Genomic DNA, 66,369 nt, shown 5'->3' on the forward strand with positions numbered 1-66,369 from the left:
AAATTATGAAGGCCCAAGTCGCCCTGGCCCGCCCAATCTGGCAATCCATTTGAAGAGTGTTACTGTTAACCGAATTAACCGACCGTTTACCGACCGCTTTAACCGAACCGCCTTTCGACCGCCTACCGACCGCCTTAACCGCCTATGCCGACTTAACCGAAGTTTTCGAAATTTTTTTTAGTCGGTTAGATGTCGGTGAATTAACCGACTTAACCGACCCGGTCGGTTAATCGAACCGACTTAACCGATTTAACCGCCTACCGAACCGCTGCCCACCCCTAGATATTTTGCCATTCAATTTGACAGCATTCCTTTTCCGACGGTCCTTTTTCAGTGTCGCTTATCCTCTGTCCCTCTTTTTCTTTTTCTTTTTCTTTTTGTCCTTTTTCCCCTTTTCAACGAGGTGTCCCAGATGCGTGGAAACCCCATCCATCCCACGCACGCATTGGGATAATCAAAAGATGAACAAAGTAGGCTGCATGTATGTTAGAGGGAGAGTCTCAATCTCGAAGTTGTGAAGCTTAATTATCTTCCACTTGGAGCATCACAAATTGGCAACTGATCTTCACATATATACTCTGTAACTGAACACGTTTGCCTCAAAGGCTTGACATTAATGGAGAATCAACGGTACTGTGCGCTCTTGGCGATGGGATTGACATTAATGCTTGTGAATTCTGTTGCAGTCGGTCAGTGCATGGGGAATCACTGTAGAATAAGCATTCATAAGTGCTGTAGCGGGGCCATTTCTGACTACTTCCAGACCAACCAGTTTGAGAACCTCTTCTCAAAGCGCAACTCGCCAGTGGCCCACGCACTGGGTTTCTGGGACTACCATTCTTTTATCACTGCTTCTGACGAGTACCAGCCCTATGGTTTCGGTACCACCGACGGCAACTTCTTGGGGTTGAAGGAAGTTGCAGCTTTTCTTGCCCATGTTGGCAGCAAAACCTCCTGTGAGTTTAGACTCTTTCCGCATGGCTGTACTGGCCTGTAGTACTTGTTTGTTTTTACGTAAAGCGATTCTGAGAAAATATTGTTCTTTTATCTTCTCAGGTGGATATGAAGCGGCTGCCGGAGACCCATTGGCATGGGGTTTATGCTATAACAAGGAAATCAATTCTGCCTCGTCGTCTTACTGTGATGAAAACTACAAGCACACTTATCCATGCACCCCTGGGGTCGCATACTATGGCCGCGGTGCTCTGCCTATCTATTGGTATTCATCTCACCAATAATCAATACGACTTTAAATTATTTAATTTCTCATCTTGTACTGTTCAAATATATATATATATACCCCAAGTTGTAACTTGCACAAAAGATTTATATGTTTAAACATTTTTAAAGTTAATATATATATATATATATATATATTTTGTGTTTTGAGAATGTTTTAAATTGAAGGTATTAAAAAAAAAAAATAGAATCTCACATAAGAAAAAGAGAAAGTTTAATTAGTATTTATAAGGTCCAACACACTTTAAGCATTTAAGCTAATGTTTGAATGTATGCATTTGTGTGTGTGTCTAATAGGAGCTTATTACTGTTTGATGAGCAGTTTACTGTTAGTGAACAGACATAAATAATGGGTGTATGCACTTGAGTATGTATAGCAGTATATTATTGTTGGACGAGCAGTTTACTCTTAGTGAATAGACATATATAACTACTTCTGTACGTACTTTAAATTTCAAGTTTCTGTCTTTTGATAGAATAGAAAATCTGAATGTTTTTAGGTTTAGTTTCGTTTTTTTAAAACACAACTAAACAACAGAAAATTTATAGACTTCATTTTATCTTAGAAAAATATTTACCGTAATTATTTGTATACCTTTTCTGCTTGGGGAAAATAATTTCTTAATTAAGAAATATTAAAAGCGACGTTATAAAGCATTTCGTATTTATGCTATATATCTATTACTTTTCTAACAAAAGAAACATGAAAACCAGTTATTTTTATTGTAAACAAATTCGATCACTACTTGCTAAAATCTAAACGATTCTCTTTAATTTGTTGGTGCATTTATCAGGAACTACAACTATGGAGAAGCCGGGAAAGCCTTGAAGGTGGATTTGTTGAACCAGCCAGAATACATAGAACAGAATGCCACCCTGGCCTTCCAGGTTGCAATTTGGAGGTGGATGACGCCAGTGAAGGAGCATCAGCCTTCAGCACACGATGTCTTTGTGGGCAACTGGAAACCCACCGAGAGTGATACTTTGGCAAAACGGGTTCCCGGTTTTGGCACTACCATGAATGTCCTCTATGGGGATCTTGTTTGCGGCCAGGGTCATGAGAATGAGGCCATGAACAACATGATCTCCCACTACCTCTATTACCTTCGTCGTTTGGGTGTTGCCCGTGAAGAGGCGGGGCCTCATGAAGTGCTCAGCTGTGCCGAGCAGGTTGCATTCAATCCATCCTCTTCCTCGTCTCCTTGACCTTTGTTTGGTGCTGATAGCTAGCTAGATAGCCCCCTCCTTTGTTAAGCTCTCTCGCTTTTGGACGAAAATCGTTAATAGCGAATGAAAGGTTGGTGTGAAGCTTTCTGTTAGAGTTTGGACAATCTGTACGTTGAACTTGTGTATGTGTAAAGCTAGTAACTTGTTTGGGTGACTGCCTTTTGCTATTTGTTGTATGACTTTTGAGACATCTTGTTGCTTTTCAATCAATTGCATGTAACTATTCACTATATATATATTCAGTGTGGATTGTATTTTGTATTTTTAGACAAGCTCTTTGTGAAAAGTTTAGGCAACAGTTGAGAGATTCTTATTTTCTCAATGAATTGTTTACAGTGCTCAGGGCATTATATATATATGTACAGATCAATGAGTGCCCAATGAATAAGGAAATTACAATAAGCAAATTACAGAGAATACAAAAATGTCAATCACGCAGATTATGCAACAATCAAACAACCATTACATAATCAACACAAAGATTTGTTGATGAAACGGAAACCCTTTGAATGCCTCAAAGGTAAAACCACTCTAAAGCAGCCAAATTCAGAAGATCTTTGTAGTGTGGAAGATTATAATATAGGCAAAGTAAACTTATAACCCATGTTAAATACTCAGCATTCGTATGAACAATAAGCTCCCCACTTGCCTTCATTCTAACTCCCCGTTGGCCAATCTTCTATGAGCGTCTCTCCTTATGGACCTACCGGTAAACTTCTTGATGGTTGAAAGATGTGTATAGTGTTGTTTGAAAGAACAAGCTCCAAGAGAGAGAAAGCTAAAAGCTTTTTACAAACCCTTTCTTAGCTCTACAATGGAAAAGCAAGGCAACCTCCATGGGGGTTTAGGAAAGTGTTCTTAATGTTCTTTCTTTGCCTTAAGGAATGAGAGTCCTTTTAAATATGTATAATGTGGTGAGAAGGACCACAAAAATGCCTTCAGCATTGTGCAGATCGCGTCGGGGTGTCAGGACACCTTAAGTGGCGTCAGCACGACAGCTAATTAGGATTTCATCGCTAACTTTTTTGAAAGAACCAGCAACATACGTTAACACATCAATGTGACGGACCAGGTGACGAAACATTAATTCTGTGAAGAATTTCGTCAGCACATCCAAGTGACGTATGCTCTCGGGTAAGGAAAGCGTCAGCACCTTTCAATGACATCCAAGTGACGAAACTTTCTCCGTTCAATTTCGTTAGCACATTGAAGGGGCGTCCATGTGACGTTCAATATTGGGAGTCCCTGGAGCACCAATGTCAACGCAGCTCGGTGATGTCCAGGTGACAACACCTACTGGTTATTCTTTAAAGTCTTCTCATAAGGATCGTTAGCACGCCTAGCTAGGTGACAATCAAGTGATGTGACACCACAAAATATGAAATGATTCAACTTTTCATAACAAAACACTTAGGTGATCTCATGTACGTAAGAAAACCAACCATTACAAGGTATACACACTCTCACTACTCTCACTACACTCTAGATATATAGATTGGACAATTGTTTTTCATCGATCCTTTTCTCTAGAAAAATCGTACTGACTTCAGCATCGAAAATATCCCTGTCGGAACTACTGGCAAGTCTTCGGGCTTATCCCGTCCCTTTCTTTGCAGGCATTCGGGGTTTGGAGCTTGGGTGTGATCAACTGTATCAACAGAACTATCTGAGAAATGCAATGAAGTCCAGGCCAGCACTGATTTTCAATTCAACTTCTTGCACATATTGCAAGAGCTGTTTAATGCTTGAAGCTAGCTTCCTCTTTTACAACGATGATGCAGAGAAGGCACGTTTAATTGCTGGTAACGTGAAACTAATTAAGTTCATGTCTGGTGTTTCTTGGTAGATTTTGTATAATTTTCCTTGACTCTGCAAGTTCTGGGCATTCTGTGCAAGGAATTTTCCTAGCCATCTAGCATGCTTTTGAGCTCAGAACTGAGGATTGCTCCTTTTTCATGGCTTGATGTCCATTTTATATATTGCTTTCTTTGGGATGGTGGAGAAAGCATTGCAGACTCGGCGGGAGTGGAAGAACACAGATTAAGCGATTGGAATTCATTTTCTTCTTTTGTTTCTACACTTTATATTTCTCTTTCTTTTTTCCTTTTTCTTTTTTGTTCTTAGAAGCCCTTGATTAAACTTGTAATCAGAGGTTCATTACCCTTGAATAGCTATTAGAGACGATTAGCTCCTTGCAATTGTCCATTGGGGTATACAACAGCAGTTCTTTTTTCTTTCTTTTTTTCTTTTTTTTCTTTTTTCTTTTTTTTTACAGAGCTCCTATCGTAAATCAAGTGCTATCTGTACAAGAAGAACAATACACTAACCTTCAAAAACATTTTACACCCTAATTATCAGATGATCTAGGTCCAAAAACATCATCCCCGCTACTTTAAGAGATATCTAAGTCAGCTAATTGAAGTAGCCCCATATTAACAGTCAAACCCCCGGCGAGCTCTGCTACTTGATCATTCAACTTCTTATATCATCTATTACCAGGATTATCTTCCCCCATCACTGCAAGTTCCTCCAATCAAATTTGCATAACCTAAGAATTGAAAAGGCACAAACCCATCACAAATCTACACAAAACCCCAAATGATTCACTGCCAAACACCAATCTTTGAAAATCATATGTTGCTATTGAGAGTGAACCAACTAATTAGGTTGGCAGAGAGCTCGTTGTAACCCCTCCACCATCCCTTAATTCTTTAAGGCACATATTCAGTGCTCTTTGCACACTATCTGCGACCATTCTCAATCTTCCTTGACTAACATCTGCTGCTGTACATCCATTAACCTCCACAGTTCGGGCCACCCTCTGTTTACATTTCTCCCAGTCATCAACACGCAACCAGCAAGCTCGGCCTCCATGGCTTCCTTCCATATCAAGAAAAGACACATTAGGGGTTTCCCCAAATGAATATCTCAACCTCACAGAAACACAGTAGGGCAACCAAGCAGCACCCCCAGCAGCATTTATGTGTGGTATGTGTGCAGGATCCAGTACAACAGTTAGTGCAAAATCAACAGAGTTATGGGGCCGATCATAATGGATATTACTTCTGGCTACGGATGAATTCTCAGAGTTTTCGTCCATATTCAACCCGGTATGATTTTCAAGACATAATTCAATACGTGGTTTCTGCGAAGGAGCTATGTCTCCACCCTGTGCTTGGGCTAATCCTTTTTTCCATGCTATTAATTTCAAGAATTCTCTAAGAATTGAGATTGGTAAGGTGAGAAGAGTAATGAAAGAAGCAACACGAGAAGCATCGTAGGGCTCTGATGCAACACGGCGGCTGAAGTAGTCACATATCTCACTTATTTCAGATTGAGTTAGTTCCTCTTGCGCAGCAGTTGAGTTTTGCTGCTGCTGTTGCTGCTGCTGCTGATGGAAACGCTTCACACTGAGAACTTGAAGAAGAAGTTGAACTCTGTGGACACTTACAGCAAATACATAGCCACTGCAAGAAAAACACGCAATCAGATCAAGAAACTGTGCAACTTGAGAACTAAGTGTAACACAAGTAAGATCAAAGGCAAGGAATTAGTGAAAATTTCTTCAAGGTATATATATTGCAACAGCACTAGAGTGCCTCTATACCATTATCTAATATAACAACAAAGTGCCAAAAGCTTGCATTTAAGAAATTTCTGTAATTCATAGAATCAATACCTCAAATTTCCAACAATAGAAGTGAAATGTGGATGGCAAGAAAGGTCCGGGCAATGAATTTAAAAACAGCAAGAAAGGGCAACATGAACAACGTGTATGAATAAGAGGGTGGTCATGACAATTATGCATGCAAGAAGTTGAACAATATAAGAGACCACTTAGTGGATCAAGTATCTCAATCTAGATGGGTAAGTGGCCTCATTCCAAACAGATAAAGAAAATCTGACATCCAAACTTTGGAAATTTGACAGAGAAAAAACAGGCATTTTGTGAGGAGCAAACAAGAACCAAAAATGCAGGCCTCAAAAATGTGAACGTAGGGTATCAAGTTTCGGAAGCTTCAAGTTTCAAAAGATATGCACATGGTACAGCTTACAGCCTCACAAACAGACACCTAAGAGCACACATGATCCAAGTCCACCAAATGTCCCAGACCCCAGCCACATGCAGATCAACAAACACAGTCTCCGCATCTCAACACTCTAGAATACTCATACCCAAATATTAACATTAATCCATCCGGGAAAATTATCCTAAACTCTAATGACATCAGAACTACTTATCCTTATACTAAAATTATATATCTTTTCGTATTCCCATTTTTGGTTCAGCGATTATTGTTGCATCATAAGAGCCCAATATGAGCTTTCCACAAGTTTCTAGATCACATGCAAATCTGTGCTTTAATTACACCAATAGTCGATCATAATCTGAAGAAATAAATATTAAATAATTTGCAGTGCACGCCACCTAAGATTATGTGCACACCATTATATGAATAACATGAAGACAGACAAAAAGCAGAAACTGGAAGTTTCTAAGATGTAAATAACAGAAACATCCCACACATAGAACTGGAAATTCTAACTCACCCCACGAAGAAGCGCAAGGCAGGCTGCTCCTGGTCCAAATTCAAAAGTGCACCTTCATTGTCTTTCAAAATTGATCCTAGGATCTCTTTCAAAAGATTAGGCAGCTGGGCAAATAGCCATAGCACTCCAAGGTACTTAAGAATACCCCTTAGCACCTTCTTAAGTGCAACAAGAGGAACCCAGCCACCTCCATACCCTCCATCGTCCCCAAGACCAATAATAGCAGTATTGAGTTCTCCCCTTACATGTGCGGGGACACTTGTGCCTGGGGATCTACGTAAAGCAGCTCCGGGGCCTACAACAGCTAAATTTGAAGATCCAGAAAGAGCATTTCCCATACGGTTCAATCCAGCGACTTGGCTTCCTGCCCTAGACATTGCAGCAGAACTAGGGAGGTTAGCTCTATTTCCATTGGCAGCAGACAATTGAGAACCTGAACTTGGGTTTGGACCATTCGAATTTGCTAGTCCACCCATCTGTTGGCCACTGGTGAAAGTAGGATCTAAACCATTCAGTTCTTGAGCAACATGCTCCATAATAAAAGGGCGAAACTGTGGACATGGTAATGACCCTCCAACTGAAGAACCCCCCTTTGGTGGTGTTGCTGGCTGCAACCATACCTGATCTCCAGCAAAGCAGCGCATGTCAACTGCAAAGTTTTTGCGATATATGATTCGTATCCAGTAGGGGCTACGCAGCACAACAGAGACATCAATGGGCAATAGTGAGCTTGGAACAATGCCAGGGCCACCACGACCAGCAGCAGCTAACATTGCAGCTCCATGAAGGCCGTGATTGGCAAGAGGGCTAGCAGAAGATGCAGTTGGGTACCCTACAGGGACAGAAGTAATCTGACTAACATTTGTGGCCAAACTGCTGGGCAGGAGGCCCTGAGATGTTATGTACGCCGCCTGTTTTGGGATAGAAGAGAGAGCTGCTGCGACCCCAGGGACCCCTGGGACAGAACCAGCACGTGCAGGTCGAGTTGCAGCTGCAAGAGCGTGCAAGGGTCCTGCAGTAAGGCGAATACAGTCCAAAAGGGATGCAACTTCAGCTCCATTTATGAAATCCTCCAGAAACTGTACAGAACAGAAAAGGCTCAATATAAATCCATAGGAAACTTCTTTTTCGTTTTGGAGGGGAAAGCGCAATTGCTAGATGCTAAAGTAACTTTATTTAGGAAATTAAGTTTTCTGTTCAAGCTTCCATAAAGCATCTTGACACTACTATGAGCTGTCTGAAATAATCTTCCCTTTACTTATTTAAAAGCTTTGGACAGTAAGACACCACAAGCCTAGTCCACAATATATTTACAGTTCTGCACGACACCACCGACAGATAACATAAAACCATTTCTTAGATTTCATGAGAAGATGATTGTATTGTTCTTGATCAAGACACTTTCTGGAACGGGGACTCTTGTCCTAAATTGAGGGACAACTAAAATATTAGCACAGTTGGACCACATTCTGTTTCATATACTTTTTTTTTAATAATTAATTTCACATTCTGTTTTATATACATGAGAGTGAAAGGCAAGTAAGAAAGAAAGAACAATAAAGAAAAGCTGACACATGATAGACTAAAGAACAGACTAGGCCAGATACAGGACATTGAAGATAGTGTAATGCGAAACATATATGAAGCACAAATTCAAGTAAGATCCTAATTAAATTCCCAAGAGATGAGGCAACTGATTCCAACCACTTACTAAACCCACCCCCAAAAAGAAAAGACAAAAAACAAAAGATAAAGAACAAAACAACACAAAATCAAATGAAGTTGAACAAACCTTGGTATGTGGCCAAAGTTGGTCAGGAGAGACATGCATTGTGCAACCCTCTTTACCCGATTCCCATTCGACAACAAAGCGAGCTAGGACACCTGAACCAAAACTAAACCACAAGCTCATTAATCCAACTGCCTCAATTCTAAAAGCCCTTCTCATCTGCTCTGATAACTTATCAGCTGTCTCAGGAGCACCTTTGGCTCCAACTGGTGATTTGACATCAGAGTTTGTACTGCACTCTTCTGGCTTCTCATCTGCTCTTACTCCAAGCAGCTTCCTCATACCAAGGGCAAACATTCTTGCATTGGAGAGCCTTCGGATATCAGCCACCAGCTTCTTTATACTATCAGCCTCAACAGATTTATAACTCAGAACAACACCGTCTGGATCATATCGAATATGAGAATCTATATCAGATGTATTGGCTGTGCGAACGCCAGAACCCCATGGTGTACTAATGCTTCCTTTCTGAAGCTCCCACAAATCCCTGAAGTGCTGGTCATTTATTTTGACATCCCAACACATGCTTCCTGGTCTGCCAAGCCGCAAGCATATGTGTTGCCATGAATCGCCTCTTGCAAATGGGAGCCGGAACCATATGTTTGAGGATGCATTTCTTAACCCCACTTCTTCAACATAAGGGATGTCTAGTGCCTCCATCTGACTAGTTAGTCTGGCGTGCTTGATACAAAGTGAACAGTGTCTGACCACGTGAAGAAGAGCTGAAACATAAATGCTGGAAGGTGCATTACCTTTATTCGCTTCAGCTATAAGATTCCCATAACTGTATCCTTCAGTTTTAGTTACCATCTCAGTCGATATAGGTACATGTGATGAAAGGTGTTGGCCATGAGCAGAATCAGAGATTTTTCTTCTCTTACAAAATCCTGTATTTGCTTCAAGACCTTGAAGTGATGGAATCGAACTCAAAATATCTGAAACTGTACGTTTTCGAGGATTTTTATCATGCTTGGAAACATCTTGACTAGGACTTTGGCAAATCGCAGATTCTGGTGCATGGGCTGAAAAGAGTCCAATTTCTTGTCAAATTTTGAAATCAAGAAAGTAGAATTGAACCGAAATGAAAGAATGTATATATCCACTAATATAGATGAACACGGAGAAGGGATCTTACATACGGGAGTTGAAGTACATGAGCTTGATCCGGAACCTCTGAAAGATCCACCAAGAGGCCTGGAAGGTGAACTTCTAAGTCCGTTAGCTTTTGAGCCTGGCACAGAGATTCGAGGAGCAGTGGCTCGGGGAGGAGATAATAGTCGAGCTGACCTGCTCCCATATAAATCCTTTGAAGTATCATTTAACAATCTGAGCTGATCCTCATCCATTGTGGTACACGAACCAACCTCAACCGAATGTGGAGACCTAAGAGAAGCCAAATCCTGCTCAGATTTTGAGGCTGACAGTTTTTTCAAAGTTGCGCTCCTTCCTGTGCCAGAAGATAGCGAACCAACTGAACTGGACTGTACAGGGCCCTTCAAATTGCCTGAGAAATACATAGAACCATTATAATGGGTGGCCATACTCGAAACTTTTGCAACATTATTGACCTGTGATATCTGCATGCCTCCCTCCCACTTAGGAGAGGGGGTTCCAGCTTTCATACTATGCAGACTAATCGGACCAGAGCCAAAATGAGCTGCAGGAGATGTATTGTATGGAGAGAGATTATGAACAGAGAATGGAGGCACAGATGACCCTTTCTCAAGTTCAAACACTTCATCAACAACAGATGAAAAACTAGAAGGAGGACATCCTGCAATCTGCATAGAACTCCCAAGGCCAATATCAGAAAGAATACCATGTTCAGAAGTCTGATTATGACCCCCAGCACTAGGCAAAAAGGAAAGTAGTTTTCCCCAGTCAAGTAGGCTCAAATTCATTTCATCTTCAAGCATCTGCATCTGGCCCACGTCAATTTTCTTCATGCGCATAACATGGTTTATTTCATTAAAAGAATGGGCCTTTCCAGAGGGATCTGGCTGAGTCTCTAACAATTTGAACTGGGGTTTAAAATCCTTATCAAGCAACATCAGCAGAAAATAAGAGCTCCCACAGTCTGGAAACCCCATTAGCAACATAGATGAACCATTCGAAATGTTCTTAGGTACTTTAACTGCAGCAAAACCATGTTCATATACCTGCAAGAACCAAATTTTACTGCCTTAAGGATACTAACTAAAACCAAAAGTAACAATTTTAGTCACCAATCTAAACTCCAATGCCATTTAACTTTAAAAGGAAAGCAAAGAGAAAATATATTTACCTCAAGGCCTAAAAACCGGCCAATAGATGCAAATAGATGCAGAATACTTTTGCTTCTCAAGCTCATAAAAACCTCAGCCGCAGTCATGCTTCCCTGATTCAAAGCTTCTTCACAATCTAACAATACCGGAGGTTCAAGAATATTCTGGGATGACTGAAGGAGAAAGCAGCCGTTCCTACAAGTCACAAAATCTAAGATATTCTACAAAGAAGTATGAAATTGTGACCTGAAACACCACAAAGTTCAATAGCAAATGGCTCGTTTTGTTCATATTTGTTTCCAATTTTTTCTTTTCCTTTTATGATACAGATAAACTTCTTTTTCTTTTTCTTTTTTTACAAGTAAAACAGAAAAACTTTTTGGAAGGAATAGATATATGCAATGTCATGTTGGAACAATGGATAAGGTAAGAATGTATAGTGGAAGAGATAGATCTATTCAGTCCACTTTGCATTCAATATGATGTTATCATTGGAACATCCCAAAATGCATTTTACTATGTTTCTGAAAACCAAAAGGATCAACGAAAAAATTTGAATAACTCTTCTTTTATAACCCCTAACCAAATTAATTTTAGTGCAAGAACAGTTTTTCTTTTATTAAGTTACTGAAGAAATTAGCGCAACTTATATATAACTGATATCAACTTGAAAATTCAAACATACAGGAAAACATAAGGTCATGAATAAAAGCATGGGGAAAGGAGGATACCTTATATTAATTCCAAGGGTGAAAAATGATGAGCCATAGGCACGAACACGTAATACTTCCTGCCCCTCATATTCCTTGGTGTCAGACTTCTTATCTTTCTGTGCACAGAAATTCAATAAAGCAAAATCAAGTTTGTGAGATATCATGCTTTTTTGTTTCCTACTTTTAGGAGTACTTATGTATACTTCTTGTGTACAAGGGTTGCGCCCCTTTACGCTTTTTTAATGAAATGACATTATTTATCAACAAAAAAAAAAAAGATACATCCCAAAACAAAGAAAGCAAAGATCATGAGCTCCAGAAAGCAAATGCATAAAAAACAATAATAGGCTCCTGAAAACAGTAGAAGAACAGAGAATATTAAAAAAATAAATAAAAAAAAAAAAAGATCCACAATGGAATTTGCCTGGTAAGAAACCATCTTCTGCAATCACACAATTCATTTTTTTTTATATAAGTAATAAAATTCAATAAAAAACGCAGAGGGGCGCAACCCTAATACACAGGAAGTATACAAAAGTGCCCCTAATCAGAGGAAACAAAAGAACAAAAATGTAAAAACTCAAAGAACATAATATGACTCGGCCTATGCGCCGAGACCCAAACATATAACATATTAAGCACATTTCGACATAAGTCCACAATTGGTAATTCCACATCTTCAAATAGCCTTGCATTCTGCTCATGGCAAAGACCCCAATCACACGATATTATGCAAGCCAATTATGTATAGTTCGATCAGGCAACGCGACACATTCATTCACAAGTAGGTCAACAATGTGAAAAGTTATGAAACAATTCAAGGAGCGTGGTATTCATAAAAATAAGAATCTTTAAAAACTTGAACCAGCATAAATCCCATAATAGAAGCGAACTAACCTTTTTATTGTCAAAATCAGGTTCATCTAAGTGCGACTGAAGAACAACGTCACCTGCCGCTCGGCATATCTGCACATTTTTGCCCAGGTCTTTCTGAATTTCAAGCAAACGAGTATATCTATTACAATATATAGCCCTAAGCAGCAACTTCTCAACATCGATGCAACTTTGGTTAAGAGAAAATTCTGCCTCCTTGCCAGTTAGTGGATCTATGACAAATGTGCTATGAAGACACTTTATATGCAGATCTGGTCCTGGTTCAATTTTAATAAATGGGCATGACCCTGAATCAGATGTTCCGGAGTTCTTATCAAAATCTAACCAGTATAAAACTTTTAATCCTGGTGTTCGTAAGCCGGATGAATCAGCTTCTCCATCTGGATTTAATTGTGTAGAACTAGCACTCCCTCCATGACCCGAACTACCATCAGATACGAGCTCAAATCGAATTGCATCTTTCCATCTTCCTTGTCGAAGAGCTTGTACTTGTCTTATGACAGTGTCCATGACAAGTGCAACACAAAGCTCATGGAGAACTGAGTATAATGTCATAAATGGGTTTTCTGCTGCAGCCATTCTACGCTCTAAATCATCTCCAAGGACATGCCGTCGCGATTCTTCCAGCTTCACAAGTCCACTTCTCTCTCCAACAAGCAGCTCCAAATGTAATATCCTCCACATTGATAGATGTCCTCGGTAACCAAGAGTAACTAAAACCTTAAATTCCCCATCCACACGAAGCTGTGCAGTGCCATCGGAAACTTTTGCCTCAGAAATTTCTTTTGGCAGGGAAACTTCAAGTAATTTAGACCGTACAAGCGTGTCCAACTTTTTCAAAGCTGGCTTTTGCTGATCCTCAGTTAATGTACTCTGAATACCCACGTTTTCTATACATTTTGGTAAACGCTCATAAGTTCCTGTAAGCAGTATTTCTACAGCAGATGGTACATCATAGACAGGTGCACGAGCTTGCTGTAGCCCCTCATGCATGAAAAACAATGAATCTGCAGCTTGTGTGAAGCATGTATCGTGGCTTGATAGTGTGGAAGCAAGTTGCTGACAGTACTGTATCAAAGGAACCTGCAGAATGGAAGGTAAACATAAACCAAAAAGAAAATATGGTTAAACAGTTGAAGCACTCCTCTTTTGAATGTCTAATTATATGTAGATAAATCACAGGGGCAAATGAAGTTTTCTCAGCCAAGATAACATAAAAATATAAGTTCCAAATTCCAGATACTTTTTCCCTTTTCCTACATTCTTTCAACAACCAATCGGAGAAGAAAATTCAATCCATTCAAACATCAATGAAACAACCTAATTTTTAAATGAAACTAAACATATTACTAAGACCGCATTTGTTTCAATGTAAAATATTTTCTAAGTGAATATTCTCCATCAAGAATATTTTCAGGACAAATAGAAAGCAATGTTGAGAATATATTTAGGTGTTTGATTGGTATTGAAACATTTTACACTTTTTTTTTACGATGGGGAAACCCTCCAAAGCAGGGCGACTTCGTGCACCTACCCCTGAAGGGAAAACCCTGGACCCATGCAAGGCAGCCCTCCCCCCCCACCCCGGAGATCAGATTAGACTCGGCTTTGCCGCAGGCATGGCCCCAAAGAATTGTTTGCACCCAAGGGGATTCGAACCTTAGACTTGTTGGGGATGCCACTTGAGCCAACCCCTTGGGGTTCATTTTACCCATTGCCTCACCAAAGACAACCAAGAACTGTCAAAACCACAGAAAACCAACAGGAAACCACCCAACCCAACAGCAAACAACTTCATTGAAAAAAAAAAAAAAAAAAAAAACAAAACCCACCATTTCACTCTTACTCTTTCAACCAAAACATCCACAACCAGAGCCACCACAAACACTAAAACCCAACTAACATCGGCCATTATATAACCACACCAACCAAGATGATCAAACCAAACCCCAAATAAAAACTTCAAATTTTCTTCTTTTTTTTCAAAACCGCTACAACCAGACTCCAAAATGCCAGAATGGGACGTCAACACCTTTTTTTTTTATAAGTAAGAAATGTTTTATTAAAAAGCACAAGGCGCCCCTAAATACACAATGAATATACATAAGAACAACCAAAACATCTTACAAAAAGAAACCCAAACAAACCCACATGACCTAAGCCCTTAAACAAACCCACAAGAAGCACTCAAAGCAACAATAAAAATTAAAAAAAAAAAAAAAAAGAAAGAAAGAAAGAAAGAAAAAACCCACAAGAACCTAGCCCTAAAACCTGGCAAAGATGGAAGGAGATGTCCAAATCTTGCCACGCTGGGGACTAGCCTTGGCCAACTTTAATGGAGACATTCAGCCACTAGGGGGGAAGCCAATCATTGGGGCTAATGCCACTAGCTCCAATGGACACGTTAAGGTGTTTAAGAGGGGAGGTTAAGCTGTTTTACGGAGTTTACTTGTATATGTTGAGTCAAAAATCCATTTCAATTGACCAAAATTTTCCTACCACACCGAATACCGGAAAATGCAGAAAACGTTTTACATCGAAAAGAACATTGCCTAACTCAAGAATTGCAAGTCAACTAAGTTCAAAAGAACAATAATTTTCATACTTTTTTTCCATTTTCTCAACACCCAAACAATTGGTAACTTCTGGCAAGTATACTGAGATTAATTTGGAAAATGTTCAATTTTTTTTTTTTGATAAGTAAAATTTGGAAAATGTTCAATTAGGTTGTTAACTTTGACTACTTCACATTTTTTAACATAACTGGCCATTGAGACAAAAACCCACAAATCGTCCCAGTCCAAAATACCAAAATGCAGCCTAAATTCCCATTTTTCAAATAAAGGTCAATCATAATCAACAAAATTCACATGTTTATAATCATGCATTTAATAAAAGAACCTAAATTCTTATCCAGATGGGGCAGTTGGACAGTAGGCATTTTCTCAGTTGGTGGGAAATTCCTTGTTGCATTGGAGGGGATTTTAATGTTACTCGCTTCCCAATCGAAAGATATGGGGTGTCCTGTTAACTTCTGGTATGAAGGAATTCTCATAAATTCTTTCTGATAGGGGCTTATGGGTCTTCCGTCAGCAGGAGGTTCCTTTACTTGGTCCAATAACCAAGATCAACCTTCTATGTCCAGGTTTGACAGATTCCTAGTATCCCATATTGGAAAGAGGGTTTTCCAGATTTGATTCAACACCGTCTTCCTCAACCCTTATCAGATCAATTACCTATTCAGCTCAACAATGGTGGAATGGTTAAAGGCTCTCGTTACTTTAAATTTCAGAATATGTGGTTGAAAGCGGAAGGCTTTGGTGACTTGGTGAAACAGCGGTGGAACTCATACCATTGTCTCGGTACTCCTTGTTTTGTCTTGGCATATAAGCTTAAATGGTTGAAGCTTGATTTAAAATGTTGGAACAAGGAGGTCTTTGAAAATGTAAAGGTGAGAAAAAAAGTTCTTTTTGGAGAAGATCCGGTCCATTGATTTGATAGAAAAGGAAAGTCCTCTTGCAGAAGAGGAGATAGTAAAAAGGGCTTTGTTGAAAGTAGATTTGGAGAAAGTACCTTTGTTATTGTCATGGACAGATGTTGCATGTGTAAGAGAGATGGCGAGTTTGTGCACCATCTTCTTTTTCATTGTGATGTGGCTTCTGCTTTATAGTGTTCTCTTTAGCTGTTTTGGAATGTCTTGGGTTATGCCTCAACAAGTTATCGACTTATTTGTATGTTGGTGGTCCTCTAAAAGGCCGAGGAGTCCTGTGGTGTGAAAAATGGTGCCACTTTCCTATTTTGGACTCTTTGGATGGAGAGAAACAATTGAAGCTTTGAGGATTTGGAGAGGTCCTTGGACAATATTCTATCATCTTTCTTACATACTTTGTACCTTTGGATTGTGGCCTTTGTGTCCCCTCTGTCAATTAGTTATGATGATTTTCTTGTTCATTTTTCTCTTTCTAATTAGTTGTTTCCTTTTGTATACTCCCAGTATACTTAGGGGACCTTACGATTTTAATAAGATTGGTTTATTACTTCTCAAAAAAAAGAATTGGAGAAAGTAGTGCTTATGCAAGAAGTTAGTTGGTGACAGAAATCAAGGGCAACTTGGTTGAAAGAAGAGGATCAAAACACGATTTTTTTTCCACCACCTTGCCAACTCCCACAGCCTCAGAAGGAATAACTTCATCTCCAATCTTAGCATTGATGGTTCGGACACATCCGATCACGAAGTGATCAATAATACTATCATTCAATATTACAAGAATCTCTTTACATAATCAACCCTTTGGCAGCCCAAATTAGTTGGTTTGGAGTTCCCATTGTTAGAGGCTGGAGAAGCGGATTGGTTGAAGAGGCCGTTTCAAGAGGAGGAAGTCCATCAGGCGTTGCATAGTACGGATGGTGATAAAGCATCGGGGCTGAATGGATTCACTTTTGCCTTTTTCCAATCTTGTTGGGAGATAGCGAAGGATAATATTATGCGAGTTTTCCATAATTTTCATGAACATAGTTTGTTCGAGAAGAGCCTAAATGCTACTTTCATCACTCTTATTCCTAAGAAATTAGGCAGTTGGAAGTAAGGGATTTTAGACCAACTAGCCTGGTGGGGAAGTGTTTATAAGATTTTGTTTTGGCTAAAGTTCTTGCTATTAGAATGAAACAGGTGCTGAGTTCACTCATTTCTAATAATCAAAATGTTTTTCTAGGGGGGAGACCATGGCAAGGATCTTCCCTAGAGCCACCGACCAAACGAAGAAGGCCGCCCTCACGGAAGCCTTAGTTCGCCAAACTCTTCCAAGGGAAGCGAGAGCCTTCACAAGGCACTATAGAAGGATTAACCTTAAACAACCCTTTTAGGAAGGGAACCCACTACCACTTATCTTCACTTTCTCATCTCACTCTAGCTGAATACAACACCCTGAAGAATGAGGAAAAGCACCTACAACTACCGGTTATCGTCACATTCCACTTATTGGATCACCATAAACCTCGAAGTGAGTACTTACCAAAAACAAAAAAAAATTACTTATAAAAAAAAATAAACCTCGAAGTGAGCCGCAACAGAGCTATCCTTTGCATATGCAATACCAAATATATCTAGAAAAACTTCCTTAAGGGCCATATCCCCACACCACTAATTATGCCAAAATCTAATCTTTTCTTTTTTTGATAAGTTAAGTTTTATTAAAAGCGTAAGACGCTCCTACGTACACTGGAAGTATACAACAAGAAACACCTAACTAGAACAGGAAAAAGAAGCAAGAAAATCAGCAAAGCTGATGGATAAAGGGTACAAAAAAGCCATCGACCAGAGATACAAAGTATGGAGAAACAACTCTAACACCTTCTCAAGGGAGCTTTCTAGGTTCTCAAAACATCTAAGGTTTCTTTCTCTCCAAATACACCAAAATAAGCATAAAGGCACCATCTTCCACATTGTAGCGCTCCTTGATCTCCCATACTTCCACCAACAAGCAACTAGGTCTAGCACACTCTTAGGCATGACCCAAGAAATACCAAAGCGAGAGAAGATGTTGTTCCACAGAGCGGAGGCCACATCACAATGCAGAAGAATATGGTCCACTGATTCCCCATCTCGCTTGCATAGGCAGCATCTATCTACAATGATTATGTACCTCTTCTTGAGATTGTCCAAAGTAAGGATTTTACCTAGAGCTGCAGACCATGTGAAGAAAGCTGCCCTCGGGGGTGCCTGAGACCGCCACACACTCTTCCAAAAGAACCGAGTACCTCCAGAACACGTCAAGGAACCAAAATAATTCTTAACCCTGAACACACCTTTCTTGGAAGAAACCCAACTAAGGCAGTCTGCCCGAACTCTATTCACCCTGGTAGAGTGCAAAACCTGGACGAAAGAGGCAAAAACATCTACTTCCCAATCATGCGCCTCTCTAACAAAGCTCACGTTCCACTGAATGGACCCGCCCAAAATCTCCATATTGTCAGCCACTGACGCATCCTTCACTCGACCAATACCAAAGAGATCAGGAAACACTTCTTTCAGAACCGTATCTCCACACCACAAGTCATGCCAAAATCTAGTCCTACTCCCATCCCCCACCTCATATCTAAGAAATTTGGAAAAAGTCTCCCATCCTTTCCTTATGTACTTCCACAACCCTACTCCAAAAGCCCCTGCAAACTCACGGGAGTACCACCCACCCCACAAACTACCATACTTGGAGTCCACTACAACTCTCCACCAAGCATCTCTTTCCATGCTAAAGCGCCATAACCATTTTCCTAACAACGCATGGTTGAACAACACCAAATTCCCAACTCACCAAATGCTATTTAAATTCTTCTCCCATTCCACCCCAAACAAAATCTCATTGTAGCTTCTTAGTGCGAGAAGCAACACACACTGGAATAGGGAACAGAGACATGTAATAGGTAGGTAGGTTGGAGAGAGTACTCTTGATAAGGGTCACCCTCCCTCCCTTGGAGAGGTATAACCTTTTCCAATAGCCAACCGATTTTCAACCCTCTCGATAACTCCATCCCAAATACGAGTGGACTTATAAGAATCCCCCAAAGAAAGACCCAGATACTTCACTAGCAAAGAAGTAACTTCACACCGTAAAATGTCGGCTAACCTTCCCACTTGAATGACATTCCCCACCGGAATAACACTGGATTTGGCCAAGTTGACCTTTAAACCCGAAACAGCCTCAAATAAGAGAAAGAGACTCCGCAAATACCGCAACTTGAAGGAGCTAGCATCACAGAAAATCAAAGTGTCGTCAGCAAACAAAAGATGTGAGAAAGAAGCATTACCCACTCTGAAGCCATCCAACAAACCCCCACTGACCGCCGCTGTAATCATACGACTCAAAGCCTCCATAACAAACACAAACAAAAGAGGAGACAAAGAATCCCCTTGCCTCAAGCCTCGAGAGCTACTGAAAAAGCCCTTGGGCGAGCCATTAACTAGCACCGAAAACTTCACAGAAGAAATGCATCGAGCTATCCACGAACACCATTTACCCCCGAAGCCGCACCTCCTCAACACATACAGGAGAAAATCCCAATTAACATGATCATAAGTTTTTTCCAAGTCCATTTTGCAAATGACGCCCGGCTCCCTTGATCTAATTCAACTATCAAGGCATTCATTAACAATAAGGATCGGATCAAGAATCTGCCTCCCTTTGACGAAAGCACTCTGGGATTTGGAAATAACCTTTTTCCAAAACCGTCTTCAATCTGTTAGCCAAAACTTTAGCAATAATCTTGTAGATACCTCCCACAAGGCTTATGGGCCGGAAATCTTTGAGAGAGATAGCACCAAGAATCTTAGGAATAAGTGCAATAAAAGAAACATTCAGACTCTTCTCAAACACTTCTCTAGCATGAAAGTTAGAAAATACCTCCATAATGTCCAAGCACAAAATCTCCCAACAAGCTTGGAAGAAAGCCATAGTAAAACCATCAAGACCCGGAGCTTTGTCACCATTCATAGCAAACACTACCTTCCTAACCTCCTCCTCCTCAAAGGCTCTCTCCAACCAACTTGCTTCTGACTCTAGAATAGCATCAAAGAAAAGATCATCCAACCGAGGCCTCCAATTGTGCTTCTCAGAGAAGAGATCTTGATAGAACTGAACTAAATTCTCACCTATCTCAGCCGGATCAGAAGAAATAGAATCTCCAATCAACAAGGAGTCAATAGAGTTGTACCTTCTATTTGAATTGGTTATGGAATGGAAGAATTTAGCACATTTATCTCCTTCTTTTAACCACTTCACCCTGGACTTTTGCCTCCAACTAACCTCCTCCAAAAGAGAGCATCTCTCTATCTCATTGACAATCTCTAACTTCTTTAGGAGTTCCCCCTCAACCAAAGCCCTACTACCTTCAATAGTATCGAACACCTGAAGCTCTTCGAAAAGCTCTCTCTTGTTTCTCTCTACGTTACCAAAAACCTCTACATTCCAAGTCTTCAAATTTTGTTTGAGAGCCTTTAGCTTACAAGCTAACACAAAACTAGGAGTGCCATGAAAAGAATAAGAATCCCACCACTGTTTTACCAACCCCACAAAGCCATCCACCTTAAGCCACATATTCTCAAACTTGAACGGCCTACTTCTTGCAGAAGAGTGAGCACAATTGAGAAGAATAGGAAAATGGTCAGAGTAAAGGCAGGAAAGCCTCTTCTGAGAAGTCACCGGAAATCTAGCTTCCCAATCAGGAGAAACAAAAAATCGATCAATCCTGGACCAAACGGGAGGATCACAAGAGATCGACCAAGTATAAGATCCTCCAGTGAGAGGAAAATCCATAAGACCCTGATCAGAGATAAAATCACAAAAATCCTCATGGCAGACACACTACCATCTCCAGATCTTTCGCTAGGGAACCTAGTAATATTGAAATCACCCTCTATACACCAAGGCATTCTCCACCAACTAAGGATCCCAGCCAACTCATCCCAAAGCCCCCTCCTATCAATCCTAAAGTTCGGACCATACACTCCTGCAAAACCCCACTCAAAATGATCTACAACATTCCTAAAGGAAACTGCAAGCGTAAAAACCCCCATGCACACATCTACCTTTTCCACCACCCTCTTATCCCACATGATCAGGATACCCCCTAAAAGCCCCACACGAATCCAAACACCAATCCACATGATTGCACCCCCATAAGCTTCACACAAATCTTTTAGACGATCTTTAACTTTTGTTTCTTGGAGGCAAATAATATCCACCTTCCAATCTCTGAGCAAGTTGCATATCCTTAGGCGTTTGCGCCTATTGTTCAGCCCCCTCACGTTCCAAGAGAGAATCTTGGGCTTCATGGCTTTACTACAAGCCCCCTTGCCCTCCTTTTACCGCGATTCGAGCAAGAACCTTTGGCATCATAGTTTATAGAACTCTCCAAGTTCTTGATCTCCCTCTTACCCTTCGTGCATCCGTCTACAATGCGGCGCTCCTCTTCTAGACAAGTCAGAAATGCTAACAGTTGCAAATTATGACCCGCAAACGACATCCCTAAAATGGGATAAATCTCATTTGCACACTGAATCACCCAATCAGAGTACCCCAACCCACCGAGGCTGGCGAGTAAGCATTGAGAGGAGTACCCGCATCTTCTGCCTTCTCACCCACCTCAAACTCCACCAATTCAGCACCCCGGGGAAGATTGCCGCTGGAGGCCTCACCCTGCACTTCAACCTGCAGACCAGAAGAATCTGATTCCAAAACTGGCCCCCCCCCCATCCAATCACAACCCTCCCCTCCAACACTGTCAATGCACGAAACAATCACAATTTCCTCCAACGGATGAAGCCAAAACTCAGTCCCTGACAGCACCCGTGGCACAATAAGAAGATTGTCAATTTTCAACTGTAGTTGTTCCGAAAATTCCCTCACCCGAACTGGACCAGCCACTGAGCACACAACAGAAAGCTCACGGCTGTCCGGTTGTAACTGCTCCGAGGACCTCTTTTCCATAGCTGATTCGGACCCTGCTTGCACCTCACCCTCCTTCCTCTGACCCGGGACCTCCAACACCTGCGCTGGCTCTGCAAACACCGACAACTCAGTGCTGCCTCGGGGTGAAGCGCCCCTGTCCGGGAAACTGGGTTGGCCTTGTAGAAGACCGGCGACTGAGCCCGGTGGAGAGGGTGTCGAAAAACCGGCGTCTAGGCTCTATGGTGGATCCACCCGAGCGACTAACACTTCTGCGCCCAAAGGAACCGGCGAAGGTGAAGCCATCACCGGCGTTCAAGACTGGCCGTCAGATGACGGGTTTCCGGCGGCTAGGACCAGAGATGGAACCAGCCTTGAGGAAGAGGCGCCTGGTGTGAAGATCCCGGCGTCTAGGCCTAGTAGTGACACTGCCCGAGAAGGCGATGCATCTGAGCCCGAAAAAGCCAAAGGGGGGCGGGAGCCTAGACCCACCTTAGCCTTGAGCATCTTGGGCCGGTCAGCCGAACAAACCAAGAGGCCTTTTCCTTTAATATCCCGGGCTGACTTGGAAAGAGCTCGAAATTTCGATTTGGGCCGTGGCACTTTGAAGCCCATGGCAGAAACTACACGGGCCCTAGATTTGGGGCGAGAAAAGGCATGACCCATACCACCACCTTCAACCATGGCTAAACCCTTCAGGCAATAACCGATTTCCTTTTGAATCCTTTCTAACGACTCTCTGAAGGCACCCACATCGAAGCTGTCACCAAAATGATTGATGCGTGTTGTAGGGAGCAACGTAACTGAGGCTGCTCCATGCCTAGTGTCAGTCGACCTTCCCATCGCAGCAGAGAGCCCTGCTGGAGCCGGAGCTGTCTTACCCACCACTGTTTCTGTATTCGCCAGGACCGACGAGACCGTCTTCCGTTGCCGAGTCAAAGGAGGCCAAGGATGGGTTCTCTTCTCCTTTGTTCTGAAATGCATCGCCGGAATAGACTCCTGGGCGTGAAAGTCCTTCGCCAGAAAATAAGTATCACGCTTCACCGGATTTTGGGAATGCTAATCTCGGCACTCTAGCTACTGGACCGGAAACATCACCAAAAGGCGCAACCAACGGAGGTGTTGTCTTCGCCAACACCTCTGCAAAGCTTCTCCTCCCTCTCAGGTCTGCGTGGAGCTCCGGTTCTACCACCATGGCTCTGAAACCGGCTCTAAAGTAATCAGAGACCAGGCGTAATTCCGCGCGAAAGCTATTCCAACCTTGGCCGGATCTTCTCTCCGGAATGAAGATAGAGTCCTTCCTCTGATCACCATTAAATTCTTCTATGACCATGAAACCACCACGCCTGTTAAAATGCCGTTGCGCAATGATCCGCGGGAACCCATGCTGAGATTGATCCCAAAACACCCGAGAGTCTTCCACGCAAACCAGGGTTCCAAAAGTGTTTAACAGCCATGCTAACTCAGCTCTATCTAACAGGATCGACCTATTCTTGCCTTTACAACTCTCCCTGATACGAACCCCTGTCTCCCCTCCCACTACCACCAAAATCTAATCTTGGAGCCATCTTTACCTCAAATCTGATTTGCCTTGCCAACTTCCCCAAAACTTCCTAAAATTCTTCCAAAACCCTACCACAAACGTTCCAGAATGATCATCAGAACACCGCCCTCCCCTTGAACTAACATATTTAGGTCCATCACCACTCTCCGCCAAGCCTTTCTCTCTCTCATATACATAGCGCCAAAGCTATTTTCCTAAGATAGTACGATTAAACATTAGCAAGTTCTGAACTCCCAATGCAGCTTCTAATACATTTTTAGGACCGTGAGAGAATATTGGCGGAGTTGAAGTCATTTTTCTTCAAAATTTTGTATCTTTGGACAAAAACTTATGTTTCTCCTTTGACGATTAGTTACCATGATTACCTTGTTCTTTTTGCTCCTTCTAACTAGGTGTTTTCTCTCGTATACTTCATGTGTATTTGGGACAACTTACGTTTTTAATGATATTTCCGATTATTTATAATAAAAAATAAAAGGATGTTGTATAAAGCTACAAGTGGAGGCCATTTATCTAGATTCCATGTCGACCTCCATAACATAGCCTCTTCGGAGATCTCTCATTTTCCTTTTGCAGATAACACTTATTATGTGTGATGCAAATCGAGACCAAATTCTTAATCTAGATCACATCCTGATATGTTTTGAGGTTATTTCGGGTTTAAAGAGGTTTAATCTGGATCACATCTTGTTGTGTCGGAATTAGTTGTGGTGGGCCAAGTACCGAATCCAGAAGAGTTGGCTGACATTCTGAATTGTAGTATTTCTTCCCTACCATTGAAATATCTGAGTCTCCCCCTGGGTGCTCCTTTCAAGTTAAAAGCTATTCAAGATGTAGTAGTTGAGAAAATGGAAAAAAGATTGGCTAGTTGGAAGAAGATCTACTTGTCTTGAGGTGGCCACCTAGCCCTTATCGCACACTTTCCAACTTATCTACGTACTTTCTATTGCTTTTCCACTTGCTAGCTGATATAGCTAGAAGATTGGAGCATACTCAAAGGGACTTTCTTTGGGATGGTTTTGATGGAGAGTGTAAGCTCCATCTAGTGAAATGGGAGACAGCTTGCTCCCCACTTCGAGGAGTGTTGAGTGTGAAAAACCTCACATGTTCTTTAATTAGGCTTTGCTGGGTATATGGCTTTGGAGATTTGCACAAGAGAATTCCCTATGGAGACAAGTGATTGTGGAGAAGTATGGGATCCACAGGGGGCGGGGGCGGGGGCGGGGGCGGGGGCGTTGGTGCTTTGAGGAAACTTTAGCAACATATGGGACGAGTCTTTGGAAGAATATTAAAAACAGTGGGGGTGTTTCTCGAAATTTGTCTCCTAGAGAGTATGGGACGAATCTCACCTCCATTTCTGGCAGGATGTGTGGTGCGGAGAAGCGACTCTCAAGTCCTTATTCCCATTCCTCTATTCTATAGCTCGAAACAAAGAGGCTTCAATGTCAGATGGACTATTATGTCCATTGGAACCCGGGTTTTTTTAGGGTGGTCTAGGATGGAAGCTTGAGTCCCTAGTTGCCTTCCTCAATCTTTTATACTCATCGAAAACCCTTCCGAGAGAAACAAATAAAATTTTGTGGTCACCAGCTTGTAATAATAGGTTCGAAGTGAAGAGGAATTACTATACTTTATAGTCTGGTGAGTCTTACCTTTTTCCTTGGAAGACTGTTTGGAAGGTGAAGGCTCTACCTCATATCGCTTTCTTCACTTGCACAACAACTTTGGATGAAATTCTTACAATTGATAACCTTATAAAATGGGGCCTTACCCTTGTCAATTGGTGTTGTCTTTGCAATAAGAGCGAGGAGACCGTAAACCACCTCCTCATCCATTGTGAAATTACTAGCAAAAGATAGCATTTGGTTCTCATATTATTCGAAGTCTCGTGGGTCATGCCTAGCAATATTGTAGAGCTAATTCAATATTGGAAGACATAAGGGCAGGGGCAATCCAAAGAGGCCATATGGAAAGTCATCCCTACTTTACTAATGTGGAGCATTTTGAGAGAGAAAACCAACGACTCTTCAAGGACTGCGAGTCTAATGTGCTTCAACTAAAATCCTCCTTTTTTAGTGCCCTTTTAGATTGGGCTGTAACTTTTATTCCTAATTTCTCTTCTTCTAATCTTGAAAATCTTGTAACTTTTTAGTTTTTCAACCCCAATAGGGTGGTTGCTTTTCTTATATTCTTTTTGTGTACGTGAGCTTTTCTATCCCTCTAATAAATTATTATTCAACAAAAAAAAAAAAAAGGACCAAAAATACACAACCTAAATTAACATTCTTCAAACAAAAATTCAACTAAAACAACAAAGATCCCATTTTTTAACCTGATTAGCATTCGAGTCAAAACCCACTAAATCCTCCATCCAAAAACCCAAAACACTGACTAAATCTACATTTTCCAAATATAATCAAAATAAAATACAAAAATGTACATATTTGTGAGTATAAGTTTGACCAAATTAACCCAATTCAGGCCATGAGTCAAACACCCACATCCACAGAGAGCCAAAGTTCCATGTTCTTTCTGACCCTTCAAGTAGTTCAGTAACGAAAGAAACGGCAAATCCAATTAAACCACCCAATTTCATATTTTTTTAAGACCTAATCAAGTTAATTCATGAATCGCCAATCTTAATTGGCGGCTGAGGCAAAACACAACAACCATTCCAAGTCCAAAACCCCAAAATACAACTTAAATTTTTAACTAAAACTCCACTGAAGTCACAAAAAATTAAATATTTGCAACATAAATTGGACTAAATATTCATCCAAAAAAAAAAAGGTAAACTGGACTAAATATAGCCTAAAATCAGAAATTTTTATCCTATTGAACCACTTAATCAAACACCCAAATCAACAACAAAAACCCAAACTTCCACTTTCTTTTCTTTTCAGCCACTTCCTCATCCACTTAAACCACCAAAACTCAAAATTTTTAATACAGAATCAATTCAACTGCAACCTAAATCAGCCTAAAATTCATAAATCTTCAACATTAATTTGTCAACAAACCAGAACCCCAAAACCCGTCAGGAGTCCAAAACACCAAATTTTACATTCTCTTTGCTTTTTCCTCCGCTTCCTCGGCAACCAAAGAAATACCAAATCCAACGGAACCAACCCCCCAAATTCACATTCCCGAAAGACTTCAATTCAAGAAAATCAAAACGCTCACAACACAAAGGGAAAGGCTTACCTGTTGGCACCACTTGGCGAGGACATTGAGGCGGAGCATGCGCTGCTGGGTCTTGACGATGTACTTGAGGAGGTTAATCTTCCTCTCGGTATCGGACTGCGGGTCTCCGGCAGCGGAGGCGGAGGACGACCTCGTCTTCTCCTTCTCCACCAGCTCCTTGAGCGCCAGGAAGGAGTCCTCGGCGGCCCGGCTCACCAGAGCCGAGAATTCCACCGTCTGTTGCCCTAGCTCCCCGGCCATTGGCGGTCTCGCTGGCAAGTCGGTAGGGCTTCGCTTCGGATCTCGCTGAAAGATCTACGCTAAGTAATTCATGGGAGCTAGGGTTTCCTCCTTTGGTCAGAGACAGTCAGAGCGAGAGCGTTCTGAGCGCTTCTTCTCTCTCGTGTTTTGTATTGCGTGCGTCGAAATCAGACGAGAGACTAAAATATAACAAATTAAGAAAGAATTGGATGTGAAATGAGTGTTGCCATTTGCCAATAAAAAAAATTAAAAAAAAAAATAGTTCCAGCACTGGGAATATTGCCACGTTGCACCAAACTAGTGGTCACTGTTCATGAAGGATAAGTAATTAATTATATATCTAATTTCTTCAGAATTTTATTTTATTTTTATTTCTATTCATAATTTCTGGAGCAGTTAATAACATATAAAAATAAAAAAAAAAAATTTGGGGAAATAAGCTTACGCAACAGTTGAAGAACCTTTTTTTTTTTTCCTTTTTTTTTTTTCTAACAATACACAGGGAAGGCGCAGTTGAGGAAGCATATGCCCGTATATTTTAAATTTTATCGAATGTTTAAAATTATGGAATATAAACTTTGCTTTTGCATGGTCTCAATCGGCATATTTTAGGTCTAATTGAGCTTATATATTATTTGATTTTTTTTATTTTATTGGAATAGTCCATATATAGCTTATGGATAACAAAAATTTGGGAATAATGACCAAACAAATATAGAATTTAGGGTTTGGATATATAGAAGTGGTATGTATGGAGTTAAAAAAACAAGTTAGGTTTCAGTTTTTTTGGAAATTTAAAGAAATTAAGATGAAGCAAGCAATAATTGATTTGGTCTAATTGCGGACATTTGGTCACATTAATTAATTTTAATTAAGAGAATGATCGTATTCTCTCTACCATTTAATTTAAAGAAAAGCAGCAAAAGCTTCTATTAATCGATGCTGTTATTAATTACTACCTCCAAAACAGTCCCAACAAAAAAATATTAACATCAGAGCCTTTGGTTTTTATATATTTGTAATAAATGAGTGGTTGCCCAAGACAATAAAGAACATTGATAGACCAATACCAATACCAGAGGTACCAATCTGATACACATTACTGATTATTTGGGTTCAACTGCAACTGTATCGACCAATAATTTTGTGGGTCATTTTGAGATTTCAAAGATAATAGGCTTCTACAAGTGGTTACGATTAGCGGTTATTGGATAAAACCGTAACCGTCTAAGGCTATTATTGAATTTTAACAACGGCAACTGCTCCGCTTATGCGGTTATTAAAACTTATAACTGGCTGTTTGAAAACCGCTTTTTATAAGTGGGTTTTTAGATCTTTTGGGCCGGTTTTTGGGTTAATTTTGGGGCTTGTTTTTAATTTTTCAAAAAAAAAAAGAAGTTATAATAAGGGCTTTTGGACCTTTTAAAACAAACCGAAGGGGACTCGCAAAGATCAATATTAATTTGAGTAAATCAAACAGAAACCAGAAAGTTAAAAACAACTCATAGACAAATTCATCAAACCAAATCCTTCAGAAAGTTACAAAAATATTTATTTTGTCCGAAAAGAGTACAAAGAGAAGCACAAAACATACCATTTATAGTGTCCAAAATGAACATGATATTTATACAAGTCAGAAGAATCAAATGCCACTAATTAGCAAATAGAAATAATAAAAGCAGGACTCGTCACTTAACAAGCTCTGACTCCCACACTACCGTTGCATGGGTTGCTGGCTACTAGCTAAGACAAGAGAGGGACGAGAAACCGAGGGAGGGACGAGAGACTTAGAGATCAGATGCTGAGAAATCCATGCAAAGCAAAGATTGAAGAAAGAGGACTTGCTGAGAAATACTTGAAGTCCTGAAGTGGTGACCCAGAGAGGCTGAGAGATCCACGCAGAGGTAACTTTCTGGGTTGACAGGAAAGAGGGCAGCAGCGCAGCAGTGTTTACGAGATACTGATTATTGAAATACTAAAATAAGAATGAAATCCTATATTATGATTCTTGAAGTAATGAAACAATGTCGTTTTGGTATTTTAATACCAAACGACGCCTATTGTAGTGTTGCATGATGATGGTTTACCGTGTTTATATATATATAAGAGTAGGCAGTTAGTGATTATTAAACGCTTATGCTTACTTCTAAAAAAGCTAATCGCTCTAGGGCTCATGATTAATTTGGAGTCTCCTAAGAATTAGCAACGAATATATATAGAATTAATGATGAAAATGAATGTGTTGAACTCTAAGCTTTGAGACTTGTCAATCCCCACTGTTGTTACAAAAGAGTTATACGAGAAATTGCAATGATGAAGGAAAAGTGAGGATTGCACCACAAGCACATTTGGCAATTTCGAAGCTCTGTATGTATGTTCATAAAATGTACAATTGTCTTTAATGTATCTATAGTGAGCGTGAGTCATTTGTTGGAAGCTTGTAGCTGTAGTTTTGTACACTAATAATGAGACGACTACAAATGGCAATGAAAGCCATGCCATTTGACTGAACATGTTATTGTTCTTGTTAGCATTTATCGTATATGCCCAATTTGTATAACCTTTCTTTCTTCCATGAGGTTTTGTACTTAAGGGTCACCTTTCATTGCTGTCACACTGATTATATTATACTAATTATTAATACTTGTCAAGAAATAATAGATAAATGTCGCACTGATCATTAAATCAAGCTTTTGTAATCTTGAAGTGTTACAAATAAAACATTAATTCCTCCGAAGGATGAGGAGAAAAGAAATAATATTGTTCAAATGTATTTCATCTATTTTATCAGAAATACAATGAATATAAAAAGAAATATAATTTCCAACACAAAAATGTCATCTGACCAACACCAACCACCAAAGCCACAATCAACGCCACCTTTCAAACTCGCATCACTACAGTGACCTTTGAAAATTTTTTAATTGGCAATAAAGAAATCAATTGCAAATACTTGAACTTATAACATTTTATATATGATGCGACTTCATCATATAAACGATTTCTTCAAGATGCAAAATATGATTATATTCATCTACAAAATCATAAGCCTCTTACTTCCTAATCTCTCATACTAATTAAACAAACAACCGTACATAACCATTAGTCCTTATTATAAACCTTGTACTTCCCAAATTGTTGTGATTTTTTCACCTAACTTACTTTTATTTATAAAACTACTTACCAACTTGAGGTATCCAATGTGTCTGACTATTCACATTTTGAGAGGAATCGCCTGCAACGCTATCCTTTCGTTCTTTTATTTTATTTTTGTGAGTAAAAGTACTATATCCGTGTCATTAACGAACAATAAATGAAAATCAAAACATGCCAAAATAACGTTACATTGATTAACAAAATTCTAGATCCAGTTTTGTAGATTAGATGCAATAAAGGAGACTAGATGATTTAGGCCATGTTTAGTAAACCCCTCCCCCCTCCCCTCCCCCTTTCGTCCCTTTCCCCCACGGTGCATCAGTTTCAAAAATTCAAATGAAGCAAATTATGAAGCTTCATTTTTTTCAATACCCATTTTACCCCCAACCCAAAAAATCAGAAAATTCACGTTTTGCTCTCACATCCAACTCCTGATCTCTCAAACTCCAAAACCCACTCTAATTCAGCCAAGAACAGCAAACCAAACACCCAAAATCTCAATATAACATTCACCAAAGAACCCAAAACAATTGAAACTCAAATCAAATAATAATCTAATCTGTCATCAGCGAAAAACCCATAAGAAAATCAAGAGAAACAAACCTAAGAAATCATACACAGTCTTTAATTGATCCAAAACACCCCCAATAAAATTAAAATTAAACATAATCTTAGCTTTTAGCATGATTTTCATGTTCTACAACTATTGAGTAAATCAAATTTACATGGCCCACCACTGTAGCCACCCAATTTCAAGCCTCTAATTCGGGCAGCTCCTTGGAGAATGAAAACTTTGCCACCTCTGGGAGCTCTTCTCCACCGTGAATCTCTCTCTCTGCTTCGGTCTCTCTTCTCTGTCTCATCATCTCTCTCGATCTCTCGGTTTGTAAAAGAAAAGGAAGAGGGAGATGGGTTTTGGTTGAGATGAAGAAAACAGGGAAGACGTGTGGGCAACAAATCAAATTTACATGAAGAAAATTGAAGGTTCTAGCCTTTACCTTGATTCTAGTCTAGCTTAACCGAAATCTGCGAATTTGGTCATACAACGCTTCTTGGGGCACTGATTGTGAAGGTGTTTGCAAGTTTCAGTGAAGAGGAAGTTGTGTATAACAAAAATCGAGTAGATGAAATGTGGGTGATGGGAGCTTTATGAGTTTTGGTTATGGAAGGGGAGGGGTTTTCTCAGTACATGGGAGAGGTTACGAGGGTGATGGCAGCTATAGGGCATTGGCCTACTTTTTGTGAATTTTTTGATGTTTTTGGGTTGGGGGTAAAATGGGTATTGAAGCTTCATAATTTGATTCGTTTGAATTTTTGAAACTGATGCACTGTACTATGGGGGAAAGGGCCAAAAGGAGGAGGGGAGAGGGGAGGGGTTTACTAAACAGGGTCTTAGTTTGCTAAACTAATAGGCATGCTCTTCTACTTTATCACTATCACTTACTACTTGGTTTTGGGAATTCGATCTACTTTATCACTCATTCTCTCTCTCTCTCTCTCTCTCTCTCTCCCCTTTTGCATCTCCAACCAAACTCTAGGGTTTTTACTGATTCCACCGAGAAGCAAGGGTACACAAATCTACATGACGATTTTCTTTTGGGCCATCTTCTTCATCGCGATCTAAGGTTTGATCTAAGGTTCGTCCTCCGAACGCCCACCCCAGCCAAACGCCACCCATGCCACAACATGCGACCACCACAATCCAAAGTCAGGCAAGTCAGCAGCTCCAAATCCGGCCCATACCACCACCGGCGACGCCAACTAGGCATCAGCCAAAAAGGAAAAAGAATGGTTTTTTGAGTTGCGGTTCCTTTGGTTAGTGATGCTTTTTGTCTTGAGATTCAGTTCTTCTAAATTTTCATTTTTGGATTGTTGGAATTGGTAAAATTTGGGATTTTTTTTTCCCCTATGCTTCAACTGCTTCCTTTTTTGTTTTCGATATTTAATCTGTGACATATTTATGAGATTTGATTTATTTTAGACTACAAAATTTTAAAGAAAAAAAAAAGTAAGTAATGGTCAACGGTGTTAATCTTTATTTGGATTGTAAGGAATTTCTGTGCGATGGTGGAAATAGTGAAAATGAAATTTTTATTTCACTAATCTATTATATGTTAATAATATTTCGTAGTTTGTGTTTTGTTCTTATTTTGCTCCAATGGTAATTTTAAGAGCCACATCAATTTTGAGGGGACAAAAATGGGACATAGGGTGATATGTAGCATTACTCTTTCCATTTATGTTATTCCAACAAAAATACTGCACAAAACCTACTTGGAGGGGAGAATGGGGACATTTAAAGTTATATCAGCGTTTGTTTTAGCTTTCAGCATGTGCAGTATAAGATTTGGGAACTATCACATATTATGTTGCTTTTGTGCAATTGTTCGAAAATTGTGACATTCGAGTCGCAATATTTAAGTCAATTTTTATGCTCTATGAAGCTAATTGCATCTTACTAAAATTTTAGTGACTAATTTTACATTTTTTTCCCTGTTTTTGTCATTCGAAGAGGGAGATTAAAGATGCCTGATATTGACGGTGAGAAAGTAGAAACCACGAGTAATATATATACAAGTGCAAGAAGAAGAGTGGATGCATCATCAGTAAGAAAAAAGAAATAGAAACCCTGAGTGTTGGCAACTAATTACAGGAAGAATTTAGTGCTATATATCAAGCAATACAAGCTTTTCTTGCAAGCTAAATTTGAAGGTTCTTACTTTCTCCTTTCCCTTTGTTATATACTTTTTTTGTAAAAGTTTTTAGATCCCGCCAGTTGAGTTTACATGATTGCTTATAGGATTCATTGTTAAAATTTAACAAAATAAATTCAAGTATTCACTACTTCACAAAAAATAATATAAATACTCATATGTTATTTCAATATATTCATAAATCAGTAGTAGTTTAGGAATTGTTGAAGATTGGATCGTGTAGTTTTTTTTGGGGATTCTTGTGATTGAAAGAATGCGATTACTAATTGCAAAGGCTTTCCTGTTACAATTAGCTCAGCTTACTGTGCTGGTATTTTAAACCATGCAAAAGGTTTTTCCTTATGGATAGGTTAGATTTGTTTATGCTAGATCAAACTCTTTAAATTCTGTAAAAAATTTGGGCTGCTTTTTTCTCTCCAGAAACTCTTTAACTAACTTCTCTTGCTTTTTGTGTTCTTGCTGTAGTTTGGTTTTTCCTTATATCCAATACTTAATTTGTAAAGCTAGAAATCGTTTTTGTGCATCCTTTTAAAATCGTTTCTATCCTCGTGTCTTGTTTCTTTTATTTTTGGATGATTATCACAAAGTTTGTAGCTTATTTGATGTACACATAGGTTTTTGTGATGTGTTTTGGGTTTATATGGAGTAATGGGTAACGACTCTAGGCCTATGAATTATTTGACTTCATTTTTTGAATAGATATGTATCCTTTTCATGCCAAATTTTTAAGGAAAACTTGTGATTTAAATAAAATTTCTTTAAACATGCTTGTGATTAAATGTAGGGAATGAGTAAATAGCGATAGAGGACATCAAGATGGATAAGAGTTAGATGCGAGAACCTACCTCGATGTTTAGATAAATATCAAAAAGGTGTTGAAGAATTCCTAAGAATAGCGAGTAAATGTGTGGGTGTAGGTGATGAGACGAGGTGTCCATGTCATGCATGTGGAAATCGATATTTTCAGCATATTGACTTGGTGGAGCGTCACTTGTATGTATATGGAATTGACCTTACATACACTCGATGGATATTTCACAGGGAAGAAAATTCGTGTAGGGTTACTCATCAAAAAAATGTTATTAGCAACTTGCAACCCATAGGTATGAATGCAACGACAAATGAGATTGACGAGGTTTAAGAAATGTTAGGTGATGTGCGTATGGGGACATTTCTGGATGCTAGCATAGGCGAATCCTCTGCACCCCTAGCACTTGCAATATTATTTATTTTTGGGTGCATTTCACGTTGTCAGAGTTTGTTATGGATTCCATTTCATTTTGCACAAGCCATATAAACATTAACTAAATCATTCATGTAAGTTAATTATTTAGATTCATTACAAATAAACATTTCATTTACTTACATATAAGATCTCTACATCTCTATTTACAAAAGACCCGCCCTTCTTCGTGTGTGTGTCCCTAATAATTTCGAGAGCAGTGGGCTTCTTACCAGTTATCTTTGCCTGCACATAAAAACACATAATTAATGTTAATAGACTAACACTACTTTGATAATGTAATTCTTTAAACTTCTTACCTTTTTGTGAATAACGTTGATGAATGAGCAGGTGCCAGTTGTGTGATTTGTTTTCATTTTGCTTTTATTTTCCTTAATCCAACAACACTTTAACTGATGAGGTTGAACAATTGTTAATTAAGATTTATAAGATTTGAATACATCTGTAAGAAATATAATGAAGATTTGATTTTTGGTTGAACACTATCAGTTAAAGTGTAGTTGGAATAAAGAAAATAAAAGCAAAATGAAAACAAATCACACCGCTGGCACTTGCTCATTCATCAACGTTATTCACAAGAAGGTAAGAAGTTTAAAGTATTACATTATCAAAGTAATTTTAGTCTATTAACATTAATTATGTGTTTTTATGTGCATGCAAAGAGAACTGGTAAGAAGCTCAGTGCTCTCGAAATTTTTAGGGACCCACACACGAAGAAGGACGGGTCTTTTGTAAACAGAGATGTTGAGATCTTATATGTAAGTAAATGAAATACTTATTCGTAATTAATATAAATAATTAACTTGCATGAATTATTTAGTTAATGTTTATATGGCTTGTGCAGAATAAAATGGAATCAATAACAAACTCTGACAACGTCAATTGCACATAAAAAGAAATAATATTGCAAGTGCTAGGGGGCCACACTCAAGATATGTTAGAGGGATGGGGTGTGGTGTGATACCTACACAGTCAAATTCATCCCAAATACATTATGCAGGCCAATTTGACAATCATGATGAACCAAAAATAGATATAATATTTTTGTTGGTCTGTTAACATCTCTACTCAATATTTTAATCTTGTTGACATATTTGCCTAATATGTTCTAAGAACTTCTTCCAGTTGTATTAGCATTCTCTTGGGTATGGGTTCATTGTAGCCATGGGACAATGGATTCTTGAATCTGGGCATTCATATGTTCAATATGCACTCTCTCTCGGTCTTTGTCTCCGTTAGCTTTGTGTCTCATATTTTATTTTGACGTATGTGTTGGGGTTTAGGATGTGGGTACAATTTGTCTTGTGAATTTTTTTACTGAATTATGGAAAATGAGGATGTGGGTGGGGTTTAGGATGTGGTGACATTGTGTTGCCGCTAATGAGCTTATTTTTTGTAGTGAATGATTAATGATGGATTACAGACTAAATATAATTTGAGAATCCCCTCATCATGGTGTTCTCCTTTCTCATGGAATTATTTTAAACCAAAAGTATCATTGTGTACACTTCCTAGAGTTCCAACGAACAAAACAAGAAATATCTCTAATACGAAAGATGGTAGATATTATAATATATGTAATTACATTTGCTAAAATTAATTGATAACATTAAATTAATTACAGATACCATAACTAAAATTGCGAAGTAAAGCAGAAAAGGTGAAACATGTTTTGCATTCACCGTTGTAATTGCTAAATTTGTATACATGAACTTGAGTAAGATTTACGAACCAGATTTCCCATATAAGCTATAAACATTTTTTAATTTTACATCTAACAATTTACAGACCGTAAACTATGAGATCATATACACACTGTGTAACACCCTCATGTTTATACTTAGGAATTTGACAAAGGTCTTGAGCCTAAACTTAGGAACCATGTCATTAGGCCTAGTAAGCTTAATAAAGATTGGATCAAGCCCTCTAAAAGAGATAATGGAAAATACTTGATTTCATAAATTAAGGATTAATTTATAACATATGTCATATAGAACAATATGAAATAAAACTTTGTGATTTTAATGTAACATGACTTATTTTAATTATGTGCATTAACTATTTTCAAATTATGTTTAATTATAGATGATCCTTATTAATTAAGTAGTCTTGAAATCACAAACCACTCCATGCATAAGACCACCTAGGTAAAAAGAACAGGGACCTTTACATGGAATGAACTAGTTAATAGGAGCAAACTTTCTTCATTTGGAAGAACAAAGCTCCTTTTTGACTTCCCCAAAATAAGGAAAATTGTTTCTTACCCCCCCCCACCCCCCTCGAATTCCCACCTACACGTCCAAGCCCTCCCATTTTACTCTATCCACTCTTTCATTTTTTCCTCACCTCTCAACTTTTGCAAGAGCTCATCCCACTCCTCCATTAGAGAAGCCTTTAAGCTCTAGTGTGATTTTTGCCTTAACCTTGTAAGTAACTCATCATCTCATCTTTCAAACTATTATTTATGTTATGCTTTAACTTGTATGTTATATTTTATTTGGGTATTTAAAACCATGTGTTAACATGCTTCAACCTATATGAGATATTTTGTCTATGTTGTATAAATATTTGTTTAAACCATGAAAATGTGACTAAATTATCTTATTAAGTACTTAACTCTTATATTGTCAAATTTCTTTTATATCATGAAACCACATTTTAAAAAGACCTCATAAAAGCATGTGTTGTACCCAAACCTATGTACCTTATGTTTTATTTTTCTTAAATCACATCTACCTTATCTTGAATGACCAAGAGTTTTGTAAATAACTAAATGTATGAGCTCATGAACACCACCTTACTATAAAGAAGACTTCATAATGACCCTTTAGTAATATTCTTCATGAAAATGACATAGGATTCATACCAAATGTCCATAATTGTAAAATGATGTGAAAAATGGTTTTAAAAATAAGTAATGAGTTTGGATTTTAAATTGAGTCATAATCTTTTATAACCAAAAAAGTCTTAGGCCTCGTTTGGTTTGCGGAATGTCTATTCCATTAGGAAAAGGAATAACTATTCATGGGAATAGATGAAGGTGGAATGGAATAACTATTCCTATTCTTTTGTTTGGTTGTAACGGTGGAATAGAACATTGCATATGTATTCTTTTGTTTGGTACAGTACAATACATTGGTGAATGTAATCATATTATAATCAAATTTCCTAAAACGCCCTTATAATACAAATATAATTTATATTCTTAAGGACATTTTTTTTTATTTATTTAAGAAACATAAACAATCATACTATGACCTTTTTTTGTTTTTTTTTTTTTTTTTTTTAATTTCATAGAGTTCATGGTTTTTTTTTTTTTTTCATATACAATTACGCTACAAAATGATTTATAAGGGAAAAAAAAAAAAAAAAAAAAAAAAAAAAAAAAACACACACACACACACACAGACATAATCATCATATCACCATCATAAAAATAAATAAATAAAATAAAATAGATCATTTGCAAAGCCATTTTTTATTTTATTCTTTTTTATTTGTTTTCCAACAACAAACATTCATTCTTTGCTTACAAAGTAAAATGATTTATAAGAAGAAAAAAAAAAAAAAAAATCCATCTACAAAGCCCTTTTTATTTTATTATTTTTTATTTGTTTTTCAGCAACAAACATTCGTTCTTTGCTTACAAAGTTTTTCTCAAACCTTCACAAGACAATTGGAGTCCCCCCAATATTAAGAGGTACTCGTTTTGCTACGTCTAAGTGCATTCTGTAAGCTAAATCATAGGAGGAGGAAAAAAAAAAAAAAAGACTACCCCACAACAAATTAAGTTGTTTGAGAAACAGAGAGAGGAGGATGATAATATAATTGCAGAGATGGAGAGAGATACTGATGGTGCATTTGAGTGATGAATTTTTGAAATCAGAATTAAATTCTTATTCTGTTTGCGAATTTTGAGATTTGACTTTTTAGAAAAAAATTAAATAAAATATGATTTGTTTATAAAAAGTTGAATAAAATATAATTTGTTTTTTTTAAAAAGTTGAATAAAATATGATTTATTTTTGAAAAAAGTAGAATCAGAATTATATTTTATTGTCAAAATTTCGTATCCAAACACACCATGAGTTGAGAAACAGAGAGAGAGAGAGGGATAAGAGACTTGGGTGTTGAGAGGGTTGGGGTTTTTGGGCAAAAGACGAATTTTATTTATTCCCACAGGAAAGGAATAGGTATTCCACTCCTTTTTGAGTGGAATACCTATTCCTCTTCATAAGGGAATAGCTATTCCGTGGGAATAACTATTCCCTTAAATAATATACAACCAAACAAAGGAATAGCTATTCCGTAGGAATAGCTATTCCTTTCCATGGGTCTAATCCGCAAACCAAACGAGGCCTTATAGTATGGTTCTTTTGAGTGATAAATTATTTCTAAACATTAACACTTAAAGTGATGTTAAAACTATTTTAGGAAAATATGATATTTCTCATATATGACCAAAAAAAAAAAAAAGTTTGAATTAAATCTGAAAAATTTATATCTATGGCATGTTTGGGTAGGTGTTGATCCAAAATTTATTAAGTGAATAGCCTTAGGTGTTTTGGGCCAATGGCCCAAGTAGGTTAAGTGAGGAAGCACTAGTTTAGACCCATTTAGTGAGTTTTGGGCCTTAGTACTTAACCTAGTTAGGAGGATGTCCAAATGAGCCATTCTTGACCCAAGCGCCTATATATATATATATATATATATATATAAATAAAAAGTTAATTAATTAATTATTTTGAAAAAATTATTTTAATAGGGGGAAATGGTCAGGAAGGTTGTGTAAGAGACGACATACTCCTAATTAGGATATTTGAGTAGCTAGCTCTGGGCTAACCCAGATGAACTTTATTGTTCAGGTCTTAGTAGATCCTCGCATACCTTACTGCAGTAGCGAGGTAAGTGGTACTCCTTACCCCTTCCAAATGTATTTCAATTCTAAAGATTCTCAATTCTTTTTACTATACATGTTATGATGGATTATTTTGAAAGTTTAATTACCCTGCGAAGTAATGCTTTATTATCTTAAATATTTTAATGACATGTATTTGTTATGGAATTTATCTTAATTTGTTAGTGTTTTATATATGTTTTTTTTTTGTTTCATCATCATATGATTTAAAAAGCTCATTGCATTAAAATGATTTATAACTAAGTTGTCACTCAAAAGTGGGTGTATATGCTCCGTATAAAAAATGATGATTTCAAACGAGGGGAACTTCTATTAGTGATTTTTCCAAATGAAGAAAAGTTTCCATTTATAGAAAGTTTCTAATTAAGAAAAGTTTCCATTTTAGGAAACTTTCCCAATAAAGAAAGTTTTACGGGACGAAGTGGTACCCCTTTTCGCGTGCTAAGTTAAATGATTATTGAAAGTTTAAGGAAGTAAAGAATAAGCATGTGTAAAATGAAACCAAATTATGTAAATGAAAGTTTTAAGACACTTGGCCTTAAGAAAAGAAGCACGGTACCGGGCTAGATGGAGTGCACCACACTGAAGTACGGTTTTGGAAAAGTGTGGCCATCACTAATGTCATGTTGAGTGCACTTAGAAGTTAATCAGCTGACCAGGGCACCCTAAGGCCACGGGTGATGCCCGATCCTCGAAGGTTGGATCGCACAACCCCACGCATACGGAGCATAATAGTATGCAGGGGCGTAATAGTACGCAAGGCCGTAAATGACAAGAGAAAAGAAAAATGTTTTGAGGATAGATAAATGGAGTCTAACTCAAGTTCAAATTTGAATGTTACTTTATTTCAAAAAGTCCCAACCTCAACCGTTTAAATTTGATTGGGAATATTACTTACTAAGCCTTTCGCTCACCCTTGCTTTCTCTCATTTTCAGGTTTTGAGGCAGATGGGTAGGTGGCCGGAATGCTTAGGCTTTTGGGGGATCATCATATCACCCACTATGTTACTTTATTGCATTTCTATTTTGCTAAACTATGTGTTATGTTAATAAGTGCATCGCGCACAGACAAAAAAAAATGACTCACTTAACTTGTTAAGTCGTGTTATTATTATTATTATTATTTTAAGAACTTGTGCTTCTGCAAAAATATTATTTTCTCATGGTATGCATGGTAGTATTTACAAGTGTTCTGGCGTCCTAATATGAAACTTTGCGCCTCTGAAGCTTTAAGGCTAACGAGTTAGGCTCTTTTGGTCCTGGCGTTACACACTGAAAACTAGGAGATCATATACACACCGAAAGAAAACACAAGGCTATGAAATTAAATGAAAAACAACATAATAATAAAATAGATATGAAAATTTTACGTGGTTCAGTTTATGATCTACGTCTACAAGATAAAACCCTAAGGGCTATATTTTGTCTTTATTCACTTGATATTTTTACAATACATGAAACTTTTATTTATAAGAAAATTGAGGTAGATAAGTATGGTAATCAGATTTGATTACCATCAAATATGATTATAGAAGATTACAATCAATTACACAAATCTCTGAAATAAAATATTCTAATATATTTTAATATCTCCCCTCAAACTCAAGGTGGAAGATTCTAAAACCTTGAATTTGATTTATTTATTCTCATTTTTTTTTCTCGTTTGCTAGAGATGGCAGCGGCCGACAGCGGTGATTGGAGGTAGTCGATGACGGTGGTTAGAGATGCGCCTTAAATAATAATAGGCCAAAAGAAGATCAACTAAGGGCCAAAATGAAAGTCAACTAAGAGCTGAAAAAATGAGGGAAGTTATATTAATTACACTAAATTAAATTAAATTACACTAATCTGAATCATTCTATTATTTAATATATTTAGGGGTAATTACCTTTTCCCCCCATGAACTACCAAAAAATGCGCGATGCCTCTATGAACTACCAACTCGACCAAAATAGAGCATTCAACTACCAAAGACAACTATTTTCCCCCATTTCGTCAATTAGAGGGGTTAAAAGAAACAGTCAACGGGTCATGTGCCGTTTTACATGGGGGCATATTGGAAGATGGTTGTAGTTCATGGGGGAAAAGAGGAAGATGGTGGTAGTTCATGGGGGGAAAAGATGAAGAAAATGAGGGTAAAACGGCGTGTGACGGTCACGTGACCCGTTGACCGTTTGTTTTAACCCCTTTGACTGACGGAATGGGGGAAAAGGGTTGTCTTTGCTAGTTGAATGCTCTATTTTGGTCGAGTTGGTAGTTTGTGGGGGCATCGCGCATTTTTTGGTAGTTCATGGGGGGAAAAGGTAATTACCCCATATATTTAATTATATTATTTAATATTTAAATAGTATAATATTAAATTATATAATTTAATAATTTAATTATAATAAATGATAAATAGAAATGAAGAAATTAATATAGATTTAATATAATATAATAAATCTAGAATAATAAATCTAGATACTACATAGATAATATAAGAATAATATAGAGATATAAGCAGGTAACGGGAATCGAACCCGCATCGTTAGCTTGAAAGGCTAGGGGTTATAGTCTATAAGCTTTAAATGGGCCTGAGTCTTCAAACTATATCACAAATACTAGGAATTGTGAATGAGAGCCAGCAAAGAGCTGAGACCAATTATGGGTCTTAAATGGGCCTAGGTCTTTAAACATTACTACAAAGATTGGGCCTGAGTATTTAAACAACACTATAAAGGCAAAAAAATGGGTTTTGGTCAATAATTAGACCAGCAATAGATTAAATAAACAAACGGCCAAAATAACATAGGCAACTTTTCTTTTTCTTTTTTTCTTTTTTTTTCCCCTTTTTTTCAACTGATTTTTATTTTATTTTTTTTTCTTATTCTTTTGATATTACCACTTGCCTGCATCAATTCCCACCGAGTCTTTCTCAAAAATAAAATAAGGACTCCTACCGAGTCCTTTTTTTTTTTTTTTTTGTTTTTTCTTCTTCTTTTCTTTTCTTATTGTCAACCCTTACTCTTTTTAGCAATGATTCACCACCACTTATAGATACCACTTTTTACTACATTGCCGGTGAAAATAAGTATTTTGGGTGATCGGTGAATCATTCCTCTACTCTTTTTAGGTTTTTAGGGTTTGAGCTGTTGACTTTACAAACATAGTTGGGACCAAAAAAAAAAAAAAAAAAACTTAGAGCATATATACATGCAGAGGTCAGCAAAGTTGGAGGGAGGTAGTGCAAAGACTAATCTGAGGCATGGTGAACGAAAGATGTGGTAGCATGGGCAGTTGGCGGAGGTTGGAAGAAACTGCAATTTGACGCGTCAAATTAAGAAGGTGGTCGAAGAAGGTTGAAAGAGGTGGATTTGCCGGAGAAGATGTCATTTAAAGCTGGAGGCTAAGGGAGACGAGGCCAGTGGAGAAGTCGCCAGCAGAGATGGTGTTACTAGGCGGTTGACCGGCAACGGGCAGAGGATGGTCACCTCTTCCAAGACCTTCTGGTACGTGTTGAAGTCTAGCGTCATTAATCGCGAGTAGTACTGCTCCATGACCCCTTTTTTTTTCACTGAGTGAGACACAAAGCAACAAAACGATGCCAAATATATATCAACTAAAACGACAAAAATAGCCAACCAAAGGTACACACAGAGAAAACACCGAGTGATTTTTTTTTTTTTAATTTTTAATTATTATAATTATTATTATTATTATTATTATTATTATTATTATATCCCATTAAATACATGTATGCAAGATCTATGGTAGGTGGATTTGCAAAAGTATTGACTATTGAGAACAAGACAATAAAACAATAATTCACATAGTCATAAATTGAACACTAGCGTTAACCTATAGCTTTGATACCATGAAAAAAAAATAAGGCTGTGAGAATTAAATAAAAAACAGCGGAATAATAAAATAAACATGAAGATTTTACGTGGATCAGTCTATGAACTATGTCTATATGATAAAGTCTTAAGGACTATATTTTGCTCTTATTTACTTGATATTTATACAATACATGAAACTTTTATTTATAGAAGAATTAAGGTAGATAAGTATGGTAATCAAATCAAATGTTATTTGATTACCTTCAAATCTGAATTAAAATCAATGCACACTAATTTAATTGCCCACTAAATTACTGGCCAGTCAATAGTGCCTAAAGGAATTGTTTTGTTTTTAATTTCCCACCGGCCAACTGATGCGTTTCTTTTTCCTCGAAGTAATACTAGAAAGAAGCCTCCTAAAATTGATGTACCTTTTAAAATTATCATTAAATTTGTAATAAACCACTATTAGATTTTGATTTAATGATAATTTCAAAAGTCACATCAATTTTGAGAAGACATGAGGGAGACATGGGTCTTCCTTCTAGCATTGCTAAAACTAATTGCTCACTCGTTAAAAACAAAAAAAGGCAAAACAGAGCGTTTGGAGTCTATGAATTAAACCAAATGAGGGTGTGGCAGCTTGGCAAGTCAACTAACAATAAACATGGCATTTTGGAGAAAAAAATATAAAGTGTCATCATCTTCAACAGTTCGTCTAACCTAAAAACTAGGATGGTTGAAATTGTTACATGAATGATTTCGGAAAAACGCAACATGATAATTTGGTAAGTTCTGAGAGAACCTAAACCTTTTAGATTCTGAGGGAACCTAGACCATTTCAAACACAAAGTTTAAGATTAATTCTGCTTACTTTTTATTAATCGCTCACGCATATAAATAAGAGAATTACAAAGACATAGAATATGTAGGAGATGAACTCCTACCTCTACCTGAAGATAAATTTCTAATACAAATAAACTACTTGGAGATAACTCTAACTCTAACTTGGAAAAACCTACTACTAAATGACTTATGCATCATAGTGCTACATATAATTAAAAAACTCTGACTTGGATAGATAATTATAACTATCTTTATTTAATTAAACTACAATTACTCTAAGATAAACTAATGCAAGTTATGTCAACGTCTTTGAAAATAATAAATAAACTCCAAAGCAACCACACCCAAACAATGTAAAGTAGTTGACACAAATATTTGGTTATGAAGTAGAAACTCTTTGAACTCAAAGAGAAAAACCACTTCGGGGCAGCCAAACTCATGAAATCAATTGATCAATCACGAAGAATAGCGAATTACAAGATATTTATACACAAAACGTTTGCAGTCGTCACACTCTTGAATTATAACAAATGACTCACTTGTCTGATTCTCTCCCAGAACCTCTGGAGAGTTCTTCTTGATCTCCTTAACTGGAACTACAATTGGCTTTAATTGTTCAAGGTTGATAGTTGAACTAAAACTCTAAAAGAGATATAACATTAACAATCCAGGTCTAAAACCTTTTCTTAGGACAAACAATTCTAGAGTTGAATTCTTAATAACCTCCTGCCTAAAAACCTCTTTAAATAGGTTTTAAAATCTCTAATCCAAGTTAGGAACGAATTCCTAGGCGGCGGAGTCCGGACAAGTTACTAATGTGTCCGAACGTAAAAAAGTAAAGAAACTTTCTGTAAGATCGGTTCGAATAGGAATATCATATGTTCAAACATAACAATATAAGTTACCTTTCTGTAAGATCTGTCCGGACAGGAATACCATCCGTTCGGACACAGAAAATGATGAACTTTCTAAAAGTTCTGTCCAGACATGGCTTCTAGCTGTAGGGACAGGAATAAACTTTGAGAGTTAATTACTAGAAGTCATGTCTGGACACAACTTCTGAGTGTCCGGACCGACTTGGCTTCTTGAGACTCTTTTCTTTTTTTCTTTTTTTTTTAATCTTCATACTTAAAGCATACTCTCAAAAGCTTAAAAGTTTTTGTCACCGAATGTATCCGATAAATAAAACTAATAGTATTCTACCCGCTGTAGAATTTTACTTTCATAACATTCATTTCCCCTTAGAATTGTCATTGTCCTCAAAGGCAAAATCGAAAAATCCTCTTTTTTCATTCGCTTCCTAGGCAGGCGTCCCGAAGGCGGGTTCACTTCCTCCTCAGAAAGCCGCTTCAATTTCTGTCGCAGTTGGATCTTTATTTTCACCGTGGTTTTGTTTGCAAGTGTCATGATTTGTGCAAAGAACTGGTGTAGAACACGATGCATATTGTGGGTCTTCTCAAATAACAATTCTTGTTGTGACTCGTGTTGATGGTGCAAACCATTTTGTTCAAACTTGGATGCAGATGTTAGTGTGGCCTTAACAACACAGTGGTCTTAGTGGTGCGGTATGTTCTGTGCTACTAGATTTTCTGGATGCTGAGGGCATTGAACTTCATTTTTTAGTGCAGCTAACATTTTCTTTAAGAGAAGGTTGTGCAACTTGGCATTATTTTCTTCCATCTTCTTCATCAAGCCTTCAAACATAGCTACAAAGCTAGTTAATTGTTGCTCCAACCAATCTACTCTTGAATTTGCCATTGAGCAAGAACTTAGCTCTAATACCAATTGTGGATAATTTAATAGGTTATGTGGGAACCTATACGTTAGGTTCTTGATCTTTTAGATTCTGATGAAACCTAAATCCTTTCAATCACAAGTTTTGAGATTAATTTTGCTTACTTTTTATTAATCGCTTACTCATATAAATAAGAAAATTACAAAGACATAGAATAGGAGATGAACTCCAACCTCTAACCAGATCGGAGATAAACTCCTATTAATTACAAATAAACTACTTGGAGATAACTCTAACTTTGAGAAACCTACTACTAAATGACTTATGCACCATAATACTATATATAATTAAAAGACCGGCTTAGATAGATAATTATAACTATCTTTATTTAATTAAAGTACAATTAATCTAAAATAAACTGATACAAGTTATATATGTCTTCTACCCGCTGTAAAATTTTACTTTCATATCAGAAATTGTACGTGACAGAAAAAATAATAAGCGGGAAATGTTGAACAAAGCTTTTTGTCGTTAAATCTACCAGTTCTGCGCTGATCGAACCTCTGTTCTCTCTATGCGTGAATCCACTTGACTGTGGAGTACTCCAATTCATGTTCAGCCTATCTGCCTTGCCTGCCACTGACTCTGTCTTATTGTTGGATCGCTATATACCAAAGGCCGGGCTACATTCCAATGGCTCTCCAGATCGCCTACGGGGTGGTGTTACTGCCCTTCTCGTGATGCTTCTTCTACAAACATATACGTGTCATGGGCCGGATGTGGTCTTGGTGTGTTGTGTGTGGCTCCTCAGGATACCAAGGTGGGCGCTTCGGTGCTCAAATAGCTCCTAAGCACCGACAGGGTAGAGGGAGGGTTGAGAAGGGTCAAATAAATTGTATATGTTCCGACAAAAAATTTCAATCTCGGTTCCGACATAAAATAAAAAATAAAAAAATCATTAAATTAGGGCGGTAAACGAGTCGAGCTCAGACGAGTAGTGTATGTCCAAACTCTTCCAAACTCGGCTCATCAAAATTTTCACGAGCTCGTGACAAGTACTCAAATTTGAGCTCGGCTCGTCAAAGAGAATTTCTTGTGGGAGCTCGAGCTCGAGTTTGCTTGCTAGGCAAGCTGAGTACTCGAAACTCGGCTTGCCCGACTCAACTAATGAAGAATTTATAGATTTTTTTTTAAAAGAAATCTTTAACTTAATTAAACATCTCATCTTCGCAACCACCAGATGAGACAAATTGAATTAAATAACCTTATTAAAAACTTTTAACTTCCCAACAATTAAATTGAGAGCAACTTTATAATTAAAACTCAAAGTTACTCTTGGTGGCATGTGTAATGACACATGTAGCTTGATTCAAAATGAGAGGTTTGCATCTCGTTTTATAGATTACTTGGGTAATGAAATCTCTTGCTCTTTCCATGGGAGACAATCGGATCCTTGACTCAATAAGAAAGGCTAGCTTGTATCCTTTTTATAGATTACTAAAGTAAGGAATTCTCCTTGCTTTTTTCATATGAGACAATCGGACAATCCAACTATTCTTGTGAGAGATGTGTGTTTACTTTTATTTTATTGGTGTAGGACACTTATGAGCAAGCAAATACAAGAAAAATCCAAAAGAGTTTACTCTTAACAGTAGCAAAAGAAGAAAACTGTTTAATATACATGATTAATATATGAAATTGACTTTTATAAAAAAGAAACATTTATTATATGTACATCAGTACATATGGTTAATTAATTATCCAACATTTTTTTTTATATATTAACTAATTAACTATATATATAACTAAACCAATTAACTAGTAATTAGTTAACTAAGTTTAATACACACAATACACTAGTTAACTATAAATAATTATACACTACAAGACTGCATTCTTAATATTTTAATTATAAGATATTTAGTATTTATCCTACATACTATGTAAGCATAAATATTATTTATAATATATAGACTACTTAAAAGCTAACAAGCGAGCTGAGCCTTATACAATCCTGTTCACGAATGTTATCAAAGCCGAATCAGGTTTTATACGAGCATGTACCGTATAATAATCAAGCATATTTTCATTTTCATGAGTGGCCGGCCTATTTAATACTTGAGTTGTGCACGAGTTAAGTTTTACCGAGTCGATCTCGAACAAGTTGACGGGTAGCTTTGTTCGTTTACACCCCTACATCAAATAATAGCAACTCATCCACACCACCAAAACCAAGTACCAGATCAAACTTATATCCCAACTTTACCACAACCAGATCTCCATGTCAGGAATGTGGGAAGAATAATAATTAAGCATTGGACTGTTATCGTCGTATGGATATTTAATTTCTTGCCAAAGTCGACACCCAAAATCTCAGTTAGCAGCTCTGGTAGCTATCCCATACCAATTAATGATGCCTTTACGGAAGAACAACCACGGTAATTACGCTGGCAACAGAGCAAATAATCACACCACATGCAACTAATACAGGAATTAAGAACCTTATCATGGCAGTGAGTCAGCAGCATTTGGAAACAATGGTGGTCTTCAAATATATAGTAAATTAACACTAGCTCTAGTACTACTATATATTCAAACATCAAATTCTTCTCTTCATTTGTCAAATGTTCTCCGCTGTAAAAGCCTATTTACTTTCTATTCAAAAATTTTGTTGCGACAATGGTTGTAACTTCAAACTAACAGCTTCATGTTGAGTTATTGGGGAGAATCAGACGAGAGATCCTCTTGCAAGTGGAGTTTAATAGGATTAATTAGGATTAGATAATCTCCTACCATTAGAAGTCTAATATTTTGTTGACAAAACTTTACTTATCATACTTGATCGATTTTCATCACTTTTACAATCATACCCTTAAACTTTAAAATATGTCAATTTAATGCATCCATCTTTAAATTATTTTTCAATTCTACCACTCCGTTAGGATTTTCAGTTAAATTAATCTTGTCAAAATTCTCAAAATACCCATGTTTTATATATATATAAAATTTAAAGATTCAGGCATAGGTATTTTTGCAAATTCCATTAAACTCCTAAATCCTTTTAATGTTTATTCTTTTTCTTTTTTTTTTCCCTAAAAAAAATATGGTATTTTAGGAATTTTGACATCCTTAGGTTAGGAGTTAACGGAAAATTTTAAAGAAGATGTGAAATTGAAAAAAATTGAAAGATAGATACACTAAATTGACATTTTTTAAAGTTTATAGGTATGATTACAAAAGTGATGAAAAATCATAGGTGTTAAGTGAAATTTTTTCTATTTTGTTTTTAATATGTATCATGTTAATTAGGACATTAAATTATTACAACACGTACCCTATTTTGTCATATGGTTCCTTGTGTCTCACAATATCTATATAATAATGCTAAAAATGGTATGAATTATCATACAAAACTTAGGCTAAAACCTTTTCCTTGATGCATGGAAATTGTAAAAAATAAAATAAAATTCTGGAACGACGTAGTTAATTCTTTAAACTTTGTACAATTCCTTTCAAAGCGATGAAGCATAGATGCCTAAATATACATGCAATTTTTTATTTTTTTTTTGCCCTTTTTGACATATCCTTATCAATTTTTCTATTGCAACTGATCTGGAAGGGGAGATCGATCGACTTCTGAGTTTCTTCATGGATAGCCCAAGCGAAAACGGCTTTTTCTCTTGAATAGAAATGGATCTCCTTCTCTTCTAGCTCCATCGATCCTTTCTTAAGGGCTCTAAATTGTGGGATTTATACAGCACGACCCAAGCCCCTAGCTTCTGACCCCTTCATGATTCTCAGCCTCTTGCATGAAGAGATGAACATGCTGCATTGAAAAAAAAATAACTATATATTAGGCTTAATTTCCTTCTATATATCTTTTTTTTTTTTTTTTTTTTGGAAAAGATATTGTAATTAGTTCAGAGAGAGAGAGAGAGAAAACTTACTCCCATGGAACATCTCCAACCAACATCCAATCTCCATCTTTGTCTTCATAAGTTGGCACAAATTCTGACCCATTGAAGCCTTCCCTCTCAGAATACTCGCCTGAAGAAGTAACAAAAATAAATTAAGATTAATCAAAAGTTCAATCATTATTTACATATTAATGCTATTTAGTCGGCTCTTAAATTAAGATCAAATTTATAACTATTTTTTTGCCATCACCACCACCAATTCAAATTCAGACAAGAATACAAGATGCTTACCAACACTGAACTTGAACATGTCTTCCAAGGCTTTAAGGAGCTCTGGATATCCTTTGTAGACCTTCAAATCAATCTTCCTTAGATAAGGAGCTCCATCCATGCTAACTTTCACGTACACGCCGGCGGTTTCAGCCTCCATTTTCTTCGCTTGGAAACAGTTTTTCCGGTAAGATCTCACCGGTGGCCACCCCACTACTTGTGCTCTATAATAAGATATACCCATCAACCATATTAGCCCATGCATGCATGTACCAACCAGAACCATTTAAAACACAAAATCAAAAACAAAAAAAAAAGCTTACTTGGCGGGTGGTGAAGCAATTTCTTGGTCACTTTTATGGACATGCGACACATTAGAACTGTCCTTAGATCCACCCTCCTCATCCATGTAATTAGGCAATGCTCTTTTGTTGCTCTTAATGCTGCCTGGTAGGCCTAATCTTAGCTCTGTTGCCTCAAGGTTGAGTTCTTTGTCAAACACCATACTTTTTTCTCCTCGGTTTCGATGGATCGGAGTTTTGAGCCAGCCGATAAATCGGTTGATATATTACCACCTGATCGGACGTACGAAAGAGAGCACTGCCGGAGCTGTGTCAACGGCGATCACTCGTTGAGGTTGGAGAATTGGAAAGGAAGGTGTAGATCTAGAGAATTATGCGTGTCAGGACCATTGGTAATCGCAAGGTATTATATAGAATTGTAGACGGAAAGACAGTGATGATCAAAGGCAATTGATGCTGTCTAGGGAAAGAGCAGTAACATATTACCATCTCCACTTCAAGCGCGTGCATGTCACGTTACGCGCTTTCAAATAGATCATGATCAGCATGGTCAACATTGGAATGAAAATTTAATACTACTTAATTTTGACTCTACAAAAGGCATTTTACATTTTAATTAAGTAGCTTAATTAATTACCACCATTAATATTTAGATATCAATATATATTTAGTTTATTTCATTTTGCTCACAAATTAATACGTTTACAGCGCTGTGATCATGTCATGTATTGAATAACTTCGATCATTTTCTATGCATTTGTTGCAAATATTATAAGACCCATAACCCGGTTTATTTTCTTTTATTTTGAAAAATGTTGTCAGCTAAAATTATTTTCTTCAACATTTTGAACGGAAAATAAACAAATATTTATTATATTTTCGTAGAATCTGAGGATTAAGCTACAAAGAAGAGAAAGATGATAAAGAGAAGCTGCAAAGAAAGAGAGTGCATGAAAATAAAAGGCTTTAGGGGTAGTTGAGATTTAGTGCAAATATTTGCAATTTGAGCAGACAATTATGAGAGGACCCTTGTGAGGCTAACCTATCCGAACATGCGTTCGAGCAACCAAAAACTTGTTTGGGCATGTAAACCTTATAAGAGACCCTCTCACAATAAACCATCTAAATGTGTGGGAGAGCGGCATATATAAAATAATTTACACAAATAAGAGACATAAACTATTTTATATCTTATATATATATATATATATATATATATATATATATATATATATATATATATATGAAGGTTATTTTTTTTATTCAACTGAAAATATTTTTAAGTTGACTAATATTTTACGCCACCAAGCCAAGCTTTCATAAATAGAGAATTTTTTTTCAAAAAAAATACTTTACATTGCTTATGTAACTAGTTAAAAGAATACTATGTCTCAAATAAACATGTTAGTATATATATATATATATATATATATATATATGAACATTAAATTAAAGGTTGTAATACATATATAACATTACTATTCAAAATCCAAATTAATAATAGATTTGAGAAAACCCAAAACAATATACATTTTTGTTAATATAATTAATATAAATACTTATATTATAAGGATTTTCAACAGATTTGTGTAGACTGTAGATCGATTCACGCACCAGAAAAGAGTTCGGGGAGAGCAACATAGGGAAAAGGTAGACAATATGGGCAGCTAAGGTGTTCGTCACGTGAACAGCACAATTGAGGCAGTTGGATCTTGTCCCTACATTTCGGGGACAAGGTTGGGACACAGCTTATCCACCCAAATTGAAGATCGAGATTCCCAATTAATCCATCACACGGCTCAGATGAAGTTTTTGAGTCCCCGAAAATAAATCAAGACCCTTGGAGCAAGATGCATTGCATGTGACATGGGCCCACGTGGGCTTGTCGTTGTTGGGCAAGGCATGGCGTTGGCTAGGGCTTTCAAGGAGAGTTGCATGTGGGCATGGTCTCAAGCCCCATGAGCCATTGTCTTGTACCAAGGGGTTTTTTCCCACAATTAGAAACATTATTTGGTGTACTTATGTCCGTTCGAGTTTGTAATTTAAAAATATAAAATGCGATTTAAAAATATAATTAAATATTTGACAAAATTATAGTTTAACTTTTAAAATTATACGTTTTAAAAAAAAATACCACACTTCAAATCGTAATTTTTTAAAAACGCAATCTCAAATAATTCATTTTCTTCAACTTGTTCCACTTTTGGAAGACCTTGCGTTATATCTCAAGATCTCGATTAGGAAGTTCATCGCTCTCCCCCCATGAGTCTAGTATGTTGGAAATTGTATCGATATCAACTGATTTGATTTAAAATCATATTTTTTGTCTACGAAATCGTAATGCGACATCCACCGTTAACTTTTGTTTGGATCTCCCACATAATCGTTTTTGGATGATTAATATGCTACGAATGAATCCGACTGCATTGAAATATGAGTTTAATATCATCTACGTACTTTTATAATTACTCTTTCCTTCTATGAAGGGACAGTGCAGAATTTAATCCATTCAAGAGGTCTTCCAATTGGGAGAGTGTTATTAAGGCCTCTGTCTCTTGAACATGAGATGTCTGCCGAGGCTATTATTATATATAGTTTAATTAAGAAATGAAAATGGTATCTGGTAGCTAGTCATATATATAATGATTTGGTTTCGAAAACAGTGAAGAAATTGGAGGGAGAGAATAATCAAATTTTGGAGTAAGCATGTCAAATTGTGTTTTTGTTACTGGGATTTCGCATATCAAAAGTAATTTTAAATCAAATTATACAAAATGTATTGTTTGAGAGTACATTTTTACAAATAATTGTAATTTAAAAACTTAGAAAAATCTATGATTTCAAATCGCAAGCAAGAGATGGGTTTTTAAAAATGCATGATTTTATTAAATGTTAAAGTGCATATTTTGTATGAGTTTTTAAAAAGAAAAATATTATTTCATATTCTGTCGTGGCAATAACTTTTATAAGGTCTTGGCACAAAACAAGACATTTGTGCCTTCCAATAAGAGGTTGACACATTAGCCTGAAACAAGAAAAGCAAATGCTAGCAAAACACTAGATTTAACCTTTTCTAGCCACCGCTCCTCCACCGATAAGTTCAACCCCGCTCTCTAGATCTCTCTCACTCACTGGCACGGCTCTCTCCCTCTATGGTTTCAGTCGATTTGTTCATATATGGCTTCATCTGATTGACCTCTTAGTTAAGCTTGCTTTTGATAAATGGATGCTGCAACCGCTTGTAAATTTGGAAACATGCATGTCTCTTCCTGGCAGATCGAGTGAAAGGTTTCAAGGCTTTCAAGAGGATGTACGTCGATATTAATGATATTCTGTGATAGGGCTGATTGGCTAAAGTCTAAAGATTTGGGCAAAGATAGAGCTCAGGGTTGCTTGTAAGAAGCTAAAAGCAAAACTGAAAGATGAAAGAGCTTGGAATAATTAATAACAAACATGGATCTGCATTGCACATCAATACAAACACCAAAAATATGACCTTAGGATCTCATATTTTTATAAAGATGTTTTCTTATAAAATAAAAAATAAAAAATCCATATTTGTGTTTTCATTTTTTGTCGGTGTTTTGATCATGCATGCTAGGAGATTTTTCGATCAATTTGAGTTGAAATCATTTAATTATAGATATGATTATTCAGAAACCATCTTCATTGCGGCAATCTAAAGGAATCGAATTCGACCTATCCAATGCCTAACTCATCATCTTTGCCAACTGTTAAGAAGAACCATTTGTACGCCAAGTAAAATGATTGTCTAATATAATTGCCATGATAGATTACAAGCGTCACAACTTTAATTTATGTGGCCAAAGTGACAAGGCACTTGTAATTAATTAGAATTTCTCTAATTAGTAAATATTGCAAGACATTGGACATATTAGCAAGTCTATTTAATCATAGTGTCCGTCCGGCCCCAACGTCTACACGAAAAATTACGTATGAGAAATATTGAAACCATTCTTTCCAGTAGTATCGTTGCTGTTTTTTGTTTTTGCCGCTTTTGTTGTTGAAACTATGTTATATGGTTAAGCAACTACCTTGGCTGAATTATTTAGTCCCACTCGTACATTAATATGATTAATTTGGCATAGGCTACATGAGCTTCCATTAATTTATCGGATAAATTGATATGCCAGACAGTTCAAGCTGATCACCAAGCAAAACCGATGATATCTTTGTCACAACCGGCTAAGGCTAGAGTTCCATTAAAAGAACTTTTCATGGAGGTAGAACATTTTTAGTGAATATAAGGTTTCCATGAGGCTAATCTCTCTTTTCCCCTACCTTGTATTGCTCTGGTTTGATTTTTTGTCTCCTGCATTGACATTCTTGCGATGTGTGGAAAATTAAATCATATACTAAGTCTGGGCTAATATAAAATCATTTTCTGAATTTGAACCGACTAATACTCCGTTTGTTTCGATGTAAAATGTTTTTTATTGTAAAATATTTTCAACGAAATCATTTTTCAGAAAAAATGATTTCGTTGAAAATATTTTTCGGTGTTTGGCTCATACGAAAAAATACTAACAACGAAAAATCACCGGTGACAAAATTTCGTCACTGGTCGGCAAGATTTCGGCCACTTTCACCAGATTTCGACGAAGGTGGCTAGAATCTGGCGACGGTGCCGGTTGTATCCTCCGCGGGAATCGGGCGATCGAATACCAAAATTCGAGAATCTTCGGCAGTAGATTCGGGCTACAAACAAACTCTAATATTGCCCAGCGGTGGTGGATTCTCACAAATGTGCCTACAAGAATGAAAAGTTTAAATCCAAAAAATGATTTACGGTTTTTAAAACCGTTCATCGTTTTCTAAAAATTAAAAAGGCTTTAACGATCAAATTGAAAATGATATCCGTTGACCATAATTTTTGGCTGCACCAAATACCGAAAAATACAGAGAATATTTTTCAGAAAATATTTTACGCCCAAACAAACGGAGCATAAAAGTATTCCCAACAAATTAATTATTTGCAACTTTAGGCTAAAATAGCTAAACAAAAGATTAAAAATACATTCCATTGGATTATGTAAACGAAAGCTATAATACATTTTTCTTAGATCTGTGAACAGTTCAACTCTACATGTAGTATTGCATTGTTCACATATCTATCTTTTATTATTATTATTATTATTATTATTATTGTTTATCTCCACATTCTGCGCTTTTTTTCTTCCTTTTCTCTCCACGTTCTACATGCAGTTGCAGTTGATTGGTTTTTTTTTTTTTTTTTTTGTAAGTGCATTGATTGGTTTAGATTGACTAGTTTAAGTTACATAGAAGCCCCATTTAATGTGATATTATGATAGAATCAACGCTTAATGACCGTTAGAAAAATAATCGTTTAAAAATTATTACGTTAGGAAAATGACAGATTTAACAAAACGACTGTTAAAAAATATATCGTTAGAAAAATGGTCGTTTGAGAAAAAATGACGGTTAAAAATTTGCGTTAGAAAAATGACTGTTTTAACAAAATGACCGTCGATAAATATAACCAAATATGACCATTTAAAATAAAATAAAATAAAAAAAGAAGAAGAAGAAGAAGAAAAAAGGACAGTAAAAAAATACGATAATGAAAAAAGTAATAAAAATAAAATAAAGAAAGAAATAGAGTTAAGAATAGATAATCGGATGTATTATGCCTTTTAAAATCTATTAGCTAAACTAGATAAATTGAGTTTTAGTTAACTATTTTAGATTGAAATATACATAAATCAATAGGAGTGCTCTAAGGTCACATGTAATAGCATATCATCGTTATGTTCCTATTATAGACATTTATTCAAAGGCTTGTAAATATCATGTCGCTATAATTGATAATCATATTACTTCAAAGACAACTTTATAAAATTTTAAGATATGGTGAAAAAATCAGAGTTAACTTCATTTCTCAACATATATAAATCATGGAATTGGAACCTCTTCGTGCTATGAAAAGTATATGGGCCTTCCTACTTTGGTGGGTAGGTCCAAAATGAAAACTTTCGAGAGTATCCAGAGTAGGGTTCAAAAAAAACTAGATGGATGGAAGGAGAAGTTTCTCTCCCATGCGGGGAAGGAAATCCTATTAAAAGCGGTGGTTCAGGAAATCCCTACATACAACATGGGCGTATTCCAGCTACCCAAGAAACTGTGTTCTAACCTCAACTCCTTGATGAGTCGATTTTGGTGGGGTCGAACGGTGGATGCAAAAAGTGTTACTTGGATGAGTTGGAACCGACTTGGTGCTTCGAAAATGAAAGGTGGCATGGGTTTTCAGGATTTGTAGATTTTCAACCGAACTTTGCTAGCCAAGCAAGGTTGGAGATTGATCAAACATCCGAAGTCTCTTGTAGCTAGAGTTATGAAAGATAAATACTTTCCACATAGGGATTTTATGGTGGCACAGTTAGGGCATAAGCCCTCGTATGCTTGGAGAAGCATTTTCCAAGCTAAGGGGTTTTACTGGATGGGGTAAAGTGGTGGGTGGGGAATGGTGAGAAGATAAGAATTTGGAAGGATAAGTGGCTCCCTCCTCCTTATTCTACTCTTTTCCCTCCTCCTTTTTCTACTCTTTTCTACTCCCCCCCATCAAAGGTTGGACGTGGATTCCCGGGTTTCTACCCTCATTGATTCGACGACGGGGTGGTGGAATACCCAACTTATATATATGAGGTTTTTACCCTAGAAGAGGTTGCCCGCATTTGTAGTGTGATACCTAGCCCTTTACAAGCTCCTGACACTATGATTTGTGAAAATAAAATATTGACTTTTAAATTACCAAGTGTGTGTTCGTATGTAACAAAATTTCTTAAATGCGGAAAATAAAAGAGACAAGATATTTGTTGACGAAGTGGAAACTTTGTAAAGAGAGAAATCACTCCGGGGCAGCCAAACCCACGAAATCCACTATCCAAAGACAAAGCAAGTTACAAAGCACTCGTACTTACAAAATCCATTGCAGTAGTCATACCTTTAACTATAACACGAAACCTATCGTGAACGCTTCCCAATCAAGTCTTCTACTTGAAAGGGTCTTTGATAGATTCCTTTACCTTAGGGTCAACCCCTAAACTAGACTTCATACGAACAAATAGCACACACCGGCAATGGCTTGAGAGCTAACTGATCTTCAAATCTCCCTAAACACCCTCTCTAAGCACTATGGAATATTATACTGAATTCTTACAATTAAAAAGCCTAGAACCCTTTATTTATATGCTTAAATAAAACCTAATTCTGCTCAAATTTAGACTCTGGTTGTGGAGCATTCGGACAGAAGTTAGCCTCGTCCGGACGGTCTTCTGTGACCGCCTTTCCCAAATAGCGCAATTCTTCCCATAACAGGTCCACGTCCGGACGGCTTGGCCGAGCGTCCAGACAGTCTTCGTTGTATCTCCTTTCCGCACTCGTAAAGGAAACCTAGAATATTCTGGAATGCTGGACAGCGTCCGGACAAGTTGCCACAACGTCCGGACGTCTTGCAGAAACTTTCCAAATAGTGTCGACTAAAATCCAACTCCGTATAGAAATTGGAGAAGCTTGACCTAGCGTCCGGACGGTGTTGCCCTGACGTCCGGACCTCTTTGACGCTGAAACTTCTAGACACTGCAGGGCGTTCAGACGGTTTCACAGGAGCCGGCTGCTCTGGCTTGGAAATTGTATGGAATCTTCATGGACATCTTCTAGAAACTTGTGACAAGACACGAAGGCTTGAAACAAATATTGTCCATAAAACTTGAAGATTCTGAATAAGACCGATGATCCTGTTAAAATAGCAACCATTACATAAAGTGTTTTTGTCATCCAGAATATAGCCAACATAAAATACTAACAATTTGGCAGGGTACTTCATATGGAGTGTTCACGGCCGTAAGAAGTGCTCCACAAGGAGTTGCAGAAACAAGTCCAAGGTTTGGGAGAAAGCTCTAATGCTAAGGAGGAGGACGATGTATGGAATGATATTTGGAGTTTGAAGGCGCCAGTCGTGGTAAAGAACTTTGCTTGGAAGGTGGCTCATGATTTGCTCCCTGCTAAAGGAAATCTGTATAAGAAAAAAATAGTTCCAAACCTGGTTTGTCCTATTTGTCTACATGGCATTGAAGACACTATCCATATCCTCTAGGGATGTCGGTCTTCTATAGGGGTGTGGGTGCAAAATTCAAAGTTAGCAACCGGGGCAACCGATGGGAAAGGACTGTTGCAATTCTAGTGGGAGGCACTTGAAGGTGATGAGTCACCGATGGCACTCACAGTGGCAAGGCTTATCTGGTTGAGGCGCAATGACTTGGTGTTTGAACATGAGTTCACAACCCCTAGCAAACTGGTACAAGTGGCAAGAAGAATGGTTGGTGATTTCAACCATGTGATGCAGACTCCCATCGAGCAAACTAGAGGTCTCTCGGGTCTGGTGCACCCCCCCCCCCCCCCCCCCCCCCTCCCTCCCTCCCTCCCCTCATGCACTTATAAGAAAATTAACTGGGATGCTGCCTTAGACCCAATGAGAAAGTGGACAGGAATCGGGGTTGTGATAAGGGATGAAAAAGTTGGGTCTTTTGTAGCACAGGCCAAGGTCTTCCCTTTTTGGGTGGATCATTTTATGGCAGAAGCTTTGGGAGCATGGTATGCAGTGAAGTTAGGTTGTGATATGGGTCTAACTCATGTGCAAATTGAGGGCGATTCACTATCTGTAGTGGAAGCCTTGAAGAAGGAATGACCATGTTGGAGTAGCTTTGGACATTTGATTGCGGATATTAGGACTTGCCTACTTCAGATGCAATCTTTTTTTGTTCACCATGTCAGAAGGGAAGCAAATACTGTTGCCCATGGTATGACTAAATTAGCCATTTCACAGCTTCTAGATGAGGTTTGGAGGGAGAATTGTCCTTCAATCATTCGGAATGTAATTCTTGCTGAAGAAGAGGCTATTGGTTGATTAATGAAGTTGCCAATTTTTTTTTAAAAAAACACATATATAAATCAGCATAATTCTTTTTCTTTTTTCTTTCTTTCTTCTTTTTTCTCTCTTAGCGTTTTTTTTTTCCTCTTAACATATAAACCTAAACTGGCATAATTCATAAGCACTTTAGGCAGCGTGGTTATGGACAAGAACAAAAACCCAAGACATAACTTTTTCTTTTTATTTAAGGTTAAATACGGATTTGGTCCCTGAGTTTCGGCAACTTTATTTTTTAGTACCTTAGTTTCAATTCGCATCACAAATGGTACTTCCGTTTTGGGAAAATACCAAATTAGTACCTTAGTCAAATTTTTCATCAAAAAACTAACGGCCCACTAGGTGTCAACCCCTGAGGGTTGACATGTGTTTTAGTATAAAAAAAAATAAAAAATAAAAAATCTTTAAAAATTAATTAAAAATTAAAAACTTTAAAAAAAAAAATTGAAAAAAAAAGGAAAATGAGAGGGGTGGCTCAGCCACCCCTTGGCCATCATAGGGGTGGCCGACCACCCCCCATTGCAGAAGAAGAAAAAAAAAAAAAAAAAAAAAAAAAAAAAAAAAAAAAAAAAAAAAAAAAGTCAAGGGTTTTGGTCCTTGGGTGTAGCTGAACCACCTCCAAGGGCCAAAACCCATTTAAAAAAAAAATTGAGAGTTTACCCTGAGGATGGGGTGGTTTGGCCACCCCAGACCGGTCAAGAGGGTTGAGCCACCCTTTTGGCCAAAATGGGGGTGGCATGGTGGCTTCTTTTTCTTTTTCATTTTTTTTTTAAAAGTTTTTAATTTTATTTTTTATTATTATTATTATTATTATTATTTTTTATATATATACTAAAACATGTGTCAACCTTCAGGAGTTGACACCTGGCAGGCCGTTAGTTTTTGGACGGAAAACTTGACTGAGGTACTAATTTGGTATTTTCTTAAAACAGAGGTATCATCTGTGATGCGAATTGAAACTCAAGTACTAAAAAATAAAGTTGTCAAAACTCAGGGACCAAAAGCCTAATTAACCCTTTTATTTATTTATTTTGCTCATTGCCAGTTGCAAGGTAATTATTGGCCACTTTTATTTCTGAATATTATTAGTGGGCACTCAAAAGAATGAGCAATGGTAGGATATTTTTTGGTCCGAATTAATTTCATGACGATGAAGACCATGTTTGGAAATCTTCCTACCCACTTCTCCCATTTCTTGCGCACTGTGCACCGTCATTATGCAAAGTTCACAGGTCAGAAAAGTACAGCTCTAAAAAAAATTTAATTTTCACTTTCCCATTTTACCCCTAGCAAGAAAAAAAATGAAAAGCTATGAAGTGAGGAAATACGCATCTTGACAAGGATAACAAATGAAAAAAAAAAAAAAAAAGTTAATTCTGGAGCATGTCATGTATACGCACATTTCTGACAATGAATTTTTTACTTTTCTGTTTTACCTTTGGCAAGAAAAAAAAAGAAAAGAAAAGCGTTAAAGTGAGGAAATATGCGTCTTTCTAAGGGTTAAAAATGGAAAAAAAAAAAAAAAAATAGTACAGCTCTTAGAAAAAAAATAGAGTTTTCACTTTCCCATTTTACCCCTAGCAAGAAAAAAATGAAAAAATGTTGAAGTGAGAAAATACGTATCTTGACGGGGTAAAAATGAAAAAAAAAAAAAAAAAAAAAAGTTCATTCTGAGGCACGTCATGTATACGCACATTCTTGACCATAGATTTTTCACTTTTTTGTTTTACCTCTAGCAAGAAAAAAAATGAAAAGCATTGAAGCGAGGGAATATGCGTCTTGCTTAGAGGTTAAAAAAAAAAAAAAATCAAAATTTTTTTGTATATTTCTGGCCTGTACAGTGCGTTAGGTGGGAGAGAAGTGGGTGAAAAATTTCAAACAGGGCTGAAAATAATTTTTTCTTTGTACTTTTTGTGGGGGCCATTTCAAGTTAACACCGACAACTCCACACGAAGTAGCCCTGTTGACTGCACGAAAATCAGCATAATTTTCATCTTTTAGAATAAGCAAGAGACGCAAAAGGGTCCCCACCATTCTTGGACATTTAGGAGACTTTAAATCTTAGTGCCTGTCTGTGTCTCTCCCCCAATCATGCCCAACCAATGGGGGCTCACTTCATTACTCTGTGGACCCTCTCTTTCTATGCCCCGACCAGGTGGGTCCCTTGAAAACCAATTCCAGCTAACGTTCATCATCATCATCATCATCTCTCCCTTATCCGGTGGTACTTGTTTCAAATGTTTCTTCTAAAATAAACACGTATTATTTATAATTTTCTTCTATTATTGGATGAATAAAATGAATATGGGCTAAAGTTTACTATTTTTTATAGGACTTATACTCCGTTTGTTTTAATGTAAAATATTTTTTGTTATAAAATATTTTTAACTAAATTATTTTTTTTTTTAAAAAAATGATTTGAAAATATTTTCTTGCGTTTGGGTCGTACGAAAAAAATACCAACGACAAAAAAATTATCGGTGACGAAATTTCGTCATTAGCCGGTAGGATTCAGGCGATAAAGGCCAGAATCTGGAGGCAACGACCAAATTCTTGCCAGTTTTACTAAAATCTGGCCCAGTATGGCTGGATTATAGATAAATTGGCTAGATTCCAACCAAATTACCAGATTTCAGCAAGTTTTGCCGGAATTTGGCTTGGCTGGATTTCGACGAAGGTCACCGGAATCTGGCAATTTGTGCTGGATTCTGACTGAATTCGCTGGAATTTGGTTGCCAGAATTTGGAGACGTCGCCGGCATCGGAATCCGGCGATCGGATACCAAAATTTGGAGATCTTTGGCGGGAGTTTTTGGTTACCAACAAACTCTAATGCCTGGTGGTGGCAGATTCCCACAAACGTTCCAAAAACTAAATAAGCTTTTACGGTCAAACTGAAAACGATTTCCGTTGACTATCATTTTCGGTTGCACCAAACACCGAAAAATATAGAAAATATTTTACGCCCAAACAAATTGAGCATAATCTTGAAATCAATAGTATTATTTGGATTCTCATATTTAAATTTAACTTTTTTTTTTTTTAAAAAAAACTATGTCTTGGTTTTCTTATTTCAAATCAAAATAAGATATTTTGTTGATTATGTGTTTCATAAATTTCTCTCTATTACAGGAACGGTGCAAAAAGAGAATATGAATGAAACTAAGTTGATCATCCCATTATTCTTCTATACAATCATCTGCCCCCAGGCCCCAGCGTCCTCATATGTCTTTTTATGAAAATTTGATAAGAAACGAAGATTATATAGATGAGATTCGTAAACAATTCCCAGATTCAATTTATTCTTTTTATTTTTATTACAAAAAATAAATCTACCTAATGTTTGTGGCCACAATTGAGATGATGTGACAATAAAAACGAGATATTGATTATATGGGCCAAGTAAAAATTAGGAGACAGATGCATGTGATCCTTGTGTTTTACTTTTTTGAAAGAATTTTTTTTATCTATGAATTAACCAAGCAAAATATTAGGAGAGACAGAGAGAGTAATGACAATCCAGAGATACAAAACTTTTATTGAGGTTAATTACATTTATTTCGACCTAAAATAATTTATGACGGAAAATGTTTTCAGTCCATAATATTTTTGGAAAAAATCACTAATTATTCATTGTTTGGTTGATCGAGACTCTAAAAAAAATATTGGAAATGTTTTTAATTGCATAGTTGGTATAAAAAAATATTTTCCCACCGCAACTAAAAAAGATCAAAAACCACTCAAAATTGTCCGACAACGGCAAATGCAAAAACACTCCATAAGAATCTAAGACAAGAAGATATGATGGGGAAGAATATATATATGCATATGGGTAAGTTGTTATTAATTAATTGGCTCATAATAGTTATATTTAGTTAGTATGAGCAATTTTCATGCTCCATCAGACCTTTCTAATGAAAATTTTATTACCGCGCGTAAACTTTCAAATATAAAAGCTTACTCTAACCCATTGAACCTTTTGTGATATATATATATACATATATTTTCTCTTCTCCTTTTGTTTTAAAAAGCAATAATTTTTTTTTTAATAAAAAAAAATAGAAAGTTTAATTATCGTATGTTTGAGTTTGTATTAAAAAATTGGTAACTAAAATGATTAGAAAAGAAGAAGAAGTGTATTTTGTGTAGCTAGAATAGCCACTATTGTTGGAGATACTCTTAGGAGGCTACAAAATTGGAGAGGTGAGAAAAATTGTGAAAGGCAGTGGGTTACAACAAGGTAGGGAATGGTGAGCGTCGACAGAAAGAGGAATACCCATTGCTTATTGTTTGTTTTACTCTCTGTGTTACCTTTTTTCATTTAGGTTTTTTTTGTTGGGAGCCTACCACTTTAGGTTGTTCAATCATTTATAACCCTTTCTTCATTATCAAAAAAAAAAAAAAAACTAAGTAAAATAAGCAAAGAAGAAGAAGAAGAAGAAGAAGAAGAGGCAGCAGACGATGGAGGAGAGAAGGCAATTGAGTTCCTTGGTAATGGTGGCCGCGGTGTACTTGGAAATACTTCATCTATTTCAACCATATCAAATAAGGAAGAAGAACAAGTCAGAGATAGCAACGGATCGATACCTTCATTATCACAAGTTCAAATGTACGTAGTTTGAAGAATTGCTTTCGACTTTCGTAGCTTTCTCAACAAAGGAATTCAAAAAAAAAAATAAAAAAAATGGAAAAAAAATCGCTTTCTCATTAATTGCTTGGCAAGGTGGGAGGGGAACAACCCACTCGTGTCCTCAACACCACCCAAGGTTTAGGTTTGGATTGGTAATATATATAAATATCATATAAGTCTACGAATGCGATAGTTAATTAGTGGTTTGTTAATGATTTTTCATGTCTTACTTCTCACTGACAATCATGTCTGCAATGCTTTAATCAATCATTTCAGTGTATATATATATATATCTGATTTTTTTTTTTTTTTTTTGGGGAGGGGGATTCTGGAATAATTAATAACTTTTTGCACAGTTCTTACTCATATATATATATACACACACACAAACAGATAAATTTGTGAAACACATAAATAACAAAGAGAAAGAGAAAAGATGATCATATTTTGATTGGAAAAAAGAAAATACAAATAATATTCTTGATTTCAAGCTGAGTCCTAGCTATCAAGAATAGTACACTTTAGATAATATTAATTTTTCTTTACCCAATAATAGATGAAGATTTATCAATGATACGTGCATGTTTTAATAATGTAAAATAAGTATAATGGTCTTTATAAAACATCTAAGAACAAATTGTAGCTATAAATGCAAGACAATTCCAATCATGCATACACGATCCATTATCCTATATTAAATAAAAATTTATAAATGAATTCTGAAGATGCAAGTGTAAAATGATTATAGACTCGTATAACTTATTTGAGAATTTTTTTTTTTTTTTAAAAAAATAACTTTAAATTATTAACGTGTTTTGGACAGTATTTTGTTTTTGTTTTTAATTTGAAAAAAATATTTTGAAGTTATAAAAATGCAGAAACTGTTTTTATAAGATGTAATGTTATTTCTAAAAAATAAATTAAAAAATGAGAACTTTATAAAAGGGTATTGAACTATCACGCGTTTTGATGGAAGGGTACTAAACTATCATTTTTCTTGAACCAAGGTTTTAAACTATAAAAAAAACTCTCAAATAAGGGTATTCCGTTAGCTTTGGGCGTTAAATCGTGCCAAAATTTTCAAAATACCCTTATGTTTATTTTTTAAAAATTTTTTATAAAAATTTTCAAAGATTCAGACATAGGTATTTTTGCAAATTCTGTTAAATTCTGACCAACACCTAAATCCTAGCATTTTTTTTTTTTTTTAGAAAAAGAAGAGGGGTATTTTGGGTATTCCGTCAAAATTTAATGCCCAAAGCTAACAGATACTCTTATTTGAGGGTTTTTGATAGTTTAAAACTCCAGTTCGAGAGAAATGATAGTTCAGTACCTTTCCGTCAAAACGCGTGATAATTCAGTACCTTTTTATGAAGTTCTCACAATTAAAAAAGGTCAATAGAGGGAAGAGGACCATGATGTTTATTTTGTTTTAATTACTAATAATGAATACCAATTTATGAACTTTCATCGACTAATCGAGATAAATATATATACTATTTCGACTTTTCTCACTTGTTTAGAGAGAGAAGCTCACTCTTCTCTCTTGGAAGTAGAAGATTTTCTTCCTCCTGGTGAGGCTTTTCTCCGCCTACTGCGATTGTCCTAGGAGAAGAGGATTGGAGTTCCTCCCTCCTCCCTTCCCTTCTTTTGTTTTCCCTTAGTTCGTTAGCCTTTTCTTCTTATGGTCTTTAGTTTTTTATTCTGTTTTGCCGCCCAACACTTGCAGGGCATCCCTCTCCTTTCGACCTAACCATGCCATGCTCCGCCTCACCGACCTCTGTTCCACCATTCTCCATATTTGCTTCGTCTCCCGTTGCCGATTTGCACCCAAGAAGGTTTGGAAGATCAAATCTTGGGTTTTATGAACTAGATCTGTCATCTTCCGCCACTCTCCCCCACCAACACACCAGTTCTTTGCTCTCTCCGGCCTCTCTGCTTCTTAACACCGCCTCTAGCATTTATGTCTCCCCTCCATGCGCTAGTACGTGGCCCTCACTGGTCGGCATGTGGACTCCACGCTCCTTTCCGTCCTCGATTTCCGCCACCGTTGCAACTGTTGTTGGTCTCTTTGTTGTTTTTCTGCTTTTGTTTATCTGCTGTATCTTTGTAGGTTTTTTTTTTTTTTTTTTTTTTTTTTTTTTTTTTTTAATGTTTTTAATGTTTTTGTGGATTTCGGTGGGTTATTATCTCTCTATTTCTTTGTGGTTTAATCTTGTAGAGGATATTCTTTTTATTATCGGAGTTCGTAGCTCCTCTTCGACAGTTTCTAATCAGGTTTCTACAGTGCATCTCCCTCAACAACTTCTTCACAATGGTTGTTGGTTTTTTTTTTTTTTTTTTTTTTGAACAAATAGCATGTGCTATCATTGATACTGGAAAGCCCGAAGGCATACAACTTGAGAATTAAGGGACAGACCCCTAACACTCTAAGTCAGAAGGATTTGACTTAAAACCAGCTACCTAGGCAGAATCACGAATCTCACTAGAATTACATTTAAGTCCCCCACTTACAATAAAATTCTAATAAAATTTGAATCATATGTAGGCAAACTGTACATAGAAACAAAGGAATACACAAACACATCTAACAGAAAAATCGCCCAAGCCGATAGTAGGAGCACTGTCATCGCTGAGACCGGCGCGTATAAGGTACGTGCCTCCCCTGGTGCTACCCAGCAGCAAATCGGCCTCTTTGTCTCCCGTCGCCCCCTTTGCACAGCGAAGGGTT

At 37.1% G+C, this 66,369-nt stretch overlaps 3 protein-coding genes across 3 annotated transcripts; 1 reads left to right on the forward strand and 2 right to left on the reverse strand.

Annotated features, from left to right (window-relative positions):
• Positions 1–415: 415 nt before the first annotated feature.
• Positions 416–2,738, forward strand: LOC133851193 (chitinase-like protein 2). The gene is made up of 3 exons (XM_062287523.1): positions 416–956; positions 1,057–1,219; positions 2,034–2,738. Exons 1-3 carry the CDS (start codon positions 617–619, stop codon positions 2,443–2,445), a joined length of 915 nt encoding a protein of 304 aa, XP_062143507.1. The 5' UTR covers positions 416–616; the 3' UTR covers positions 2,446–2,738.
• Positions 2,739–4,768: 2,030 nt separating this feature from the next.
• LOC133851192 (mediator of RNA polymerase II transcription subunit 14) lies at positions 4,769–27,284 on the reverse strand. Its single transcript, XM_062287522.1, has 8 exons — positions 26,886–27,284; positions 12,681–13,760; positions 11,802–11,899; positions 11,091–11,265; positions 9,942–10,965; positions 8,810–9,828; positions 7,018–8,096; positions 4,769–5,933 (listed from the first exon to the last, which is right to left on the reverse strand). Exons 1-8 carry the CDS (start codon positions 27,123–27,125, stop codon positions 5,129–5,131), a joined length of 5,520 nt encoding a protein of 1,839 aa, XP_062143506.1. The 5' UTR covers positions 27,126–27,284; the 3' UTR covers positions 4,769–5,128.
• A 21,718-nt stretch (positions 27,285–49,002) lies between these two features.
• On the reverse strand, positions 49,003–50,480 carry LOC133851539 (auxin-induced protein 22D-like). The gene is made up of 4 exons (XM_062287980.1): positions 50,066–50,480; positions 49,764–49,966; positions 49,503–49,602; positions 49,003–49,381 (listed from the first exon to the last, which is right to left on the reverse strand). The coding sequence occupies exons 1-4, from the start codon at positions 50,245–50,247 to the stop codon at positions 49,306–49,308; spliced, it is 561 nt and encodes a 186-aa protein (XP_062143964.1). The 5' UTR covers positions 50,248–50,480; the 3' UTR covers positions 49,003–49,305.
• Between the last annotated feature and the right edge of the window lie 15,889 nt (positions 50,481–66,369).

This window comes from Alnus glutinosa, chromosome 12, assembly GCF_958979055.1.
Source record: "Alnus glutinosa chromosome 12, dhAlnGlut1.1, whole genome shotgun sequence".
NCBI lineage: Eukaryota > Viridiplantae > Streptophyta > Magnoliopsida > Fagales > Betulaceae > Alnus > Alnus glutinosa.

Excerpts from the sequence above, each read along its gene's own strand:
- LOC133851193 (XM_062287523.1), top strand. The coding sequence starts at position 617 with ATGGAGAATCAACGGTACTGTGCGCTCTTGGCGATGGGATTGACATTA. Across the intron at positions 957-1,056 it reads TGTTGGCAGCAAAACCTCCT|GTGGATATGAAGCGGCTGCC; the intron begins GTGAGTTTAGAC and ends TTATCTTCTCAG. Across the intron at positions 1,220-2,033 it reads GGTGCTCTGCCTATCTATTG|GAACTACAACTATGGAGAAG; the intron begins GTATTCATCTCA and ends TGCATTTATCAG.
- LOC133851192 (XM_062287522.1), bottom strand. The coding sequence starts at position 27,125 with ATGGCCGGGGAGCTAGGGCAACAGACGGTGGAATTCTCGGCTCTGGTG. Across the intron at positions 11,266-11,801 it reads ACCCTTGGAATTAATATAAG|GAACGGCTGCTTTCTCCTTC; the intron begins GTATCCTCCTTT and ends TGTGACTTGTAG. Across the intron at positions 9,829-9,941 it reads ATGTACTTCAACTCCCGTAT|CCCATGCACCAGAATCTGCG; the intron begins GTAAGATCCCTT and ends GACTCTTTTCAG.
- LOC133851539 (XM_062287980.1), bottom strand. The coding sequence starts at position 50,247 with ATGGTGTTTGACAAAGAACTCAACCTTGAGGCAACAGAGCTAAGATTA. Across the intron at positions 49,967-50,065 it reads ATTGCTTCACCACCCGCCAA|AGCACAAGTAGTGGGGTGGC; the intron begins GTAAGCTTTTTT and ends ATCTTATTATAG. Across the intron at positions 49,382-49,502 it reads GTTGGAGATGTTCCATGGGA|CATGTTCATCTCTTCATGCA; the intron begins GTAAGTTTTCTC and ends TTTTCAATGCAG.